A 66,906-nucleotide genomic window follows, 5' to 3' on the forward strand; every position below is an offset into this window, starting at 1 on the left:
GTTCTACGACTGTTGCAGCTACGTTAAACAAACAAGAGTAGAGAAACTGGGCTGTTGCCTAGCAACAGGGATCCAAAGAGGCAGGTCCCTCCCACAGACACACACAGAAGAAACTAGAAACAGCAGTTTGATATCGAAGCTGTTTCAGTTCAGTTGGTTGAAAGTAGCTGCCAAGAGAGACTGGGGCAAAGGGGACAGATAGCCAGTCCCAAGCTAAAGAAAATATCCCAAAATCCAGGAGAGTGGAACAGGAGGAAGTCGTTCTAGTCAAAAGGAAGGACAGGAACCTGGGAAAAGGTCCTGTTAAGTGAAGTTAAGAGTGAGGGGCAGAGAAAGGCTCCAAGCTTCAAGATTAAAGCTTCAAGCTTAGAGATAAAAGGCTTGAGAAGTCAGGAGGTCCAAAGAAACAACTGAAGCTCTGTAACTCTTTGCTATGGGCATGTGAAGCAGTGGTGTACTGTTGACAGCTGAGACAGTGAGAGAGAGCGTATGGAAGAAAGCTTGAGTGCATGTGGTGACCCTGGGGAGAGGAACATCGGAAGGAGAGTTTGAAACCTTGGAAGTGAACCCTTGTGGATGGCATATGGGAGAAAGCATTGGTTTGGGAAAAGATTCCAAGGCGAGTTCTTGGAAAGTGGAGATTAGAAACACTCATGTGAAAGACGGAGTTCAGTGAGACTGTTGGCTCACGGTGTGACAAGTGTCTGAGGGAAGCTGAGGGGAGATCATAGCATCTGGTTGAGGTGGCATATGTCACTTGGTTTCAGAGTATGGTGTGTCTGACCACAAGTCACCATAGGTTTACATGGACTATGTACTTACTGTGAACATTAAAGTATAAGATAGCCTTTGTAACTTGTGTTATCCTTACAAATCTGTATATATCTGTAAAAATACAGTTGTGGGTGAAGGGATATTGTAATATACTCCATCTTTTCTTGTTTAATAAATGTTGTATGCTTTTGTTAAAAGTTCATTAGCTGACTCCGGTGACTCTGTTCAGTATCCCCTGTCCACGTATCTAAACAAACAAATAAAAGTTAGAATCTATCAAGCTGGGTTCCGCCCTGGGATCAGGATTGTCCAATGGTAACCTCAGCATAACAATATGGCCACCCCTCCTCCTTTTCTTCCTTTCCTATTTCTCCTGAACACCTTGTATCCAGGGATATTTATGCCTAGTCATGCCCTTCCTTGAGCCAGGTCTCTATTAAAGCCACAACATCATATTTCCACATGGCAATCTGCACCTACAACTCATCAATCTTATTTACTACACTCTGTGCATTCACATACATGCACAATAACCCTGCTTTAGATTTTATTGCTTTTTCCCTTGCTCTGACCCTACCCATTAACCTACTATTCTCGTGCTATCTCTCCCAGTATTTTGTACACTTTGGTATCCCTTTCTGATTTCATCTCCTGGTTCCCACACCACTGCCCTTAACCAATATGGTGATCCAGTCATGGACACATTGCTGTTTGTGGGAGCTTGCTGTGTGCAAAGTGGCCGAGTCATAGAGGTCTACAGCACAGAAAAAGGCCCTTTGGCCCATCGAGTCTGCACCGGTCAAACAAGTACCATAGCCTTGTATGTCATGGCATTGCAAGCGCACATCTAATTACTTCTTAAATGTTATGAGGGTTTCTGCCTCTACCACCCTTTCAGGCAGTGAGTTCCAGATTCCCACCACTCTCTGGGTGAAAAAATTCTTCCTCACATCCCCTCTAAACCTCCTGCCCCTTACCTTAAATCTATGCCCCCTGGTTATTGATCCCTCCACCAAGGGGAAAAGTTCCTTCCTGTCTACCCTATCTATGCCCCCATAATTTTATACACCTCAATCATCCCCCCCTCAATCTCCTCTGCTCCAAGGAAAATAACCCCAGTCTATCCAATCTCTCCTCATAACTAAAACTCTCCAGCATAGGCAACATCCTGGTAAATCTCCTCTGCACTCTCTCTAGTGCAATCAGATCCTTCCTACAATGCGGATTCCAGAACAGCACGCAATACTCTAGCTGTGGCCTACCCAGCATTTTATACAGTTCCAGCATAACTTCCCTGCTCTTATATTCTATGCCTTGGCTAATAAAGGTAAGTATCCATATGCCTTCTTAACCACCTTATCTACCTGTCCCGCTACCTTAAGGGACCAGTAGACATGCATACCAAGGTCCCTCTGATCCTCGGTACTTCCAAGGGTCCTACCATTCATCGTGTATTCCCGTGCCTCGTTTGTCCTGCCCAAGTGCATCACCTCACACTTATCCGGATTAAATTCCATTTGTCACTGATCAACCCATCTGACCAGTCTGACTATATCCTCCTGTAATCTAAGGCTATCCTCCTCATTATTTACCACCCCACCAATTTTCGTGTCATCCGCGAACTTACTGATCAACCCTCCTACATTCAAGTCTAAATCGTTTATATACACCACAAACAGGAAGGGACCCAACACCAATTCCTGTGGAACCCCACTGGACACAGGCATCCAGTCACAAAAACACCCCTCGACCATCACCCTCTGCTTCCTGCCACTCAGCTAATTCTGGATCCAATTTGCCAAATTGTCTTGGATCCCATGGGCTCTTTCCTTCGTTATCAGTCTCCCATGCGGGACCTTATCCAAAGCCTTGCTGAAGTCCAAGTAGACTACTTCACATGCATTGCCCTCATCTACACACCTGGTCACCTCTTCCAAAAATGCAATCAAATTGGTCAGACATGACCTCCCCTTAACAAAACCACGCTGACTGTCCTTGATTAATCCCTGCCTCTCCAAGGGTAGATTAATCCTGTCCTTCAGAATTGCGTCCAATAGTTTCCCCGCCACTGAGGTTAGACCGACTGGCCTGTCGGTCCCTGGTTTACCCCTTCCTCCCTTCTTGAATAACGGCTGCTGCTATCCTGCCATCATGATGATGCCACTTCAAGAATGCGCTTTGGGGATCGGCGAAGATTCAACATGTAAGTGTCCAGCACCTTTAACGTTTCAGATTTCCGGCATCCACAAGTATTTGGTGGCACTGATATATTCTTTCCCTCTTGCGATCGTCCGCCAATCCCACTGGCGAACTACAGCTCCCGTCAGACCTCGGGAAGGAGCTGGGGGGCGGGGCGGTGGCAGTTGGGTTCTGGAGCGCGGTAATTGGCTGGCTATGTGGCGCGTGCCGAGTTCAAACTGCACTGAAGGGGGAGGAACGGTTGGAGTCGTGAGTCAGTGAGGAGTTGGACCGTCCGTCCGTTTGCGTGGTGTGTGTGTGTGTAGGGGGACTGCAGCTGCATCCTAAACAGGTAAAAAGAGAGATCGAAGTTTTAATTAGATAGAGGAATTCATACCTCAAACCCGGAGGGAGGGAGGAGCGGGATATAAAATTGTGTGTCTTTTTTTGTTTGGGGGGGTGGTGGGAAGAAATCCTCGACCGCAGCAATTCCGCCCGAGCTCTCGACGATCTCGGACTTCGCAGCTCCTGTCGCTCTGAGTCGCGGGGAGGGCGGACCCGGGCCTTTTATACCGCACGGCGGGGTCGCCAAGGGAACCCGCTGCCATGGGATGCACAGCCTGTTATCCGCGCGCGGTTGGCAGCAGAGAGTCAGGGCAGCAAATCCTTTTACAAAACCGGCCCGGACCATTGTCTGCGGTCACTGCAGAATTAAACGCAAGGCGTCCGCTGTTCTCTCCCTCCTCCCCCCCCGCTTGCCCTAGTTTATCTCTAAATTAACAAATTGCAATCTATAAGGATGCATTGCAAGGATGTGTTTCTTTGCCAAAAGCGACAGCAATCGATGAATCAACGGTGTGGGTGGGGGGTTTGGGGGAGAAACAACCTGAGGTTGACAGGAGGGGAATCGCGGGTCACCGGATGGAAAACATTAATTGGAAGGGTGTCGGATTAATCTGCATTGCGGATTATCGGAGAAACCGAGTCAGGAACAAAACTTAATACACAAGCCAACAGTAAATTAGTGGTATTTTTTTTCTGTCTCAACAAGGATTGCCACATGCTCAGCAGACAAATACCCCATTCAGATCACTGATAAAATGTAACCTTATTCGCTGCCCTACTTTGCTCGCTGTCTGTACGTATCATTTTGGAACTGCGTGATTGTGTTTATTCGGCTGCCCTCCACAATCGGGGCATTCATTAAACATTGCCTTCAGCTAAATTGAACCAACCTGTGTACAGTGTAGCGAAGATTAGAATTTTGGAAATGGCAGTTTTGCTTTCCTTGAAAGAGATGGTTGCATCAACAATCTCTTTAAACACCTTTGCTGACCCCGACCTCCAACTCCTGTGAAGAGCTTGTCACGAAGATTGACAGCATTAGTTCAGTTGCTTCCACTTCCCTCTTTCCCCTTAAGACAAACCTGCTGCCTCCTGATAACCTTCTCCCCCAGCAGCAACAGCCTGACGTAGTCATGCTTGTTGCATCATACCTTGCAGCCAATGTCCCAGACTTCTCCATGGTCATCCCTGGTTACGTCCTGTCCCACCGGCAGGACAGACACAGCAGAGAGGGCACAGTGGTTTAGAGTCGGGATGGAGTGGCCCTGGGAGTCCTCAACGTTGACTCTGGACACGTTGAAGTCTCGTGGCATCAGACAAGCATGAGCAAGGAAACCTCTGCTGATTACCACCTATTTACCCTGCCCCAGCTGATGAATCATACTCTTCCATGGTGAACACCACTTGGAAAAAGTACTGAGGGTAACATGGACACAGAACATTCTGTATGTGGTGGACTTCAATGTCCATCACCTAGATCAGGTCGGTAGCGCCACTACTGATTAACCTTAGCCGAATACTGAAGGATGTATCTATCTGACTGGGCCTATGGTAGATGGTGAGAGAACTAACACAAGGGAGAGACTTACTAGGCCTCCCCCTTATAATCTACCTGTTGCTGATGCATCTGTCCATGACAATTTAGATAGGAATGACCACCAGTTTTTTGTGGAATCATAGCATGGTTACAGCACAGAAGGAGGCCATTTCATCTGTCGTGTCCGTGCTGGGCCTTTGAAGTAGCCAATCACCTAGTGCCGTTCCCCTGCTGCCTTCTTCCCATAGCCCTGCACCTTCTTCCTTTTCAGGTAAATATCTCCATCCTCAATGATGGGGAGCCCATCATATCAGTGCAAAAGATAAGGCTGAAGCATTTGCAGTAGTCTTCAGCCAAAAGTGCCAATTGGAGGATCCATCTCGGCCTCCTCCAGAGGTCCCCAGCATCACAGATAACACAGCATCAGGCAATTCAGTTCACTCCATGTGACATCAAGACACAGCTGTAGGCGTTGGATACTGCAAAGGCTATGGTCCCTGACAATATTCCGGCAATAGTACTGAAGACTTGTGCTCCAGACTTGCCATGCTCCTAGCCAAGCTGTTCCAGAACAGCTAAAACACTGGCATCTACCTGGCAATATGGAAAATTGCATGGGTATGTGCTGTGGACAAAAAGCAGGACAAGTCAAACCTGGCTCTTCATTGCCTCATTAGCAATCATCAGTAAAGTGATGTAAGCTGTCATCAACAGTGCTATCAAGACGCACTTGCTTAGCAATAACCTGCTCACTGACGCTCAGTTGGGTTCTGCCAGGGCCACTCAGCTCCTGACCTCATTACAGCCTTGGTTCAAAGATGGACAAAAGAGCTGAACTCCTGAGGTGAGGTGAGAGTGATTGCCCTTAACATCAAGGCAGCACTTGACCGAGTGTGGCATCAAGGAGCCCTCGCAAAATTGGAGTCAATGAGAATCAGGGAGAAAACTCTCCACTTGTTGGAGTCATACCTCGCACAAAGGAAGATGGTTGTGGTTGTTGGAGGCCAATCATCTTAGTTCCAGGACATCACTGCAGGAGTTCCCCAGGGTAATGTCCTAGGCCAACCATCTTCAGCTGCTTCATCAATGACCTTCCTTCCAACATAAGGTCAGAAGTGGGGATGTTTGCTGATGATTGCACAATGTTCAGCACCATTCGTGACAACTCCGATACTGAAGCAGTCTATGTCCAAATGCACCGAGATCTGGACAATACCCAGGCTTGGGCTGACAAGTGGCAAGTAATGTTCATGCCACACAAGTGCCAGGCAATGACCATCTTGAACATGAGAGAATCTAACCATCACCCCATAACATTCAATGGCATTACCATCGCTGAATACCCCACTATCAACATCCGGGGGGATTGCCATTGGCTAAAAATTGAACTGTAGCTACAAGAGCAGGTCAGAGGCTAGGAATTCTGCAGTGTCTAACTCCCCAAAGCATGTCCACCATCTACAAGGCACAAGTCAGGAGTGTGATGAAATACTCTCCACTTGCCTGGATGTCCAACAACGCTCAAGAATTGATTGGCATCCCATCCACAAACATTCACTCCCTCCACCACCGACACATGGTGGCAGCAGTGTGTACTATCTCCAAGATACACCGCAAGAACTCACCAAGGCTCTTTAGACAGTGCCTTCCAAACCCTCCACTGCTACTATCTAGATGGACAAGGGCAGCAGACACATGGGAACACCACCACCTGGAAGTTCCCAACCAAGCCACTCACCATCCTCACTTGGAAATATATCGCCTTTCCTTCACTGTCGCTGGGTCAAAATCTTGGAACACCCTCCTTAACAGCACATGGACTGCAGTGGTTCAATAAGGCAGCTCACCACCATCTTCTCAAGGGCAATTAGGGATGGGCAATAAATGATAGCCTAGCCAGCAACGCCCACATCCCAGCAGTGAAGAAAAAAAATCCAATTCGCTCTTTGAACCTGTCTCCAACACACTCTCAGGCAGTGCATTCAGGTCCTAGCCACTCACTGTGTGAAAAAGGTCTTCCTCATGTTGCCATTGCTTCTTTTGCCAGTTACCTTTAAATCTGTGCCCTCAGCTTCTCGATCCTTCCATCTACTCTGTCCAGACCCTTCATGATTTCGAATACCTCTATCAAATCTCCTCTCCACCTTCTCCAAGCAAAATGGTTTCAACTTGTCCAATCAACCTACACAACTGAAGTTCCTCGTGCCTGGAGCCATTCTTGTGAATCTTTTCTGCACTCTCTCCAATGCCTTCACATCCTAAAGTGCAGCGCCCAGAACTGGACACAGTACCTCAGTTGAGGTCGAACCAATGTTCTGCACAAGTTTAACCTCCCTTGCTTTTGTACCCTCTGCTCCTGTTGATGAAACCCAGGATGCAGTATGTTCTATTAATCACTTTCTCAACCAGCCCTGCCACATTCAATGATTTATGCACATATACACCCAGGTCTCTCTGCTCCTGCAACCCCCTTTAGAATTGTACCCTTTACTTTATGTTGTCTGAGTTCTTCCTACCAACATGAATCACTTCACACTTCTCTGCATTCAATTTCACCTGCCATTTATCTATCCATCCATCCATTCCACCAACCTGTCCATTCCTTTTGAAGTTCTACAGCATCCTCTTCACAGTTCACAATACTTCCAAGTTTTGCATTATCTGAAAATTTTGAAATTGTGCCCTGTACACCAAGGTCTAGGTCATTAATATATATCAGGAAGAGCAGATGTCCTAACACAGACCCCAGGGGAACTCCACTATAAACCTTCCTCAAGTCTGATAAACCGACACTTACCACTACACTTTCTTTCCTGCCACTCAGTCAATTTTGTATCCATGTTGCTATTGTCCCTTTTATTCTACAAGCAATAACTTAGCTCACAAGTCTGTTGTGCCGCACTTTATAAAATGCTTTTTGGAAGTCCTGGTAAACTACATCAACAACATTACCCTCATCAACCCTCTCTGTTACCCCAACAAAAAACTCAAAAGTTAGCTAAACACAATTTGCCCATAATAAAACTATGCACCTCTGCCACACCCAGTTGTGAATGATGGTGGACAATTAAACAATTAACCTGAGGTGGAGACTCCATACCACCCCATCAATTTACACTTAATCATCAACAAAGCGATGGAAGGTGTAGATGATAGTGCACTTATTCAGCAATAACCTGCTCACCGTTACTCAGGTTGGGTTCTGCTGGGATCACTAGGCTCCAGACCTTAGAGCCTTGGTCCAAATAATAACCAACAATTGAATTCAGGGCCTGAAGTGAGTAACTGCTTTTGGCATCAAGGCAACATTTAACTGAGTGTGGCCTCAAAGAACCATAGCAAAATTGGTCAATGGGAATCTGGGGAAAAACTCTGCACTGGTTGGAGTCCTACCATAGCACAAAGGAAAATGGTTGTGGCTGATGGAGGTCAATCATCTCAGGTTCAGGACAGGAGCTCCTCAGGGTAGTGTCCTAGGCCCAACCATCTTCAGCTGCTTCATCAATGACCCTCCCTTCATTATAAGGTCAGAATAGGGATGCTTGCTAATTACCGAACAGTGTTCACTACCATTTGCAACCCCTCAATTACTGAGGCAGTCCACGCCCGCATGTAGCAACACTGGACAACATTCAGACTTGGGAGCTGATAAATGCAAGTAGCATTTGTACAATACCAGTGTTAGGCAATGTCCATCTCAAACGAGAGAGAATCTCACCATCTGCCCATGGCATTACCGTTGCTGAATCCCCTGTCATCAACATCCTGGGGGTTATCTTTAACCAGAAATGGAACTGGATCAATGTGGTTAAAAGAGCAGATCAGAGACTACGGCAAGTTACTCACCTCCTGACTCCCCAAAGCCTGTCCACCATCTATACGGTACAAGTCAGGAGTGTGATGGAATACTCTCCACTTGCCTGGATGAGTGCAGCTCCAACAACCCACAAGCTCGACACAATCCAGGACAAAGTAGCCGTCTTGATCGGCACCCCATTCATCACCTTTAAATGTTCACTTCTTCCACCACTGATGTGCAGTGTGTACCATTTACAAGTTGCACTGCAGCAGCTCACTTTGACAGCAAACCCACGACCTCTACCACTTAGATGGATAAAGACAGCAGATGTGTATAACATCACCACTTGGGGGTTCCCCTTCAAGCCACACACCATCCTGACTTGAAACTTTATCGCCGTTCCTTCACTGTCCCTGGTTAAAATCCTGGAACTCCCTCCCTGACAACACTGTGGGTAAACTTACACCACATTGACTGCAGCTGTTCAAGAAGGAGGCTCACCACCACCTTCTCAAGGCCAGTTAATTTAATGCTGGGCTTGCCAGGGGTGTTCACAATCCAAGAGTGAACATATGAATTTTGACAGGTCTGTTTGCAAAACCCTTTAGATAAACATTAGAGGGTCAGATTTACTGGTGTCTGCCATGTACAATGTAAATTTAATATGCAGTGGCTCGAGCTTTTTTTATGGGATTAAAAAAAAATCAAGTAATGCAGGGATGGCATGGAATTATCAGTTATAATCGCTTTTTTTAAAGACTTTTGTACTCTCGTGCTACTGAGGCATTGGTGCTCGAGAAATTCACGTCTCGCTTCAGCATTGATCCTTTTGGCAGAGATTCACATTTTACATAGAATTTGACCTCTGTTGTCCTGTAAACTTAGCAGTTTATAATTTCTTGTAAATTTGTAGTAGGTCTTGGATAATTCAGACCGTACCTACCACCCGACCCCTTTGTGTTTTAGATTGTACAGTATGTATTCACAATTTGTCTGTTATGTTTCACATTACTTTAAGTCACGTTGACTGCGGTATAATTGTGGTGGGTTCAAAGTTGGCTCTCTAATCTTAACTTAAAATTCCGAATCCACTTTCACATTTTTAGAATGAAGAAAGAGCTATAGGTCCACTTCTTAATGGTGAAGATTGCATGCTTTGGAGCATGGTTTAGCCATGATTTATGCTTGTTTAAAATCATACACATATGTAATATTTTTGGCAGTATAAATTATTGTTGCCTTAAACTGTTTAATACAGATTCTATGCTCCGTATAACTACAGCCAGGGAACCTTTTCTGTGTTATGAAATGGTCCACTGTGCCAATGGAGTTGTAAATTAAATAGAATGGTATAACTGCCTTTGGAGGTACTTAGGACCATCTAAATAAGTGAATTTGCCTGTATGACAGACAAATATAATTCTGCTTGCTCTTTTTGGCTGATGGTCTGCAAATGTAATGCTCTCTACGTAAGAAGTAATTAGTATTTCGTCTCTGACCTGTACAGATCTTTCCCAGTTTTGCTATAGTAAAAGGGCAATTTCGCCAATTACCAATTATAAAAGTCATCAAGAGCTGTGATTAATATTTTAATTTCATCTCCTTGTTAATTTTTCAATAGTTTGTTTAGTGTAGATGACATCATTGAGGTTTCTGGTTTGGAGTGTGTTGGGTGTAATTGTGAAGTGAGTTAAATTAACATTAATGGGTCATTAACTATGAGTGCTTCCAAATGCTCCTTTTATGTATGAAATAAAATAGAAGATGCTGAATATACATTGAGTCAGCATCTAGAAAGGGAAGCATCAGGCTTTGGGGGTAAAGGGAGTGGGAAAACAGAAATTACACTGCAGCGGTGGGGGAAGACCAGAAATTACATCTATTCCGGAGAGGGAATTCATGTGTTAAATGGTCTGCAAACTGCTCAGTAGATCAGTTATGTGAATTATAAGATCATCTATAACATTTCACAGACATGTCGAAAGGACAACAGAATATGGAACTAGAGGCAAATGCTGAGCTAGAACATGCACGCACAAATATGAATGAAGAGAAAAATCTAATGTACACTAAATAAGTTAAACAGACTATGCCACTGAAACACAGTGGATCTGCCAACCAGAGTTAAAGAACAGGTCTGCACTTTGGGTCAGACCCTGGCTATGATACAGAGTGTCATGCTTCAGCTAAACAAAGCTCTGGTTACAACACACCTGGAGTATTATGAGCAGTTCTGTGCACCACACTTTAAGATGGATGTATTGGCCTGGAGGGAGTGCAGTGTAGGTTTACTAGAATGACACTTGGACTCCAAGGGTTAATGTACGAGGAGAGATTAAACAAACTAGGGTTGTATTCTATGAAATTTAGATAACTAAAGGTTATTTTGGTCTAAGTTTAAGATGTTACGTTAGTTTCTTCCAATCTACCCCATTTCTGTTAGTTGGGGCATTGAGGACTGTTGTAGGGGAGGGGGGGAACATTGTCTAAAAATTAGGGCTAGACCTTTCAGGCATGAAGTTAGGAAATACTTTTACGTGCAAAAGATGGTAGAAATTTGGAACTCTGTTCCGCAAATGACAATTGGTGTTCGGTCAATTATTAATTGTCATTCTGACATTTGATAGATTTTGTTGGCCAAAGATATTAAGGGATGTGCAGGAAAGGCAGGTTGCAGATTAGCCATAATCTCATTAAAGGTGGAAAATGCTCAAGGGGTTAAATGACCTAAACCTGCTCCTATGTTCCCATGCAACTCAGATGTCAACCCACCTCCAGTCTGTGGAGGACAGATGTCTTGATGTTTAGGTCAGATACCTCTTTTAAGGGCACAGTGCAAGGACTCAATTGGTTCTCCTTTTTGGTTGGAAAATGATTGTTTAGCAGGGTACAAGAATAGCAATTGGGAAAAATTCTTTAAAGTAAACTGTTGCATTAAATCTCCAGCAAGGATGTGGTCCTGCACATACATGTATTTTCTGTCAGTTATCAAAATTAATTTCCTGTTCATGAAAGTTAGTCATCAAGCTTGGATAATGTATTTACTCGTAGAGGGGATTGCATGGGATATTTAATCTTTCCAAGTGGCGCTATTTTATTAAAGGAGGTAATTCCTAATTACATTAAAATAATTCCTTTATAGCTGAAGGTTAATCCTCTTAGGCATTTAACTAATGGCTGAACTTTGCAGCAGTAGATCGATATGGAACTGTCGCTTCTTCTTCTCATGAAAATACAATCACCTAAAGAAAATCAAGTTAGTCTCTAAGGCTGTCCTAAATCTTAGACGGACTGGGTTTTATGGCTAGGTCTAATTCTTGGTTGTTTACAGGAGGTTATTAACAATGGAGTTTTTCAAACAGAAAAGGTTCCATGGATTACAGGACTCAAAATTAAAATTCAGAAACTAATGGTGTAAAGTTGCTAATCTGCCAATTTAACAAAGTAAACCGTGTCTCCCCCTGTAATGTAAATTTATGTTTTATGGTGGCATTGTGTATTAATTCTTTCTTGCATCTTGCTTTTAAGTATGATCATGAATTATAATTAGTTTAAAACAAATAATTTAGGATTTAGAACAGCTGGAAATGGTGTAAATATGTGAGTAAAATTCATTTTCTGTAGGTAAAAATCAGTGGAGCAGTAATTTCTTCAGAAAGACAGAAAATGGGCTGCCTTGGAGTTTTTGCAAATGGTTGCTGTGACAACAATGTGACCTAGGCCCTGTATTTTATGTAAATACAAGCGCAAAAGTGCTGGGTTTTTTTTTAAACTGCATACACAAGAAGCTCTGTGTTTAGTAGCATAGTATGGTATTGACATTTAAATGCATTCGGTGAGTTATTTTCCATGGTCCAGGAGATTGCTGTTCATTTGGAATTTATGGTGTATGTTGTGTACTGAAAGTATAGGTTTGCTGAAAGTAAAGCGGTTTGAGATTGAATAATACATGTGTCTGCATTTATATATTTGTCTTTAGGAACTGTAGCAGTGAGACAGCACTTGTACCCACTTTGGATCTTGCAAGAAGAATTCCAGAAGCCTGCAGTTCAATATTCTCTTTTTTTAATTGCATAGAATTTGAACTCACCAATCTGGACAAACCAACATATTTTAGAAGGGCCATGAGCATCAATTATATTGCTGACATTATTATGACAGAACAATTAATTGATATAGCTTTAGTTTGGATAGTGTGTGTGACAGAGATGGAACCTGAGAGTCATTTATTCTTAGGCTTGTGGCTGCTCAGCTGTAGTCAGTGCACGTCAATGCTTTGTACTATTCAACTGAGTCAGGCAGCGACAGCATCAAGAAGATTCTCAAACAACTAAGCACTTTTGATCAGCTTTGGTACTGCTTGTTCCAAAGATTACTGAAGCACATACATGTATTGAACAGGATTTATTCTTCCAACTATAGTCCTGTATTGCACTGCCATTGTGTGTCTGTGGAAGTTTAACTTTTAAAATTTTTGCTTTCTTTCAACACTGGCATACTGCGTGGTTGATGTGTTGAGACTTATTACCCTCGAATCACTATCTACATAGAGAAAACTACTGACGTTAAAAAAAATTAAATTAGCATTATTGAAATGATGCCATGCATAATTGATGTTACTCTTGATTGCACAGCAGCCCATTTAATCATTCACATTGAATAATATGCTATTTTATATAAAAATATTTTAATGGCTTAATTAGGTTGCATTGCTAATATTTGGCTGTGAGCTGCCATATTTTGTACATGTGCTTTAAACTGGATATGCCTTGATCTGGATTTATATGTGATAGGAAGAAATATATCAGTATAGTATCAAATTTTCTGTTGGCTGCATGTAGGAAATCAAATATGTTTCTGCCTGTCTGGCCAAAAAGAAATTACTAGTCTGGCTTTTACAATCACTAGTCCACATTCTCATACTATAATTCTAGTACTTAATAATTTGCTTCCTGTTTAGGAAGTGAAAATATTCTTAGTTCCTTTAAATTATACCTGTGATATAAAAGCTTCTTTTTAATCAAAAGGTACTGATGACTTGACCTTGGGTCATATTTATTGCCTTCAGTCGAATTGACTGTGTTGGGAATCCTAAAAGTTCCTCTTGAGGTTCCTGATGTAAATCCCATAAGCCTAAAAGGTGTGTGCAAAACATTCCTGATTTCATCTGAGTGGATCATTTTCGATACCTTACTTCTCCCTATATTATTTTTCTCGCAGATCCTTTTCTGCAATCTGCACTCACCATGCTAGCCCTCCAAATATTTAACATTTTCTTTTTGCTTCTTTGCATAAGGTATTCGTTGATCTTGGGTGAGGTAGATAAATGGAGGGTATTTACTAGATGACAAAGCAATGTGCTTGTCTTGGAGTTGACCTTTGCTTGCCATGTTATGTTTGCATACGTAGATGTCACATGAAACTAACTAGCACACAGTCTTCAGGTTTGGCCAACTGTTTTGACAACATTTCATGGCTGTGAAAGCTAACATGCAGGCACAGCAAGAAATTAGGAAGGCTAATGGTATGTTGACCGTTGTCACGAGGATTTGAGTACAGGAGTAGCAAAGTCTTGCTTCAGTTGCATAAACTTGGATAGACTGCATCCGGAGTACTGTTTTGCTCCCTTTACCTTAGGAAGGATATTAATGCTATAGAGGGGGTGCAATGAAGGTTCACTGGACTTGTCCCTGGGATGGCAGGACTGTCCAATGAGGAGAGACTCCAGAAACTAGGCCTGTATTCTCTAGAGCTTCTAAGAGTAAGAGATGATCTCATTGAAACCTACAAAATACTTCAAGGGATAAACATGCGAGATACAGGTAAGATGTTTCCCCTGGTTGGAGAGCCTAGAACCAGGGGACACAATTTCAAAGTATGGGGGAAGCCACCTAGGACCGAAAAAAGAATTTTTTTTTATTCTGAGGGTTGTGAATCTGGAATTCTCTACCCCAGAGGCTGTGGAAGCTCAGACATTGAACATGTTTAAAGCAGAGATTGGCATTTAGAAATTTGTCAATGACATAAAGGGATATGGCGATAGTGTGGGGGAAAAGGCATAGAAGTTGTGGTCAGCCATGATCATATTGAATGGCAGAGCAAGTGTGATGAGCTGAATGGCCTACACTTTCTCCTATGTTACTGTGTGCAAAGATTAATGTCAGGCATGGGATATTAGTGAGAGTTGTTCTCAAGTTAAGTTTTCCAGTTAAGAAAATTCAGTTCTGTCTATAAAAATTGTTTGCCAGTTACAATAGTGGCTCCAAATATCACAGTGTCCTGGCTAGCCAGTTTGGCAAACTAGTTTATGTATCTACACCCACAGTTACATATATATGTTTGGCGTCATACTGGGTTCAACATATTGAGTCTTGTTAAGTATTGGCCCAGTGGTAGCACCATTGTTTTTGTCAGAAGGTCATGAGTTCAGCTTCAACTCCAGACACTGACACTTCAATTCAGTACTGAGAAAGAGCACTGCACTTTCAAGAGGTGCCATCTATCAGAAGAGATGTTAAACTGAGGCCTCCTCTGTCCCCTCAGGCAGATGCAAAAGATCTCATGAAACTACTTAAAGAAGAGTTGGGAGTTCTCCCAGAATCCTGGCCAGCATTATCCCTTAACTAAAACCACTTTTAAAAAAAAAAATCAAATTATCTGGTCATTTATCTCACTGCTGTTTGTGAGGCCTTAATATGTACAAATTCACTACAATGTTTTTATTTTGTCATGGGATGGGGCAACACTGGCAAGGTCAGTATTTATTGCCCTTGAGAAGGTGGTGGTGAGCTGCCATATTGAACTGCTGAAGTTCTTATAGTGTAGGTACACCCACAGTGCTGTTAGGGAGGAACTTCCAGGATTTTGACCCAGTGATTGTGAAAGAACAGTGATCTAGTTCCAAGTCAGGATGGCTTGTAGTTTGGTGGGGAACTTGCCTGTTACTCTAATTCTTCTAGGTGACAGTGGTTGCAGGTTTGGAAGATGCTGTCGAAGGAGTTTTAGGTTGCTGCAGTGCATCTTGTAGATGGAACACACTGCTGCCATTGTGCACCAGAGGTGGGGGTAATGAATGCTTAAGATGGAGAATGAGGCGCTGGTCAAGTGGGCTGCTTTGTCCTGAATGATGTTGAGCTTCTTGAGTGTTGTTGGAGTTGCACTCACCTGGGCAAGTGGAGAGTATTTCATCACACTCCTGACTTGTGCCTTGTAGCTGGTGGGCAGCTTTAGGGAGTCCGGAGGTGAGTTACTCACCGCAGAATTCCCAGCCTTTGATCTGCTCTTGTAACCACTGTATTTATGTGCTGGTCCAGTAAAGTTTCTGGTCAATGGTAATCCTCAGGGTGTTGATGGTGAGGGATTCGAGTGGTACTGCCCTTGAATGTCATGGAGATGGGTTGCCTGGCAGATGCCATGTATGTCTGCCTACATTACAACAGTGATTGAACTTTGAAAGTACTGCTTAGCTTTGAAGAGCTTTGGCATGTATTTAACGTTTATTAAAACTTATTTTTAAGGAGCTGATAATTACAGATTAAGTCTGGTCATAGTTGTGACTCTATATATTTACCCCAAATAATAGAGGAACTTAAGTTCTTAAAGTAGATTGGAGAGGTGCTCGTGGAAGCATCAGCAAAAAATATGAATATCTGATTCAGATCGCAAGAGGCTAATACTGTTTTATTCATGGGTGGTGGTCTCATGTAGTTAGATATTAGGCAGTAACCCTTGGGATAAAATGCTCAGACTGCTTATGGGGAGGGAGTCATCTGATCTTTTGAATAAAATAAATTATTTTGCAATAACACTTGTCATACTATAATCAATTATCAAGCACCATGTTTTGTGAGAAACAGACTATAAAGTTTTCAAATAAAGAGTGCTAAAAATCTCAGCAGGTCTGGCAGCATCTGTGGAGAGAGAATCAGAGTTAACGGGTGGAATTGTCCCAGATTTGCACTAAGTGTAGTAGCGGTGGCGGGTTTTCATGTAGTGTCATCCTAATCTCGCCACATTATCTATGCATTCCTGGGAAACACGCCGTTTTGATGGCAGGCAGGCTGTCATTCGCCCGCCATGCCATCATCTCACTGCTTCATCAGGCTGGGTGCCATATTTAAAGCCCAGCCGTGCGCGCACATCTCAGTGCTTCCAGGCCATGACTACTGCAGGGGAGATGTCCATGAAAGGCAAAAAGACTGCAGCCCCCAAGCTTTAATGATGGGTCACTGGAACGCCTTTTGGATGCCATGAGGCCCGCTGCAATGTCCTCTACCCTTGCTCTGGCCCCAGGATGGGCAGTGGAATTACCAAACAAGCTTGGGAGGCAGTGGTTAGCGACAATGCCCTGCAAAAGAGGACAGCCACCCAGTGCCAGTCTCATCCATTCCGCCAAGTTAACTCACTCACTCTTCTCATCACTCTCAACTCACACTGTCAAACCCATCACACACCCAAAGGGATCTCACACCTCAAGGGACAACTAACTCACACACACTTCACATCTCCATCAGACTCATATCCTCTCGAGCTCACGCCCTCATTCCTGTCCATGACGCTACTCACCACAAAAACATTCCATGTGCCCTGCTCACACTCTCTCTCCATCTGTTTTCATTCAGGAGTAGCCTGCTCACAACAGCAGGAGGAGGTCCAAGATTGCAGGTGGAGTGAGCCACATTAGGCCCCTCACTCACTTTGACAAGTGTGACATCGCGCAGACTGGTGAGGATGTGGACCCTGCCTGCGGTGATGGTGAGCTCAGCAGCGAACACCCACCTGAGGATCTTGCACCACCAACATCTCTCCCTCAGTGCAACTGTGCGTGCTCTCGCTCCTGCTTTTGACTCTGCTGCCATGCACTACTTATCTCTACTTTGGCCCCTTGGCAGACTTTCCTGTGAACAATACCCTCAGCCAGTCAGTCCCTCAGCTCCATCCATATCCTCATCTGCAGTGAAGAGGTGAAAATGAGCAGCCCAGAAGACCCGTCACCGCAGAGGGAGCAGCGGCCCACAAGTGATTCTGGAGGAAAAAGTGTATGTGGCAGGGCCTTTCGGAGCCTCGTGCAAGCACTCTCAAGCTCACTGATCCTTTTACGTTTCACTCATCTCAATGTCTGGAGCACTTTCAATGCTGCCTGCTGGGGTTTGCTTTCAGTTGTCTATCTGAGCTGACCTGCATCTCCATCCACCCAATGATTATACCCCCATGCAGCATCTGATCTTGCCCACCATGACTGTCGTTTCACTTTTGATTTGGACAGCATGGTCTGGATTCGGTTCTTTTGTGCGCTCCCCCGTCCTTTCTCCTCTCCTAGTCACCCATTTCCCCTCTCTCATCACAGTTGACAACAGCAACCCCCGCCCACCCCTGGCATCACCCTCCACCTCCCCTCCGTTACCTACCAGTCACAACCCTTTTTCCTTCTGCGATGTCCAGAAGAACGTGCACATTCTCTTCCTTCCTGAAAATCCCACCCCCATCCACATTCAACTCCCTGACCTCCTACCCACCCCCAGGGTCTGTGTCTGCCTCAGAGTCCCCACCAAGCACCCTTATCGTCCCTTCTACCACTACCGTCTAACCCTCACCCTCCCACCCTACCCCGTCTCCCTCTGTCCTCAGTCATTCTCACCCTTTCTCCATACTATGCCCACCCTCCGTTCGCTCACTAGGAGCCAGACATGGATCTACCTGACTGCTCCCATGTATGTTCACATGCACATCAACCCCTTCTCTGCCTGCTGCCGCTGCGGAAGCTGCATCGGGATTAAATCCCAATTATGCAGTCCACTGGCTGCCATTGGGTTTCCCAGCCTCTGCAGGGGAATTTCCCACAGCAATTTCTTCTGCAATGTGGGTGTCTTGCCTTTGGAGCTGCTGGTCTTTCAGAGGCTGGCAGCTCTCCAGTACTGTCACCTCCACCAGGAACAGTCTGCCTGTGCTTCAGTAGACCCAAGGCTGAGTATTGTCGCTGGAGCTTTGGATCTCGGGTAAATGGGGTGGGTTTGCTGGGGTCAGCCAGGGAGGCCCCGGTGAAGTGGGGGAGGGAAGGTCGCTGTAAAGGACGAGGTGTCTTCCTGCAGGTCCGTTGCCTTCAGCCAGCAGGTTCCTCCACTGGGCACAGGGACAGGATGCCTGAGAAGCCGGAACCCCACCAGGCTGCAGGCATGCCCGCTAGGGTTTACCTGGCAGTGTGCTCAAATGACATGAGTGGCTTCAGTATCTTTCTGAAACTATCTTCAACCACCGAAGCCATACAGGGTCCGCCCCTGGCACTTTAGAGCATACACCACATCCATGGCCGTCACCGTCTTGCGCTTGGCGTGTTCAGTGTAGGTGATCGAGTCCCTGATAACATTTTCCGAGAAAACCTTCAGGACTCCGCGAACCTCTTCGTATATGAGACCGGAGATGCGCGTGACGCCCCCCACAGCGGGCCAGGCGCCAGATGGCCGGCTTCGTGATACCCTGGATATTATCGCGAAGGACTTTACGGTGCCGCTTGGCTCCGCCTTTGCCCAGCCCCATCCCACCTTTCCCTCTAACCGACATGATTTACACCCACTGACAAACAAGCGTGAGTGGCTTCAGGATGAAGCTGTAAAGTGTCCAATTAAGGGTCTTAATTGGTCTCTGGGCAGGAGGTTTTTTTTAAGTCCTTCCTGCCCAAGACTTAAAGACTTAATTGCAGGGAGTTGGGAAGGCGACAAGCTCTCCACCTTACATCTTCCCACTCCAATATACAGCAGCCTCCCAGATCCCCTGTGTGTGTGGCGGGGTGGGGGGTGTGGGGCATTAAATTCCACCCAATGTGTGTATTTGGCCATGGTCCCATACAGTAAATAAATTGTTATAAAGCAACTAATGTCAGGAATTGAACTAGTTATGCTGAGCAGCAAAGCTGCAAATTTTAGAATTTAAACCAATTTTTTAGCCTTGTTTTCAAAGTCGCTAGGTTATTGCTGAGATGTGACTTTTCAGGCTTGGGCATGGAATCCCTGTGAACAACTGAATGGAGTTGCTGCTGAACAGAAACAAGAAGACCTTGAATCTCGGTGCAAATGGGCAGAAAATCACATGCTCAGAATGTTCCAAATCTATCTATGAACAAATATTGCTCAAATCTGACATAAGAAATTAGATCAAGGACATAGACCAAGAGATTTGTGTTCTGCACCCAAAAACAGCATTCTATTACTCTACTACAAACAAGTCAAGGTATTGAAGTATGACTGAAAACACTGGAATGACAGCACTTGGTCATACAACAGATAATGTTCAAAATAAAACATCTGATCCTTGTGATAACTAACTTGGATATACACCATACATCAACATTTGAAATTTGTGTGGTTGCAGCTTACTGACCATCACACATACTTGTTTTCATCCTGCTTCCATTGTTCAACTCTTATCTTGAAACTGTCTAGGCTATCTGCTTCGCAATGTGGCCATGAAAACAAGTCAAGGGACACAACTTCTACACATCCTACAGATTCAGCAACAGCCAGGCAATGGTGTTAGCTACATTGCACCCTGACATACTAAAGCTTGAAACATTCTGGGAAGTCGCCACTTTTAACCATTTCAGTATTTGAAGCTACAGAACAAGTCTAAAAGCAATCCATAAATAGAATAGAATCATAGAATAGTTACAGTACAGAAGGAGGCCATTCAGCCTGTCGCGTCCATGCCGGCTCTCTAAAAGAGCAACTTGCCTAGTTCCACACCTGAGCTGAATTTTACATGCCCCCAGCAGGTGTGTTTCCCATGGGGGTGGGTGCCTATCCCACTCACCCTCATAACGAGGGGGGCATAGGTGGGCAGGCTGCTGATTTTGGCAAATTTAAATGAACAATTAAAGGTCCATTAGGCTTGTTAACTGAACGCACTGCCCACACCATTATACCTTTGGCGTGGGCAGCAAGGTGGAAGTGGGAAGCCCTTTTTTTTTTAGATGAAATGTTTAAAGGGCAGAAAGGGAGAGGGCCCTTCAGGGGCTGCTCTTTGCCGATCGCAGGGTGGCCCACCCTCAGACAGAACCCCCACCCCTTTCCTTCCTACTTGCTGCCTTAAACGCACCCACACCCTCTTGGCCCAAGACCCTGGACTTACCTGCGCCAGGGATCCTAGGCCTTGGGCTCCTCTCTTCAGTAGCAGTCCTGGCAGCTGCCACTGACACCTTGCTGGGACTGATGGAGCTGCTGGCTAGCAGCTCTAGAGGGTAGGACTTGCTCACTCCAACCTCATTAGTCTGCCCTTCAATATGTGTTGGCTCCACGTTGATGTGGTGATTATTCTGCCCACTGTCTTTGCCCCCATAGCCCTGAGAATTTTCCTCCACAGATCATTATTTATTTTCCCTTTCAAAAGCCAAAATTGAATCTGCCTCACTATACTCTCAGGCAGTGCATTCTATACCCTAACCACTTGCTGCCTAAAAATGCTTTTCCTCATGTTGCCATTACTTCTTTCCAATCAAGAGGCAACGAGAAGCTTTAATCTGATGCTAATGAACCAAATTCTATTCCTACTTATATATTTATGCACCACTAGGATAGGTTGCATCGGTATCCGCAGTGTTTTAAAGCCTTTTAAAAGGTGAAAACTTCATGGTGGTTTTTCATAACCTGATATATGCATTTTATGTTGTGGATATTGGTTCCAGTTTAATATTACAGTGGAACTTTCCTCCCCCATTTCCCTTCTCCTTATTAGCCCCGTGTCCATAGAAACTTTTTATAAAGCTTCATTACCAAAAATGAAAGGCCAGCTCACCTTGTTGTTACCTTGCAGCATCCCAAAATGGCGACTGTTTCAGAGTTGGAAGAGGTGATCCAGCAGCTTCGGCAGCAGCTCCAGGAGTCGGAAAGTGAGAGGATGAAGGCAGCTCAGTATGGGCTAGAGCTGCTGAAAAATGAGGCTGAGCTGGACAACAAATTGACAGAAACGACAAATGAATTTGCTACTGTCAGAGAGGTAGTGTGTATAGAGATTATTTAATGCTGTGAATTAAATGAGGAAGTGATTTTCAAAATGTGCTGTTGCATTGTAACTTCAGGCTTATTTCCTGCAAGAAAATATTTTCTCTTGATTGCATATCCACAACCTGTTCTCAGGCTATTGCTACTTGAATCAAGTCACTGGAAGATGAGAGCATCTTGGTGTTATTTTTGTCACCTATTTCCCCTGCCTTTCCTCTCCCATCTTGTATTGTATATCATGAGAGAGGGTTCCAGAATGTTCTTCTAACTGATTAAATTTAAGCTTAAAGGGGAAAATCATCAGAATTGTAATTGCAGGATACCTTTCCAGAACCCTACATTAATCAATTTATTTCGCCAAACTTTTTCCAACCTACCCCTACCTACAACTGTGCCATAAAGTTTGTTATTTTCACCATCTCGTGCAAGCCCTTAATTTAAAAATCTACCAATTAATTGCTTGCAGAGTGAGCCAAATTATAAGTTTGTGGTTCTATAGAAAAATCACAAATTTTCTCATTTTAATTTTCTTTGTGATCATTAAATAGCGCTTGGAGCAGGAAAAATATTCATTGCAACGAGAGGTGGAACTCAAGACCCGTTTGATGGACAGTATGAATTCGGACATTGAGAGCATCAAACAGCAACAAAAAACCCAGCTGAGTCAACAACTGGAACAACTAGAAAGAGTTCATGCTCGTGAAATCAATGAACTGAAGAGCAAGGTATGACATAATTGAAATTAACGAGATGTAATTAAGTTTAACTCTGTAGCTTGTTCAAGTACTTTCCGTATCGTTTGAAAATAAAAATTACACTTTAGGTGTCCAGCACAATTTCTTGATGCCCCCATAGCCCTGAGAATTTTTCTCTACAGATAATTATTCATTTTCCCTTTCAAAAGCCAAAATTGAATCTGCCTCACTACACTTTCAGGCATTGCATTCCACACCCTAACCTCTTGCTGTCATAAGGAAATAATCGAGCTATCTGCTAATTAATTTTCATGAGATCTTCCGGCTTGTGTTGATGAGTCCTATGCAGTTGGGAAGGCGATGGTGTAGTGGTATTGTCGCTGGACTAATAAGCCATGGACCCAGGGTAATGCTCCAGGTTCGAATCCCTCCACGGCAGATGGTGGAATTTGAATTCAATAAAAATCTGGAATTAAAAGTCTAATGATGACCATGAAACCACTGTCGATTGTTGTTAAAAACCCATCAGGTTCACTCATGTCCTTTAGGGAAGGAAATCTGTCACCCTTACCTGGCCTGGCCTACATGTGACTCTAAACCCACAGCAATGTGGTTGACTTTGAAATGCCCTCTGAAATGGCCTAGCAAGCCACTCAGTTGTAACAAATCGCTATGAAATCACAGAAAAGGAATCAAACTGGACGGTCCACGTAGCAACAACCTAGGCACCAGAAACAACAATGGCAATCTCAGTCCTCACTAATATCTGGGGGCTAGTGCCAAAACTGAGAGAGCTATCTCAGACTAGTCAAACAACAGCCTCATGGAATCATATCTTACAGATAATGCACCAGATACCACCATCACCCAGCAGAGGTGGCGGCACAGTGGGGTGATCGACCCCAGACCCCCTGAAGTGGCTTGGCATCAGGTCAAGCATGGGCAAAGAAACCTCCTGCTGATTACCACATACTGCCCTCCTTCAGTTGATGAATCAGTGCTCCTCCATGTTGAACACCGCCTGGAGGAAGCACTGAGGGTGGCAAGGGTGCAGAATGTACTCTGGGTGGGGGACTTCAACTTCCATCACCAAGAGTGGCTCGGTAGCACCACTACTGACTGAGCAGGCCGAGTCTTAAATGACATAGCTGCTAGACTGGGTCTGCGGCAGGTGGAGAGGGAACCAACAAGAAGGAAAAACACACTTGACCTCATCTTCACCAACCTGCCTACTGCAGATGCATCTGCCCATGTCAGTATTGGGAGGAGTGACCACCACACAGTCCTTGTGGAGACAAAGTCCTGCCTTCACATTGAGGATACCCTCCATCGTGTTGTGTGGCACTACCACCGTGCTAAATGGGATAGATTTCGAACAGGCATCAACAAGGCCAGGCATCCATGAGGTGCACTGGGTCATCAGCAGCAGCAGAATTGTAATCGAACACAATCATGGCATAGCATATCCCCCACTCTATCATTATCATTACCAAGCCAAGGGGATCAACCCTGGTTCAATGAAGAGTGCAGGAGGGCATGCCAGGAGCAGCACCAGGCATACCTAAAAACGATGCGTCAACCTGGTGAAGCTATCAGACAGGACTACTTGCATGCCAAACAGCATAAGCAGCAAGTGATAGAGCTACGTACCCCCACAACCAACGATCAGATCTAAGCTCTGCAGTCCTGCCACATCCAGTCATGAATGGTGGTGGACAATTAAATAACTCACTGGAGGAGGAGGCTCCACAAAATATCCTCATCCTCAATGATGGAGGAGCTCAGCACATCAGTGCAAAAGGTAAGGCTGAAGCATTTGCTACAATCTTCAACCAGAAGTGCCGAGTGGATGATCCATCTCGGCCTCCTCCAGAAGACCCCAGCATCACAGGTGCCAGTGTTCAGCCAATTTGATTCACTGCACATATCAAGAAACGGCTGAAGGCACTGGATACCGCAAAGGCTATGGGCCCTGACAGTATTCTGGCAATAGTACTACAGACTTGTGCTCCAGAACTTGCTACACCACTAGCCAAGCTGTTCCAGTACAGCTACAACTCTGGCATCTACCCAGCTATGTGGAAAATTGCCCAGATGTGTCCTGTCCACAAAAAGCAAGCAAATCCAACCTGGCCAATTACTGCCTCATCAGTCTACCCTCGATCATCAATAAAGTAATGGAAGGGGTCATCAACAGTGCTATCAAGTGGCACTTGCTTAGTAATCACCTGCTCCCTGATGCCCAGTTTGGGTCCTGCCAGGGCCATTCAGCTCCTGACCTCATTACAACCTTGATTCAAACACGGACAAAAGAGCTGAACTCCCGAGGCGAGATGAGAGTGACTGCCCTTCACATCAAGGCCACATTTGACCGAGTGTTTCATCAAGGAGCCCTAGCAAAACTGGAGTCAGTGGGAATCAGGGGAAACTCTCCGCTGGTTGGAGTCATACCTAGCACAAAGGAAGATGGCTGCAGTTGTTGAAGGTCAGTCATCTCAGCTCCAGGACATCACTGCAGGTGTTCCTCAGGGTAGTGTCCTCAGCCTAACCATCTTCAGCTGCTTCATCAATGACCTTCCTTCCTTCATATGGTCAGACGTGGGGATGTTCACTGATAATTACAAAATGTTCAGCACCATTCATGACGCCTCATACTGAAGCAGTCCATGTCCAAGTGCAGCAAGACCTGGACAATATCCAGGCTTGGCTGACAAGTGGCAAGTAACATTCGCGCCACACAAATGTCAAGCAATGACCACCTCCAACAAGAAAGAATCCAACCATCGCCCCCTGATGTTGAATGGTATTACCATCACTGAATCCCCCACTATCAACATCCTGGGGATTACCATTGACCAAAAACTGAACTGGACTAGCCATATAAATACTGTGGTTACAAGAGCAGATCAGCGGCTAGCAATCCTGCAATGAGTAACCTGCCTCCTGACTTCCCAAAGCCTGTCCATCATCTACAAGGCACAAGTTAAGAGTGTGTTGGAATATTCCCCACTTTCCTGGATGAGTGCAGCCCCCACAACACTCAAGAAGCTTGACACAATCCAGGACAAAGCAGCCCACTTGTTTGGCAACACATTCACAGTCACTCCCTCCACCACCGACGCACAGTAGCAGCAATGTGTACCATCTACAAGATACACTGCAGGAATTCACCAAGGATCCTTAGGCAGCACCTTGCAAACCCATGACCACTTAACATCTAGAAGGACAAGGGCAACAGGTAGATGGGAACGCCACCACCTGGAAGTTCCCCTCCAAGTCACAAACCATCCTGACTTGGAAATATATCACCATTCCTTCACTGTCGCTGGGTCAAAATCCTGGAACACCCTAAAGTACTGTGGGTGCACCTACACCACATGGACTGCAGTGGTTCAAGAAGGTGGCTCACCACCACCTTCTCAAGGGCAATTAGGGATGGGCAATAAATGTTGGCCCAACCAGCGAAGCCCATATCCCATGAATGAATAAAAAAAAGTTTTGTATTCTCCTTGCAGCAGGCTGCACAAAACCTGTGCACTGGTGCAATGCAAAAATTCCCTAGAACAGAGATGGCCAACCAGCATTTGCTGAGAAGCATATGAGTTTTTGTTAAAACGGGACTTTCTGCAAGTATCCAGCCATTCAGTTCTAATATGTGAAATGCAAAATAGCAGTAAGGATGAACTAACTGCCATGTAACTCGACCCATTTTTATCCCAAACGCATCACCATATCAAGGAGCTAGGCCACCTGAGCAAATCGAGCACTTGAAGAATAAATTGAGCCCCCGGTGTGGCAAGGAAACAGAGAAGGAGTAACAGCTGATCTCTTGTTCTTGGCACAATTCAGCACCACAGTAAAAAATTGCATCCGATTCTGTCGGTGCTAATTGGTGCATAATGGTGATGTTATTCAATAGTGAACACTAGGTTTATGGAACAAAATAAATGTTCTGGTAACATAAAGAAAATGAGAGATTTCAAGAAGATCGAGCAAAATTTCTTGTAAGACGTATTTGTGCCTGTTGCAGTTACTGAGCATAACAACTAATACATTTAAAATGTATAGCTTTAGTTGCAAGTCATGTCCTTTCTATTTTTCAGACGTTGGATGCATCTAGGCCCAAGACAAATTTCAACCCCTTTCCACTGTCTGGAGGATATAGGAGGAGGCTGATCCACTTGTCTTTTTAAGGCTATGGTTGGAAAGGAGGGGGTTTGACTGGGAGGCAGTAGAATGGATTAATTAATTAAGAGCAATCTCAATTACGTCCCTTTAGAAGGTTAATATCTCTTGAGAATCTTCCAATTCCGATATTGGAGTTGCAGGTCTCAGGAAGAGTGGCTGTGAGTGATGAACTATGGTCCTTGGCAGTGGCATGTGTGTACCTTTCAACGTATACCTGCTGTCGCCTTTGTCTCTCGGTAACTGCCAATGCATGGCAAAGCCAAAGGTGGGGAGCTGCAGAGGTAGCAGCAACATCATACTAGGAAGAACAAATGTCTGAGACTGATAACACCAATTATGTCACCTGCTCTCTCTCTCTCTAGGGTATTGGTAGAATGTAAAGAATTTGGGAGATTGGGCTACATTTATTTTTATGAAATTGCACAGTTTCCTATTGTCCATGAAAGCAAAAGGAGATTTAAATAGTTGGCTTGCATTTCAAGAGTAAACCTTGTGGGGGGCGCTACTTTTGAATATCCATCTTTTAATCTCTGTGTTTATTACTAGTTGGATAAACAGAAGTCTGAGCTGGATGAAGCACAGCTTTGTGAGAAGCAGCTGAGACACAAACTGGATCGCCAGAGCGAATTACTTCATGCTAAGACTGAAGAATTGAGGAACTTATCTGAGCGTGCTCAGGAAACAATGTCATCTGAAGTGATGAGCCTTCAAGTGGAGAACATGGAACTTGAAGCTGCCAAGGTATAGAATTGGCTTTTTTTTAAAAATCCAATAACTACTTCATTTATTTTCACTTGTCTGGTTCCAAACAAGCACACAAAGTAGTTTTCCTAACTCTGGTAATTACCAACAACCTTTCACCATGGAAATACAACAAATTAACAGAGAACCATTCCTGATCTCTTGTTCTTGCCACAATTCAGCACCACAGTGAGTGACACATAGCATCTGATTCTGTGAGGGCTAATTAGTGTATATTGACAAATTTGGACCAATCATGGACTTCAGCTGCAAGAGAACTTTCTATTCACAAGCATAACTTTCCATTATGTATTCCTGAGTACAAAACACTTTCTAGAGAGTTTTAATACTTGTTTTTGAATTAGAAAAAAAAATCTCATCTACATTCTAAAGGTTTAAAATATTACTAAGCAAATTTTATATTTCTGAACTGATCTATTTATCTAGATTGTCAACTTAAACTGTGTGTACTTTTAGCAGTTTTACGTAGTTATCAAGAAAGCAAAAATAAATCTGGTTTCTTGGCAGTTTTAGCAGTGAGTAACTGAATGATCTGAAGTTAACTTCAGCATTCCTTATTAGGACATGGTTCCTTTGCCAGATTGCCATTCGATGATCCATGCAGAAACTGTACTTGAGGATCGGATTGGGTTCAGCTATGGGAAATGGTCTGCCAGCACTGCCAGACCTTACACAGGAATAATGGTCACTCTAGTGAGGTAATAGGGGCCACCACGGTTTGAAATAGCCCCAGAAAGGAGTCAACACTTTTGGGAGGAGGGTAGAAAATGGGCAACAAAACAACTAGAAGGAGATACTTGCTTAGTATTAAAATATTTTAAACTATGAATGAGAGTGATTGCTCCTAATGCAGCTGTAAGTACTTGCTATCAATATTACATTAAATGGAAATAATTTTGTATGTTTTTTTTTCCTTCCAAAAATTTTATTGCATCATGACTGAATATTTTTCACATCTCTACCTAGAAATCTGAATTTGAGTTTGCAGTTTGACATTTCAGTTTTGTGGATTAATAGGTTAGGTGAAACAAGTACTGATGAGCTTTGAGCTATTCTTCCTCTCATTCTGTGCCCTCTAGAATCCACGTCACTGCACATCAAGAGGGTAAGCAGCTGACCTCCCAAGCTTCATTGTGCAACTGGCTGCCCTCCATGATATGTGCTTAGCATCCACAAATGGCGGCATGGCTGAACCATTCTTGGTGCAAACCTGCATTGTACCACTGCGTGACAGTGTGCTGGTATACTGACTCAACATGGTGTTCTGGAATATACTTATTGCCTATAACTTGCTGACAAATATAAGAATTTGTTGCAGAATTCTGATTTCAAACTTTTAAGTGCACTATCTTTCATTCAGGGGAAACTGCAGGAAGACCTTAATGAAATGATGTACCATCAAGAACAGTTGGAACTAGCTAATAATAATCTTCAGCGCCAGGCTGAGCGACTACAAGAGGAGAAGGAGGAACAAGAGAAAGAGACTGTTTCATACTGCAATGCATTGGAGGTGGCCACATTTATTTGTGTTTCAAAACTGATTATTACTTCCAGACTGAAACGGTATTGAGATTGGACTGGATCCAAAACTGGCTGCAATCCAAATTCTGACACACTGTGTAACACAGCTAAATTGCTGCCACCTAATTGATGCAGATGTTAATCAGCCTGACCTTGGGTCTGTTTCAGCGCACCACAGATTCAAGTTCACGTTGAAGGCACTGAACATGCCTAGGACAGCTCCACTAAGCCAATTTTTAAAAAAAAACTGAATCATATAATTTAATGTACATAGTACAAAAGAGATGCTCACTGGAAGTATGGAATGCTAAGGAGTATTGCAATTAGGTTTCAAGTTGTAGAGTGCTCAGGTGCATAATCCTCATTTGTTTATTATATACTATCTGAATTTAATTACTGCCCACCATAATGTATTTGGCAGATTTGCCCTGGCAGCTGCTGTTGTAGGCCCTTCCCCTGAATTCTGTCCTACTTTGGAGTATCTCTAATATGTGGTGGGTGAGGGATGGAATCAGATCTTTGATATGCCATCTCTGGATAACATGATCCTGACCGTTCAGGAGTTAGTCAGTTTCAATGTGGCCGATGCAAGTCATTTAATTGCACTTGTCGTATTAGGAGACTTTGCATGGGCACCATCCTTCTTTGATCTCTCTATGGATTCTAAATTGTTTTTATTTCTTTAGAACCAATCAAGCTAACTCCTGTATGTCAGGGATATTTGTTATTGAATAGTCTAAAAGACATATAATCTATTTCCTTTCATATGGATTATAAATACTTTTAAGCTTGAAATGCTTTGGAGTCTTCCTTGCCCTCAGGTCCTCTTTGAGTTTCTTCATAATGTGCAGGAGGGTTTATGGATGTTTTTAAAACCATAGAACCATAAATTGTTTTGAAATACTCTTGAATGGGTGCTTGTTTTTATTCTTTTCTATAGCATACAAGTGATTTTGAAAAATTTTATTTTTTTATTCTAGCACCTTGTCCATGTGTAACATTCAAGTGGCTAATACAGTTTTAGTTTCAGTGGACAAGAAACTATTCACCTTATTTTTTTTGTGCATAATGGCCAAGAACACTAATGGCATCATAATCCTAGGCATTTAACATTCTTTTTGTTCAAAGTTGTTGTTCTGCTTCACAATCTTAAAAAATCCCTGTTTTATGATTATTGGACCTTAAGATTATTGTGTCGGGCTTTGAAAGAACTATGACATGGCCATGCCCTAGAGTATTTTATCCTAGTAATCTTGTTTAGTAAAGCCAAATTGGTAATAAGCCTGAGTATTATGATTAGTTTTTGGGCAATTCAGAATTTTGTAGCTGACTTGAATTTCTTGTCTGCCTAAATGCAGAAAGCGAGAGTGGCTAACCAGGATCTCCAAATCCAGTTGGATCAGGCACTACAAGAGGCTCGTGACCCCAACAGTAAAGGGAACTCGCTGTTTTCTGAGGTATTGCATTTCGGATATTTCCAGATACTCGGTCGTGAGTAGCTTTTTAACAAAAAGTTCCCTCCACATGGGTCAGATGGTGTAGACCCAGATAAAAGTTGTAAGTTCCTCCTATAGGGTAAAAATTGTGCGTTGCTTATTGTGTGAATTTATGCATGTATTATTTCTTCATATACCATTCCTTTGACCGGAGGCTAGTTAGGCAACCTGCTTCCAGGTTTTTGTCAGTTCTGCTCCACTTGGTCACTGTACTTGACATTCGGACTAGATTTGAAAGCTCATTGAATTGCACATTAGAAGAGAAGAATTGGAGATGTACATACTTGAATGTGTTAAATTATTTTGAGGACCGGCTGAACTATGCAGTGCGCAGGCAACTAAAGTACAGGATGTTTTGAAAAGATTTGCAATTGACAGTTTCCTTTCTGTTTAGGTGGAAGATCGTAGAGCAATGATGGAACGACAGCTTATCGGTTTAAGAATCCAGTACCAGTCTCTGCAGAAACAGCATGCTTTCTCCCGTCAACAGCTTCACCGAATGAAGGTACTGTTTCCAGTGTTTCTGGAGCCTTCCATGATATAAATTATGAACAATTATATCATAAATTGTATATTATGTATTACCAGCTGAGTTTAGTGACACCCTTCCCGAATGACAGGCATAAGCCAATGTGCTACAACTCAAACAGTGTTTCTGCGTGTCATTCTGGTTCACGTTAGCAAATATTTAATTTTATGTCAGATGTTGGCAAAGGTAACATATTCATGCTCGTGATTCTCAGCCTGATAAAGAATAACATTTTGAAAAATATTTTCCATATTTAATACAGAATCAAGGGCCAGGATTTTACATTGGCCGGGCGGGCTCGGCGGGGGTGGTCGCGGAGCCGACCACCACCCGCAATCGGCTTGGCACCGCAATCTCACGTGGGTGGGCCAATTAAGGCCCGCCAACGTGCATCGTGAGTGGTAGCACTAAGCGCTACCTGTGCGGGCGGGGGGAGGAGGGAGAGTCAGGTCCAGCGTTCTTTCACGCAAAAGAGTGCTTCAGTCTCCCTGAGGCACAGAGCTGCCTCAGGGAGATTGAAACGCTTTTTAAAGAAATTATTAAAAACATTAAAAGTTTAATGAAACATGTCCCCTTATGTGACTTGTGTCAATGAGATGGGACATGTTTTTATTTTCAAAATAAAGTTCTTATATAATCAGTATTAGCTTTAGGAACTTCATCCCACTTGTGGATGAGGTTTCCTAAAAAAAACGGAAAGGCTGATTGGCCTTTTCACCTGCCTGCCAACCGTTGGAGATAATTAGTACGTTAATGGCCTTAATAAGCCTTTCAATTATCGGTGGGCACACAGCCAACTCTGGCGCGCGCCCGCCGCACGAAATATCACGAGACAGCGCAATGACGTCAGGGCACACGCCCAACGTCATCGCGCGTCATATTACTTTCCTTGAGTCGGGCCCGCCCCCGCAGACTGAATGTAAAGTTCTGCCCAAGACATTTTGGGCTGTCTTGTTACCTCCTTTAGGGAAGGCCTGCTGAAGTGCCATAGGCACATAACTGGTTAGCGGCAGGCCTTGCCTGAAAACAAGGATCCTGGATGTGTAAGTCTCGACTGCTGAGAGCTGCCAACCAGTTGGAGGTTAGCAGCTCTATTGCATGGCAGCACCACTGGGGAGGTGGGGGCAGTGGCTGATGCCAGTAACACATCCACCCATGTCCTAGGATCGTTGCAAGGATCCCAGGCCACAGGTGGGTGATGGCAGGAGCGGGGTCAGGGGGTTTCAACAGCAAGGGCAGGATGTTGGCTCTCTGTGGGTCGCTCTTTGCCGATGCCCTTGATAGGCACTCAGTGCCTGAACTTTGTGGGCATTAATTGTCCACTTAAGGACTTCAATTAGTGATGGAGCAGGAAGGCTGTACAAGAGCTTTCCTACTATAGGCTTAATTGGGGTGGAGGTGGGAAAGACATGGGGTCCCCCACCTGCTACCTTCCTGCCTGAATAAATGCATCTCCAACGACCCCTGCCCGTCAGCAAACGTGCTACGGGGGAGAGGATTAAATTCCTTTGTACCCAATACACTGCCAGAGGTGCTATCTTTTGGGTAAGATGTTAACCTGAGATCCAGTTTGCCCTTTCAGATGGATGCACAAGATCCATGGCATTGTTTTGAAGAAGAGCAGGGGAGTTATCCCTGGTGTTCTGTCCAATATTTATCCCTCGATCAACATCGCAGAAACTGAACTGGCCATTCTCACATTGCTGTTTGTGGGAGGTAGTTGTGTGCAAATTGCGTGCTGCATTTCCTACATTACAACAGTGACTCCACTTCAAGAGTACCTCATTGGTCGTAAAGTGCTTGGAGACGTCCGGTGGTTGTGAAAAGCACTATATAAATGAAAGTCTTTGCTTTTCTCATCAAGCTGTCTTTCGTTGTAAAGTGTGACCCAGTACCTGTCTTGTACTTTGTGTGCCTGGGTCTGATGTGCTTGCTGTTCTGTCCTGTCTTTAACTGTCCTTTAATCCTTCCCTGATCCTCAGGAGTTCCCCGCTCTCTTCTCCCCTTTGCTTTGCATTGATGGGTGATGTAAATCTATGATCAGGGCTAAATAGATGTCCCCTGCCTTATGGGATTGGAGGATTCTGGCTTAAAATGGAAAACAACAGGAGCTCGCATTACTTAGTTTCTCAAGTGCCAGAACCTGCTCTATCCACAAGAGTCAACGAGAGCCAACAAAGATACTTTGGTAAATACCAGAAGAGCAATGCGAATCAGCAGCAAGGTTGTTGGCTCATAAAACAGATGGTTAGCAACTGTGCTCAGCATGCTCTAGTTTGTCTCTGGAATACAACTTATGGAATATTATAGTTCCGTTTAAATCATGAGTTCTTGTCCCTTCACATCCCTCTCTTTATGAGGCCACTGGGTTTTAGTTTCGCAGAAACCCAAGTTGAATTGTGGAATATGATTTCAATACATTAAAAATCATCAAATCCAGTGGAATACAGAATACTTTAATTTATTCATTTACCTTTCAAACAGCGACCTTTCAGTTATATTTGAGTTGTCAGCTTTATTGAAGTAGTCAGCTGGTTTTTTTTTTTGGACTGATTTTCTGAGTTTTGTAGCTTGACATGCACAATGCTAATTTGCCTGCCTGGCAAATAATTGTTTGCTCAAATGCTCTACTTCGTAGTGAGCAGTATAGTGAATTGTTTTCTACTTTCAATCCTCTTCCTGTTTTGCCCATGATTGGAATGACAGGATATGCGCAAATGGTCCAAAACATAAATGAGTCTTTATGGGGTCCAATGCATTACATTAGCCATAAACTCTGCGTTTGTCTCTCGTACGTAGCGGCAACTGTAGAAAAGATGAAGGCAAATAACTTTAAAGCTTCAGAGATCTCCAATAGAATATGCTTTGCTTTCAATCTTGGATTTGCTTTTGAATAAAAGTTTTAAGACAGCAGCAACATTTGCAATGACGTCTGAAGGGTTTAATATAGTTTTGCATTTTTTTTATTATTAGGTGCAGATAGCCACGATGTTACAAATAAAGGGCTTGCAGTCAGATCCTGGACAACTGGAGCGCTTGCAATCGATGCTTGCACAGAAGAACAATGAGATTCAAGCACTGGTGGTAAAACTGCGACGCCTAGAGAAAATGGAGGTAGTGCTATATGGTACTTAACAATTTGGGGTTTAGGCCTGGTCATTCACTACCTCCTGCTGCCCCTGTAAAAACAGTCAATAATCTGAGTTTTCAAATGGATATGGAAGGTGTTACTCAAATGATGAGGTGAAGTGTCAAAACTCATTCACCCTCCAACCTTGCTAATAACATAAGGGTGGCATTAGAAGGCCAATTGTAGTCAAATGTGTGCACTTCTCTTCAAGAAGTGTGTATTTTAAAAATCTGTTTCTTAATATTTTAAAAGATAACTTGTATTTAAAAACTTATTGTCAAGACCATTATGGGTGCAGAATATTTTTCTTGTTTTCTTTCCTCCAGTTGGGAAAATAAGCAGTTTGGTATGTTCCCCAGGTTTTGCCAAAGTAGCTCAGTACTTTTGCTTTGACTTGTTGGCCTTGATGGTCAGTTGAGACTTGGAATTTCTAGGTACACATTGCACAACATCTTTGTTAAAGGAAATAGATAATACAATGCTCTTCCCCCTACCCAATTTTATCTATAAGATGTACTTATTACCTGTACTTTATTTATATTTTTTAGATGAATTATGATGCTGGGGATAATCATAATGGAGTTGATGTTTCAGATTTTGGTGATGGACAATACTACGTTGAATTGCTTAAACTGCAAATAGACAATGCCAAGTACGTATCAGATTGTATTGTGAGAAATGATTTACAAGTTTTGTAGCCAAGAGAACAAGAAACTAATTTCATCGGGAACTAGCTTTAAGTTTGAGTTTTTGAGTATATTGAAGATTCCACTGGGATCAAGTAAAAGATAGATAAGATGCTTGCCCTGGCTGGTGAGTCTAAAGCCAGGGTACATAATCTCAGGATAAGGGGTAGGCCATTAAGATTAGGGTTAGGAGGAATTTCTTCACTGAGAGCAGTGAATCTTTGGAATTCTCTACTCCAGAGGGCTGTGGAAGCTCAATCATTGAGCATGTTCAAAACAGAAATTGATAGGTTTGTGGAGACTAATGACATCAAGGGATATGGAGATAATGTGGGAAAGTGGTTTGAGGTAGATGATCAGCCATGCTCTAATTGAATGGCAGAGCAGCTCAATGGACTGAATGGCCCACTCCCGTTCCTTTGTTTTACTGTAAGTAGATGTTTGTGGACCTTAGATTGCTCTGTTATGTTGTTAGTCAAGAGCCATAATCGAACATGCAGTTTATTCTACTCAAGTTTGATTACTTGGTAAATGTATAAAAGATCTCTGACACTGTCTGAAGGGAGGTTATGTGCATTTTGTTAATAAATGTCGCCTTTACCTGAGAGATATTTTGTGAGATGTGCTCCACATTTACATCAAATCTGGGGGTTTTTCCTCACTCTCCTGTTTTGTCATCACATATTCCCTCATAGGGATATAGTTATAGATATACATTGTACGCCTGCTGGTGGCTTACTCAAGTGGCCATTATTCATTTGTAAGCCTCAATAGTGAGTGTTAGCCAACTGTTTAACATTAGAGAACATCACAGCTGAGCCTGATCCCGTCCTCACTTGGAGATTGCATCGGTCCAGTTTTACTTTGCACTATTTCAGTAAGTTCCTGTTTGGAGATGCAAGTTGAACAACAAAGGAAGATTAATGGTAGATTACTTACCATAGTTACAGTCTGTCTGTCTTGTTCTTAAAATGTATGCAGAACCAACATAAAAGGCTGGCTTGCAGCCTGACAGTTGAATAGCAGTGTACTCATTTTCATTTAAATGTTTAATTGTATTTGAAAGAAGACTGTATCTACCACAGATAGTGGAACAGTTAACTCTTGTATGACTGGATGCGCCATTTTAAATATGTGTACCTATGTAAATGTCTCTACCTATGTATTTCCAACTACAACTTATTTCCTCTGCTATGTAGCATGTTTCTGGTGTAACTGTTGAGCTGTTAACTTGAATTCAATTGAATACTGACAGAATTGGTAGATTAGGAGTAAAAGTAACTTTTTAAAAGCCTTTTGAGGAATAAGTGCTGTAAAATATTCTCTTAACTAAATTAATACTACTCTACTATTTTTAAATATACATCATTGGTAAATGTGATTATAATGGAACTTTCCTTTTAAACTAGGAAAGAAAATAAGACCGTGAATGATGAGCTCTCTTTGCAACGCATGAAGGCTCTTGCAGAGAGTCAGCGTGTCTTAGAAGTCGAACGTAAATTTTATGCCAATGAGAGACAGCTGAAACAATATCAGAGTGAAAACATGAAACTTCGAATTAAACTGGATGAGTTGAGGCTTAAATATGAACCTGAAGGTACCTGTGTTAACTTATAAATTCATCTAAGTTTTGAAATCCCAGCAGCATTTGTTTATTCTAATTACCGGTATTTGTGTTGGGTTGTATGGAAGAAGGAGGAAAGGTACAGCTGATTTGTCATAAATTTCTTCAAGACTCTACAACTGATGGCAGGTCAATGTCTGTCAATGGGATGCTGTAGCCTTATTTAATTACTTAAAACTGACAAGTCAGTAAATTTTTGACTTTAGATCATCTGAACTGGATTGATGCCAACTTCTGAAAGTTTAGAAGTAGTAGTATCTTTGCTATTTATGTAACTGGCATTCTGCAGATAACAGTAAAACGTGTTTTATTGTGTAATGGAGAGGGCTTACCTTCCTTATTTAACACTTAACATCTTTGAGACTGGTACGTATTAAGATGACAAATAATCCTGGTTTATAACTTCTTAAATTTGATCTGTAAACCTTGAATGCAAATTAAAGATTTTGAGTTAAATGCAGCTTTTGTCTCCAGTAGGAGGTTCTGCAACATTTATTTATAAATGAGTCAATCCCCTGGAACCATTGTCTTTTAGAGGTTGAAGCATGTTTATACTTTGCAATCTCACCTTGTGCTTTCCATGCAAGATATCATTCAACTCTGTTCACATTAATAACTGGATGCTGACTCCTGCATTTGCGTCTACTGACCATTTGTGTGTGTGCATTTATCTCAAGGGTACAAAGTCAGTTGAAATTGTCAGCACTAAAGATTGATAGGTTTTTGCTAGCTAAGGGCAGTGCTTGCTGTAAAATCTCATTATAATGCACATCCTATTTTTTCGATGTGCGGTATCTCTTAATTTTTTACTTGGCTGCACATACACCATGTTTAGTCCGAAATAAGGCTTGCATGATACTTTCCAGGCTGCTGCTTGGCCATACAAGCCACAACATAGCAGAAACATTGGTCAGGAGTGCCAAGGGATATGGAGCAAAGCAGGAAAAAGGGGTTTGAGGTACAGAGCAAACATGATCTAATTGAATGGTGGAATAGGCTTGAAGGGTTGAATGGCTTGCTGCTCCTATATGATGATATGGTCCAAGGTGAGTAATGTTTACTAATTGAGAATCTTTCTTGGGGAAAAAAAAATACATATTTTTCATTTAAATGTAAAAATCTAAATGAAGGAGAATGATAAATAATCTAATTAGGGCTGTTTTAACTTAACTGTTCAATTCTCATTCCTACCCTCGGCTCTGTTCAACCAGGCATGGATTTTTTTGCTTAAGTTGGCCATACGATACAAGTTCTTTATGTCAGCTTTTTACTGCTACCACTTTCAAAAGAAGTGGAATTTAAAGTAGTGTGCATATGTACATGGGGGTGGGGTAGGGCTGTCTGTCATACTCCCAAGGTCTGTATAGTGCCAAACTGGGGGAAGTCACTGACCCAGTGAAGATTTTTCTCCATTTACATGACCTATTCATTTCTATATGGAGGTTGATCTACCTTACATTCCGTACAAGTTCAGCAGGTAATAGGGAAGGCAAATGGAATGTTGGCCTTTATTTCAAAGGGAATGGAGTATAAAAATAGAGAAGTCTTGCTAAAACTATACAAGGCACTAGTTAGACCACACCTAGAACACTGCAAACAATTTTGGTCCCCTTACCTAAGGAAAGATATATTGGTAAAAGCAAAAAACTGCGGATGCTGGAAATCCAAAACAAAAACAGAAATACCTGGAAAAACTCAGCAGGTCTGGAAGCATCGGCGGAGGAGAGCACAGTTGACGTTTCATTGGCGGCAGTCCAGAGAAAGTTCATCTAGGTTGATCCCGGGTATGGAGGGATTTTCTCATGAGAAGAGGTTGAGTAGGTTGGGCCTGTGCTTATTGGAATTTATAAGAATGAGAGGTGACCTTATTGAAACATAAGCTTCTTAGGGGGCTTGACAGGATAGATGCTGAGAGATAAAAACAAAAAACTACTGCGGATGCTGGAAATCCAAAACAAAAACAAAATTACCTGGAAAAACTCAGCAAGTCTGGCAGCATCGGCGGAGAAGAAAAGAGTTAACTCTTTTCTTCTCTGCCGGTGCTGCTAGACCTGCTGAGTTTTTCCAAGTAATTTTGTTTTTGTTTTGGATTTCCAGCATCCGCAGTAGGCAGGGTGTCATGAGGACTCGAAACGTTAACTCTTATCCGCCGATGCTGCCAGACCTGCTGAGTTTTTCCAGGTATTTTTGTTTTAGATGCTGAGAGGTTGTTTCCCCTTGTGGGAGAGTCTAGGACCAGAGGACATAATCTCAGAGTAAGGGGCTGACTATTTAAAACAGAGATGAGGAGGAATTTCTTCTCTGAGGTAGTCAATCTGTGGAATTCTTTACTGTAGAGGCTGGGTCATTAAGTATATTCAAGGCTGAGATAGACAGGTTTTTAATCAGTAAGGGAATCAAGGGTTATGGGGAAAAGGCAGGAAAGTGGAGTTGAGGATTATCAGATCAGCCATGATCTCATTGAATGATGGTGCAGACTCGATGGGCCGAAATGGCCTACTTCTGCTTCTACATCTTGCGTTCAAATAGCCCAACCTCGGCTATCTTGCCTGGGGCAGTGTAGCAATAACCACAGAGTTATTACATGAATATAAAAGTGCTTGTGCTTGACTTTAATATTGTGGCTCGTAAACCTTAAATTCCAGAAGTTAAGAGTCGGCCACAGAACCGCAGGAAAGAGAAAATTCCATTTGAAGTACTCGAAGAAGCTCAGCTGGCATCCAGCAAGACTCCTGTTGTTGAAGCTACTCTCTCATCTGATAAAACAGCTGACACCAGAAGTGGACAGACTGATGTGCTATGTAATGAGATTTTGGCTCCAAGCTCTGAACCAGTCATTCAAACAGTGCCAGCCTCTGCCATTGACAAACAAATTACAGAACTGGAACCTGCCTGTAAACAGCTACCTTCTAAAGAAGGCAAGCGGGTGCGGATGTTGCAAGAAGCAAATGATGTACAAGTTCTGTCTGAACGGAGCAACAATGAAGTCCCTAGGCCATCGCCCTCCCCAAGGTCAGTGCCTCGTTTTCAGCTTTTGCCCAGCATTCTTCACTGGCCTGTTGCACTCCTCATTTACGGCATGAACTATGCTCTGTGCTTTGTCCTTGGTTTCTTTGGTTTAATTTTCACCATCTTCCCTGTGTTACCAAAGTTTGGACTCTCAAAATTGTATAACAAGATTAGAGTTCTTTTAATGAAGAGACAGACCTAGTTAGTGTGTTGTTTTCTTAAAATCCTATCTTGCCTTGATGCAAACCCGCAGTACCATCAGTTTTAGAATGCAAGCTGTTTGGCCAACATGGTTCAGAACATGCATTTATTTTGTTGGCTATAACTTCAAAAACAAATGCTGCAAATGCAAACTAATTTTATTTTCCATTCCATTTCCCCCTCTGTGCTTAGCTTTTTTTTTGTATTTAAAAGTGCTTGAAATGCTGTAAGTGTGTAAAGAATTGGACTGAAATCAGTGTCATACATAAATGTCAACATATGCCTAATTCATTTACCTATCTTTGTCTCAATTCACAAATTCTGTTCTAATTTGGAACACTGCACTTCCCCAGCTCTCTATGTTAAAAGTTGCAGTCAACATTTGGTTAGCACTGATCAATTCCATTTTGGCTTATCTTTCAATTTTACATTCTCCCTTCCCTGAGATCTAACTTGCTCGTTCAATTGCTGCCAAAACAGCCGGATGATCTGTTCGTCTTTTGCCAATACAGTTCTCGATCGAACCAATAGGTGTGATATTATAACACCACTTGACACCCTGGTGTAGTCAGGAGCTCACAGGAAGAAAGCTGTACTGCAGGAGTCTGTTTAGTGCACTGATACGTCCTCTTATTCCATCACATTTTCTTATTTAAGGATCCTGCACTCCACAATTTGGGGGCCATGTATCATTCAAGTGGCAAATATATTTGCATAATTTAAAATAAGCAACTTCAAATTACCTGATAATTTGAATTGTTGGAGCACTTAATGTTTAAATTGCTTAATTCAAATTGCTGGGAAATTTGATTTTTTTTGCACAATATAAAAGGAACTTTGAATTGTCAAGGATAGACTAGCTTTGCATGCAGTCGATATCAGCTTGTCTATAATTAGACCACTAATAGACAAACAAAATCATTGCATTGTGCACAATTTCATTACTTTGATAGCAGAAATATTAGAATGAGCACTTTGAATGTATTCTTACAATGGAAAACTTTCTGAAAACTTTTTTTTTGTCCTTTTTGTGTCTTTTCTTCTACCTTAAACAACTTTAGATCGGTGCTGTCTCCAACGGGCTAAACTGGCACTTCAAATATAGGTCATCTGATAAGAGACTGCTTCCACAATAACATTTTTGCTCAATCACTAAAATACTATGTGTGAACTGCTAGAAATTCTGTATGTAACCTGATGTTTCTGGTCTGTACTAGGACTGCAATTCTCAAGAGTTCTGAAGGGTCTCGTTGTCCCCTGCACCCCTCTTTTTTTCTGATCCTCTTGGCCTGCTCCCTACCCCTTCCCCTTGCTCCAGCCCCACTCTTTTTTTCCCCCTCATCCTCTCAACTTTTCCCAGAGATCTAAATTCTTTGTCTTTTTTTTTATCTTATCCTCTACTGTGCTAAGAAGTTGCACGCAACTAGGAATGGACAATAAATGCAACATTGCCGACTTCCTGAGAACAGTATTGATTCTCTTCCGTTCGAATATTTTGTAGCATTTTCATGCTGTAGAGTGCATAAAACTGCACTGGAAAAATTCTTCCTGTAAACTAGCAATACTCTTCTTCCACTGCCTTGCTGCTGTGAGCAGCTTCTTAGCAGAAACAGTCCCAAATGGGTTATGTTATCCAGAATTGAGTTGCAAAGATATGGTCCTCTGAAATTATTCAACGTACTTGATCTGTTTTTGTCGTATTTCCACTGAAGCGGTCAATATTTTATACCCTAGTACTCTGGATTATATGCATTTTATAACTTCAACCCTTCCCTGAGAATAGACTTTGGGGGTGGGGGGGGGTGGCGGGTGTGCGGTATTGCTTCCACTTATGTATTTTAAGTTTGTAAAGCATTACGCAGACTGAAGATCTCCAAAAGAAGCAAGTAACAATGTTTCCTTTTTTATATCATGAACACAAATTTACAACCACAAATTCCAGTATTTCCAAGGTACCTATTCTCTCAAAGCCTTTTGCTTTCATGAAAAAAATTGACCATTCAACAGCTCCACACCTCCAGAAAATTTAGATTTTGTTTTTGCCAATATAACTTTAAATGCTTGTTCAGCACTCAGTGCTGAATAAAAATACTGAGAGTTATGTATTTCAAAGGAAAATTGTCTGTGCAGTAGCACCACCTCTTGGACAAAGAATGCATTTCTACTGGTTATGTAGGGTTAGGCAGATTTTCTCTCCAGAAAAATTTGAGATGCATTTTAACATTTAAAGACATATTTATTGCAATTTATTTGGGTGAACTGAGGTGTTTGAGTCTGATGGCCATAATGGGAATCAATTGGGATTTAGTCTTTTAGTGACCCTTTGGAATAAGCTGTGATATAATAAAGAAATGTAAAATGTTTTGAATGGCATGCTTAAATATTAAGTCAAAGTGTCCCATAAAGGATATGACCAATCTTGCCAACAGTACGTTGGAACCAATCGCTAGAAGCCACCTGATTGTCTTTCTAATTCTGAGAGTGAATTATTCCTATTAGACTTGAACAAAGTTATGGAAGCACTGACTTTTCTAACTAAAGTACAAATATTGTATATAGCTCTTGTAATTGGCCAGATATAAAATACTTGCCTTTCCCACTCCTATTATGATCTTGATTCACTGTTGTGGTATCCTATAGTTTATGCTATAACATTTAGTTTTTTCTTTGTATGATGGGCAACTATATTAAAATAACTCTGCATAAGAAACCTTCACTGCCCTGTATTAGGCATGTAGTCTAATGCATTTGGTGATACAAATATTTCAGCTGTATTTTTTCCCCTCTTCTCTGCTGGATTCGAGTTGAAGGTCCAATTTTAACACTGATTTGGAAAGAGATTTCTCACAGCTCCCAACCTTGCGTTAGCCCTCCAGGGACATGGGCATGATCTGCATAGTGGGTGAAGCAACTTTTGCTGAGCAAGATTACATGCAATGTTATTGCCAATAGGCAAGTTTGAAAGCTAGCTAGCATTCCCTGAACATTAACAAGTTATGTATTTTAAATCTTGCATAATTGCACCTTTTTACGTACAATATATGCATAAACGTTACCATGAATTTTGGATTTTTATTTTTGGCATTAAATGTACCTGTGTAAACACTTTATAATAGCATAACCCTATGTCAACAGTTGCCTAACGTTTCTTGTTGGTGAACCAGTCAGAACATTAAAAAAATGCTACTTAAAATTCACATTTGCCAATTGCTTTTCTCAGTCACTGAAATTCCTAATATCCAAAATACAGTTTTTATTTTTTGTGTTTTGCACAGTAATATGACTAAATGAATTAATTTAAATCTTAATAACTTTATGAAGATAAAGACTTTTTCCCAAATGCTTCTGTTTTTCCCAAAAGCCTGAGCTTGGAATTGAAATTTTGCCTCGTTCTCTTAACTGAAGGGCATGTTGTTTGTAAAATTTCCCAAATACAGAATGAATATGTAAGCTAATGAGACAATAGAATTATTCTCAAAAGAAATATTTTGATGTTTTTCAAAATAGTTTAAAGGAGAACTAAAAGATACATTTGAATAACTTTCTTGAGGTAAAATTTATGCTTTTTGTTTTCAGTGTCTGCTTGTGTGAAAGACTGGCCGATTTCACATTTGGTAGCTTTGACTGCAATTCAGATCAGAAATGTTATATAAACTTCAAAAAGCTTATTAAGCTGGGAGATAATGATGTTTCTCATTGAGCCTTTTTTTAATAAAACAAGTTAGTTACATCTTGAAAGCAAACATAGCCTTTAATCATCAAGCGTTTTGTGAGAAAATGCAAACATTCTAACTGCCTGTTCTTTCCTCTCACATACGAAAGTGTTGCACTTTCTGTAAATAATCTCAAAACACCAATAATGATGATTTGTACATATCTCGAAATGCAACAGACCAGTGCAGCTGGACCTGGGAAGTTTCTGCTACAACCCTTCCCCCTCCTGGTTTATAGAGATGCAGGATGTACTAGTTAGTTAAAACTCTCATTCCCTTCCACAGTTCTAACAGACCAAAAGATACTCTTAAACAATAACAGAAAAATTCTGGAAAAACTCAGCAGGTCTAACAGCATCTTGGAGAGAAAAAAAAGAGTTAATGCTTTGAGTCCGTATGACTCTTCTTCAGTTCTAAAATATACTCTTCATGCCATCAAGAACTAGCAGTCAAAGCTCAAGACTATCCCCAGTGCTACTAAACTGCAGGTCCACCCCCCAGTGCAGCTGAATACCACTTCCCCCTACCCAATACTGCTAAATACCGTTTTTCTATGATCAACTACAACCTTTTGTATACTAATGTCATGTTACTTCAGTTTTGAAACAGGTAAAGGATTGAAGCAATATTAGAATGAATATTTTACAATCATTGTAAATCCGTGGGCCCCATGTTATCCTCTCCATGGCATGAACGTCTCCAATTGTTATAGAAACATATCCTCTGACTTGCCCTGAGCACCACGGGAGATTTGTTAGTGTTGTATAACCAGAAAGACAATCTTAAGGATTTCCACTTTTTTGTGGAAGATTTGTAATATTGGGAACATTGACAGTAAGGATGAAGGGCATAATATTAGAGCTAGAGGAGGAGGGAAATGATGAGAAAACCCAGGGAGGGAGGATTATTTGGGGATGAGAGACAGCCAAAGGGCATAGGGAATATCCGTTGAATGAAATGCAGACACCCTAGAAAAGAAGCAAATAGAAGTGAGGTGAAGAGTGAGAAAGTCAAGTTAAGAAATGGAGTGTGGTATGGCAAGGAGAGAAAACTGAGAAAGCTAAGGAAGGCAACTATGGGACTGATAGAGCAGTTAATGGATTGCAAAGAAGCAAGTGAAACAGAGATGGTGAAGGAACAGAAAGGCAAAGGACAGTGTATGTGTTGAATGGTTTGTGTCGAGAGCAAGAAAGCCCGGTCTGTGAAGAATTTTAAAGTGAATACATTAAACTTGGGTCTTTTTTTCCCCTTCATCCATATTGGTGGGGCATAAGAAATAAATATTGAAGTTTTAATTACATTGTTGAGGATTGTAAAGTCACTCATGTACCAAGGGTTGGCCTTCTAAAATTAAGGTTGGTTGGGGCAGAGCACAAATGTTATGCTGCATTGATGTGAAAGGTGCAAAGTGATATTTGTACGGTACTTTCTCATGTCAAAACAATTAGTGATTCATAGAATGACTTCTATAACTGCACTAACTATTATTGTTGAAATTTCAGCAAAAATCAAGGTATTGACCCACTGTGCCTAATCTAGTAGCAGCTCCTTAATGGAGAGATCTACTCTAATCACGCTTTTTTCCGTCAGTATTTTTTCCTTCAAATGTTTATATAATTCTTTCCAATATGTAGGCACTAATGACTCTTACCTAACTGAACATTAAAATGCACCATACAAATCTACTGCAAAGCCCATTGGCAACCCAGTAATGCATTAAAATAAAATAGTGTGAATTCTTAATAAATTTGCATTAGATGAAATCCTTTCATTCCAATAACTTTTGAAGCAGCTGTTATTCCTGATATCTATGGACTGAACCTCCCATTCTGACTATCATCTTAACACTTAAAGGATCTGGCATTAACGTTGCACCATATATGCTTATTTTCTAGGATGCAGTTAGATATGCTTTTACCACTCTCTTCCAGTTAATGTCCTTGTAATATTCGTAACATACTGAGTCATTGTAGTTTTTGCTGTAATTGATTTGACTTCCTATTATGGTCAGACCACAAACACATGAATTCCCTCACTGGTTATGAATGGGTGAAAAATTTAGCTACAACTTTCTTGTGTTGTATTAAATGTGATTTAGAATGCTCATTTTGTACTCTGGCACTGGGGATTATAATAAAAGGGGAATTGGCTATATACTTGAGGGAAAAAATTGAGGGGCAGTGGGGAGGGAAAAAAGTGGGAGAATGGAAGCAATTCGATATCTCTTTCAAAGAACCAGTACAGACACAATGGGCCAAGTGGCTTCCTTCTATGCTACTGGTTTCTGCAATTCTAATTATTTCCTCCCCAAGTCTCTGATTAACTAGACTCAGAACTAGAGTGTAGATATTACTACAGATTTCGGCATGGCTGCTTCCCCTAGTTTTGTCAGCAGTGATCCAAGAAGGTAGATAAATTTTTGGGTGATTATAACTAGGTTTGTAAACTATATTCCCAAGTGCAAATGCCAGCTGGAGCTAAGGTTTCCAGATGTGCATACAGGTTCAGCCACGACTGTTTATGGTTTAATAGGCGTTGCACGAAGGCATGACACTGGTATAGTTCAATTCTTGTTAATATTAACCCTCTGAGTGCTAAGTGGACCTTTTATTCTTTATGATTGCCATAGCAGGGTGTGTCCAGAGCAACAGCAAGCTTAAGATTCAAAAAATACATTCATAAATAATACCATTTTACGTTTAAAATTCCATGTTAGTACTCAAAGGATTAATTAGTCAACGTGACATAAAATGGTTTTATTATTGGTTTGAGAGAGATTTTTTTAATTTATACACTAAAACCTATGCTCTTTAATTGTAAGCTCTTTATTTGTGAACTTTTAAGAACTTGAGTCATTTTAGATATATTTTTGAAGGAATTTGATTTGTAGACTGCTGTAATTTCATGAAAAAAATCTCCTCTGCTTGAAAGACAAGATTATTTAGTTGTACGGTGCATGATTTCAAGAAGCTGGGACACCCAATTGAGCAACTGGTAAGCCCTTCAGAATTGCAGTAGTGGATACCCACATGCATGTGTGTGTCAGAGAGCGATCAATTTTCAAAAAGATCTACAGTGGGGCTGTCATTTGATGACCTGGTTGAAAAGCTGAACTTGTTTGTGGGGAAATAAAGTTCCTTTTGCTATTTTTTTTTAAATCGCATTCTGGTCTTTGGAAGTCCTAATGCCCTGTGATGAATTATGGCTCGTGTAATGGATATTGCAGCATTAAAGTTGGTTCATGCATCTATGCGAAAGCAGTCACACAAATAGTGTATTGTCTGCATGCTTGTATTGCTACTTTATTCTACTCTTCCCTTTTTTTTAAATCTTGAGGGCTTTTTTCTTTGTTGCAGAAAAATTATTGAACTGGTGTGTTTGGCCCGGTACCCATGGGTATATATGATACGTTATTGCACTCGTAACTTTTTTTTTGCCAATGATTTAATCTGAGTCCTTACTATATAAGGTTATATTTTGTATCAAATTTTATCTTTTGCTTATATTGATTGTTAAACCAGAGAAGGAGGGGAAACATTTTATTTCCCACTGAAATCCTACAATGTATTTCCAAGGTTGGGCCCATTATACACTATAGAAAAGATTTTGAGGCAATAGAAGGGGTAAGAGCATTCTGGTGAAACTGCAATCAGGCATGAGAATAAAGTCTTTAAAAATGGGGCTGTTTTGATTAGAGCAGAGAATATTATGGGGTGATTTGAAAAAAATGTTTAAAACTATGTGGTGGGATTTAATGGATAGAATTGTTTCCAGCAATTTGAGGGGCCTACAGCAAAGGGACATGGAATAAACTCACATGCAAGAGATTTCACGCAGCAAGCAGGAAAATCCTATTTCTATGTAAAGCGTTAAGAGGCAGTAGAAAACACTACTGAATCTCATCATTGAAGCGGGAACCATGTCGACATTTAAGAGCAGGTTAGATAGGCTGATGGGAAATGGGTTAAAAGGATATGGGACCATCCAAATGAGAGTAGGATTATTGCTTGTGTAGAGGATAACCACCAACCTGGATTGGTCAGCCTGTTTTGTGTTCTAATTTCTGTGTGATTTAGCTCTGTCTGTTTAGTGCTTGGATTATAGGGCTAGGTTGAATGCCAGGTCATCTTCCAGTTCAGGTTACCTTCCAGTTCATAGTTAAATTATGAAATTACAGCAGACCTATGAAATGGTATTGTTTTTCTAAATCACTGTACTGTCATTAACTGTATAATTAATTTCTATAAAAATTGTCTTTAATTGCTTTTGTATACAGGCTTGGAGATTTATCCAGTGTTTTCTCTAACTTGTTTTTAGAAATTTATATCACCTAATCTAAAAACATTCAAACATTTCCAAAAGTTGTGGAATGCGACCTCTAGTGTTGGATATAACGTGTTGCTATTAGTTGCTTCTGAATTGGTGCTGGATAAATCTCTGATTTTTGCCACCTGTTTCATGTTTGAACCGTTAATTCGGAAGATTATTTGAATACTCTGCCTGTAGGATATCCAGGGCTGATGTGAAGCTAGAAAAGCCAGATGAGGAAGAAGTGGATGAAGAAACAAAAGAGCTGAAACTGAAGAATCAAGTTAAACGGCCAAAGTTGCACCCAGTCATCCATGTGTCATCTCAGCCCACTGTTGAATCTCAGTGTGCCCAACAGTAAACAGAATGTATACAGATATTTTACTAGTGTTGAAGACATAAGTGCCCCTTTCAATTTTTTTTAATCTGGGGGCATATGTGAGTACCTGTACATGTACAATATTGCAAGCTGTCACTTGGGGACTTGCAAGACATTTGTAGTATCAGGCGCTCTTAATTAAACTTTAATGTGCATCTCTGAATTATGTGGTATTGTAAGTGGTAGATGCCAGTATGGCACATTTGTCTTTGGCAGTGCATTGAATCTTGTGTTCAACAGATGCCTTTCTGCAAATGGGAGCTTGCATTTAACCTCCTGTGACTGAAGAAATGGAGTGGGAGTGGAGAGAAGGATGAAATGGGGGAACAAAAATACTGCTTAAAAAAAATTCTTGCCAGGCATTAGTAGTTTTGAAAAGCAACTTCAAAAATGCTAATTCCCATTAAACTAATACAGGCCTTCTAGAATTTGGGAGCCCTAATTCTTGTGGCTCTTTTTTTCTTAGCTTGTTTGGAGTTGTTAATCTCTAACATCAAATTTGATGAGACGTACTTGTGCCTCTGCTTTTCTAAATATTGCTCAACTTCAGTCCATGGCTCTCCTCCACCCCCCCACCCTCTCTCTCTCTCTCTCTCTATCTCTCATCCTCTGGCCCTGAAGTCGGAAAATGTGCCACTGATCTATAACTATCGTTCTCAATCAAGAAACTGTTAAAAGTGAGTCACTTGGTAGGATTTGCTGGTTTTCATGAGATTTTTCTGCTTTTTTTTTACACATATGAAATTCTCATCTGTTGGATTCATTGCACTGGAAGTTATGATATGGTGAAAGGGTATACAGGTATCCTTTTTCTAGAACTGTATGTGCTGCTGTTGGACATCAGGAAGCACAAACAATTGTAGCTTAGGCTACTATGTTGTGTCTGGCACAGTCATTGGAAACCCTTGAAAGACATTCACTTTAAATCTCTTCAAATTACCCCAATTTATTTAATAAATTGCTCAATGTAATTACGCAATGCGGTGACTCTTTGTTTGGGGGTGGGTGGGAGGGTCCAAACATTTATGTCATTCCACCCCTCCTCCCACAACAGCAAAACTATAAATATTCTTAGAATACCATGAGAGACTGTGCAAAGATTCAGTATCATTTTTTTCATTTGAGAAAACTGGGCAAGTTAGGCTTGCCCCGAGAAATTTATGGTGGCATGGCTCAAATATTGTTTAAACCTAGACCTGGGAATTGATATCTGCCTACCTATCTTGCTGATCTGATCAGACAGCTCTGATGGGGTGTAGAGGAGAGTATTGGTATCCTATTCAGTATCCTGTTCTTGGAAGCTTTATTAGGAACTATTATAGTGTGCCTAGATTGAACGTGCAATACAGTCAAAAAGTATTGTGATCATTGTGTTATAATACGATCTACACATTTATGTTTTTTAGTACTGTTGCGCTTCATAAAGGAATGTTATAATCCTTTGAATATTATCCAATACTAGTCTGAGCAAGTAACAAATGCAAGCTTATGAGTGGGACTAGAACATAATCTTGGTTATTTAACACAAACAAAAACCAACTTTAGCTTTGCTACAAACAGTTTGGCTTCCATTAGAAAAAAGTAAACTAAAATTTGTAACCATTTGTTTGCCCTCTAATTATTCAGTCCCTCAAAGTGTATGAATTTTTATCTTTACTCCAATTTCTGGTTCCCATTTTGTCTAATTTTGTCATTCGAGATTTGTATATTGGTAGCTTGTCCATGTATTTTAATCAACATAAAAATTGAAATAAAATTTGAATTTGTATCCCATTTTATTCTTTTTTTTTTATTTTGAGGATGGTGGTTAACATTCTTTCTTTCTATTCAACAACATTGAGAGAAATACAGTTTTGTTTTGGGGCCGTTCGTATTACTTTTGTACCAGATGCATTTATGACTTGTGTGGGCCACACTTTTCAGTTGTTCCTGGTTATATGTACATGTGGTACAAAAAGAAGTTCATTTTAGGTCAATTATAGATTATTGGGGCCTTGAATGTGGAGTTAAGGCCACTATTGGATCAGCCATGATCTTACTGAATGGCGGAGCAGGCTCAAGGGGCCAAATGGCCTACTTCTAATTCATATGTTAATTTTGTCGCACTGGCAACCATCTGAGCACAAGAAAATACAACAGTTTCTGTTTAAGAAGTGTAGTAGGCCAGCGCTTTTGCTTTCAATAATGCTGGGTTCGTACTATGTTTACTTAATTACTGAATAATTTACAGTTTATAAATCTGCACCTTCTAAACAAGCATTGTACCAGGTGTGATAGTTTAGCGCTGTGCAATGCAGATCCTGGTGAATATAGGTCTACATTGATGGTGGAAGCAATTTGAGATTTATATATGTAGCACTAAAGCATATATGCTAATGTGCTAAATATGCATAGTGATAAAAGCAAAATACTGTGGGCATTGGAAATCTGAAATAAAAATGGAAAATGCTGGAAATACTCAGGGGTCAAGCAGCATCTGTGGGGAGAGAAACCGAGTTAATGAGCTGGATTTTTATGGAGTCTGTGAGACTCCCTGGAGAGATGAAAACAGTGGCCAGGACCTGATTCCAGGATTCCTGACCCCATTCCTAGAGTTTCCGATTTTCAGTAGATAGAGTCTTTCATAGGTTCGGGCTGGTTTGGGTCACGAGCCTACACACGAGCCTGACCTGGCTGGCTCCATTGTGAGGATAGGCATGCCTTTGTCCTCCACAATTTTCATGGAGCCATGGTTCACGGCGCCTTAAAGGTATCGTGAACCATAGTCTGCATGAGGAAAACTTTTTGAAAGGTAAGTTCAAACGGTGGTGGTCCTCATGCTCCCCATGGCATGCTATGGCACTTCCATGCCCATTCACCTACAATACACTGTTCAGAACCAATGAACCCTATAGTGACAATAGGATGTGTAATAAAATAAAGCTTCTTTAAAAAGTCATTCATTGATAATTTTCCATTTTAAAAAAAAACTCCTTAACAGGTCAACAAAAGTGTCAATCATCGAGACCCTTTAAAGTATCAATAGCTGAAACTGTAGGCACTTGAAACCTCTACCTTGTGCAAATAAACATTGTGCAAGTGACAGAAGAAATCAGAGAGCCAGAGCTGTCAATCAAGTCGTGTTTTCCCTGGGGGCTCGGGTGTTTAAACAGTCTTTTGAATTTCAGGGCTCTCAGTCAAGCCTTTATCAGTATTCCCTGGAATAGGTCACTGTAGCCTAAAGCCAGAAGCTTTGGCTTGAGGCGTGCCACTCTGTATCAAGCATGGTTGACCAGGAGCCTCTCCGACTCTTAGCGCCTGCCATGGTCAACCTGTAAATCCTTCCAATATGCCTATCAACTTGTTTGGCCTTCCTTGCCCGTCAAGTCCTGGGGTGGGATTTGAAACTGGAGCATCTGATTCACAGGCAGGAACACAACCCACTGCGTCACAAGACCTCCCCAGCCAAGCCTCTATGCATTCTTGGCTGATTAACCTCTCTGATCTCTATCAATTGTACAATGTTCATTTACACAAGATAGAGGTTTCAGGTGGTTGAAGTTTCAGCTATTGATATTTTAAATGGTCTGGATGATTGACACTTTTATTTGGCTGTAGTTAAAAGAAGTTTTAAAAGTGGAAAGTTAACTGAATTTTTAAAAAGCTTTTTTTATATGTTCTGTTGTCACTATAGGGCTCATTGGCTCTATACAATCTATGGTTGGTGAATAGGCATAGCAGTGCTATAGCTTGGCATGAGGGGCCATGGGTGTGTGGAGGGTATAAGGCTTGGATGTGGTGAGAGGGCTGTGGGCTAGAGGGCCTTACTTTTTTCAATATAACTGAGAATAAGTCCCACAACACCTTTGCACCTAGTAGCCTGCCTCTGAACTTTTTCCCAGGTCTGCTGACAACTACAGCCCACATCCGGACCCCCAGAATGAAAATCCTGACTTTCCTGGCACTTTCTCCAAGGCAGGTAGGCTGAGTTGGGAATTTTACTCCAATTGTAATCCTGCCGGAGGGGGCCCATAAAATTCTGCCCATTGAGTTCACAATAAATATCTACTAGAAAATTATTTTAAAAAATTATACACATTACATTTTCACATTTCAAAATAGCGATATTATCGTTATGTGGGGAAGGATCCGTAAAATTCCCCGGTGGTCTTCCCACCCCTCCCGAACTGTTGCAATTTTACAGGGGCGGGTAATGTCTTGGTCAGCCTGCCTGTCCTTGCCCGAGTTGAGGCCCCTAAGTGGCCTATTATTGGCCACTTCCCACCTGACCTCAGAGTGAAAAGGGTATGCTTCCATGACTGGTCCTCTCTCCTGATCTGGCCCTTCCCCCAAGGTCTGCCTGTTCTTGCCATCCCAACCCCCACCCTCTCCTATCTCAAACCCCCTGCCAGTTAACAGTTTAAGTAAACCTTGCCATCCAAAAAAGTTCTGCCCAATGTTTTCATTGGTTCAAGATTAGAAAGGCTTTGTGCTAATTTTCGGAAATGCTAGGACATTTTAGGGTAGCAAGTAGCATTTTAATGTTAAGAGTGTAGATATTTGTCTCTGCAATGATGTAATGAAGAGCCAAAAATTATTTTAAGAGAATTGGGCATTTTTTTGAAAAAGCAGATTCCTATATTATTGGGAACCAGCAGGAGAATGGGATTTTATAACATGGCCAGTGTAAACTTTTTGAGCTAAATGGTGTGTTTTGGTGCAAAATATAAGATTTATTTTGTGCAGCACAAATTAAAGGAGTATCCTCTTATGTTGGCCTTTCTCTAGGGATTTCTGGTAGCCAGTTACATACTGAAAGATCTTTGGATATGGAAGTAAGATGCAAAAAACTTATCTAATAGGTTAAAAACTAAACTGTTTGAATTTTAAATACTGACCACTAGATGGTACAAGAGCCTTGCTAGGCTGAGTTGCAAGCTTTAAAAAAAATTCTTAAAAGATGTCAGCTGATCTATTTAGCAGCATGGCTAAGGAGGCTAAATTGGGGATTCTGGTTTATGGTTATAATCCAGTGACCTCAACAGAGCCCACAAATGTGGACATCAGTTCAGGACAGGACTGAGCTTGGCTGACATTGTTTACTCAGTGTCCAGGCTTCTATTTGAAGAACAAACACTTGTGATGTTGGACCATGCTCCAGCAGAAATCACTCCCTTCAAATAAAGAGAAGTGAGCTATGCTACTCATCTATTGAGTTCAGTTACAGAATAAAATGCTACACGGATATTAGTTGTACATTCGGCGAGCAATTGAAGAATAAGCAAAGCCATAGTCATAATCTAACAAGTGATAGCATTCAAATTGTCATGCCTCTATACTTACCATTCTAGTAAGCTGTCATGTTGAAATGTCATAAGTTGCTCCCTTTTATATCTACAGTATATGGGGAAAAAATGCATAATAGTGCAGTTTCACATGTTAAATTTAACAGTATAGGATTTTTAAAAAACATACTTCCCAATAATGAGCTACAACTTACTTCTTGATGAACTTGTAATAATGACTTTCCAATTGTTAATTCTCTGTTCAATGCTAACTCCCATTGAAGCAACTACAGTACTTCTTTAGCAAAATATTTGTGGAGATAGGAAAATAAACAGTGCCTGAACCCAGATTGATCCATCTGGAGTAGAAAAGCTGGTTAGGGCTGCAAGTGCAATGTTTGGTTATCCAGTATTTCCAGGGCATGACGCCACCATGAACAAGTGAAAGATGCAAGGACTTACTGGAACTAGTGAATTCATTCATAAGTCAGGAGATTTCCGTCAGTGCCCAGAACACACAGACCCCATTTACAGAGTTGCACAGCAGGACTGTATCCTGTTCTTGGCATATCTTTGCTTTTATGGCATTTTTGTGGTACTGTGACCAGTCTCATTCAGCATCAGTCCCAATTTACCAAGTAATATTTATCTTTAAAGTTAATCATTTTGCTATTATACGTGTTTGAGCATGTGTTTTTAACAGTCATAGTGATCCTTTGGTTACTATGTTAAGCATCCCTCACTTGACATTTTTAGTCTTTACACTGACTACTTTGCATGCTTTGCCCTATTTAGGTTCCTTATTTGTAAGCGTGCTAATTGCCAACTGGCAATTTCAAAGATGTTGCATATGGTTTACCTGATGAATTTTGTTTTGTTTCTGGTGCTCACTACTCTCTCTGTCTGCTTTAAGATACCTAGCTCACTTACATTACTGCTGTGCCCAAGTGCAGTTGGACGTACAATGTATATTTCACACTAGTGATTCATTGGGCAATGCTTCTCTGTTCTTCAGTGTAATTATTAGCGTGATGCACTGAGTCGTGGCAAGACTTCTTCACAGAATTACAGAATCTCACAGTGCAGAAGAGGCCCTTCAGCCCATCGAGTCTGCACTGACATGTGAGAAACACATGACCTACCTACCTAATCCCAATTACCAGCACTTGGCCCATAGCCTTGAATGTTATGACGTGCCAAGTGCATATCCAGGTACTTTTTAAAGGATGTGAGGCAACCCACCTCCATCACCCTCCCAGGCAGTGCATTCCAGACAGTCACCACCCTCTTGGTAAAAAAGTTTTTCCTCACATCCCCCCTAAACCTCCTGCCCTTCACCTTGAACTTATGTCCCCTCGTGACTGACCCTTCAACTAAGGGGAACAGCTGCTCCCCATCCACCCTGTCCATGCCCCTCATAATCTTGTACACCTCGATCAGGTCGCCCCTCAGTCTTCTCTGCTCCGACGAAAACAACCCAAGTCTATCCGACCTCTCTTCATAACTTAAATGTTTCTTTCATCCTGGTGAATGTCCTCTGCACCCCCTCCAGTGCAATCACATCCTTCCTAAAATGTAGCGACCAGAACTGCACACAGTACTCCAGCTATGGCCTCACCGAGGTTCTATACGACTCCAACATGACCTCCCTACTTCTGTAATCTATGCCTCAGCGGGATTAAAATGGAAAGCCTACCGTCTTGCAGCACTCGTCAATTGGTTACACAGCAATACAGTTGTGAGCAGATTTACCTGATTGCGTCTTTTCTGGGGATTGGCTGATACATTGAGATTTTTGTAATTTCCTCCAAATCAAAGAACAATTGATATCTAATTGCTGAAAAAAGACGTGTTGAAGCTTTATGTTTGCACTCATCAGGACAATTCGCAAAAATACCAAATATAAAGGGAACAACAATTTATGTCGCATGAAAAGAGAGTGCTGATTGATTGATTGATTGGCAAGTGGACTCTGATAGAGGCATTTCCATGGAGAATGCAGCAGTTAACTGATGACTGACAGTTAACTGCCAAGCTTTGTTTAAATTCAAACCAGGCAGGTTGACTCTGGTTCATTCCCCAGGAGAATGCCATGAGCGGAGAATGGCTGCCAACTACTTTGTTTAATTGAAAAGGCTCAATGTATGCACATGTTCTTTCTGTCTGCACAGGGCCTGTGTATTAAGATATGTAGCTTCTAGCACATGTAATTGAGCCACGTAGGGGGGGGAGCACAAAGTTTATTTTTTATTCATTCATGGGATGTGGCATTTCTGGCTATGCCAGCATTTAATGTTCACCCCTAATTGTCCTTGAGAAGGTGGTGATGAGCTGCTGCCTTGAACAGCTGCAGTCTATGTGGCATAGGTACACTCACAATGCTATTAGAGGGAGTTCCAGGATTTTGACTCAGTGACAGTGAAGGAGCGGCGATATATTTCCAAGGCAGGATGGTGAGTGGCTTAGAGGGGAACTTCCAGGTGGTCGTGTTTCCATGCTTCTGCTGCCCTTGTTCGTATAGATGGCTGTGGTCATGAGTTTGGAAGGTGGTGTCTAAGGAGCCTTGGTGAATTCCTGCAGTGCATCTTTTAGAAAGTACACACTGTGGCCACTGTGCGTCGGTGGTGGAGGGAGTGAATGTTTGTGGATGGGCTGCCAATCAAGTGGGCTGCTATGTCCTGGATGGTTTCAAGCTTCTTGAGTGTTGTTGGAGCTGCAGTCATCCAGGCAAGTGGAGAATATTCCATCACACTCCTGACTTGTGCCCTGTAGATGGTCGACAGGCTTTGGGGAGTCAGAAAGTGAATTACTCGCTGCAGGATTTCTAGCCTCTGACTTGCTCTCATAGCCACAGTATTTATATGACTAGTACAGTTCAGCTTCTGGTCAATGGTAACCCCCAGGATGTTGATAGTGGGGGATTCAGCAATGGTAATGCCATTGAATGTCAAGGGGTAATGATTAGATTTTTTTGTTGGAGATGGTCAATGCCTGGCACTTGTGTGGCGTGGGTGTTACTTGCCACTTGTTAGCTCAAGCCTGGATATTGCTTCATTTGAACATGGACGGCTTCAGTATCTGAGGAGTTGCGAATGGTGCTGAACATTGTGCAATCATCATCGAATTCTAACCTTATGATGAAAGGAACGTCATTGATGAAGCAGCTGAAGATGGTTGGGCCTAGGACACTACCCTGAGGAACTTCTGTAGTGATGGCCTGGAACTGAGATGATTGACCTCCAACAACCACAACCATCTTCCTTTGTGTTAGGTATGACTCCAACCAGTGGAAAATTTTCCCCCTGATTCCTATTGACTCCAGTTTTGCTTGATGCCACACTCAGCCAAATGCTGCCTTGATGTCAAGGGCAGTCACTCTCACCTCTCAGTTTAAACAAATAGAACGGAGTTTAAAGCATATAATGTTAAGATAATATTGCTTACTTTTATTTTAAAAGAGAAATTATACCATTTTTATTTTTTTTTAAAGTGCAATTTTGTGGTGTATTTCAGTTAATTGCTGGGTGTTTGGATTTCTTCTTTAAACGTTAATGGTCCCTAAGCAGATTGTAACAATAGCAATCACATTATGCCACAAACAACAACTGAGACAATTACCAATTAATCTATTTGAGAGTATGTTTATTGAAGGATAAATTTTGGCCAGGAGGAACTCCCTTGTTTTTTTTTGAGTTGTACCAGAGGACCTTTTAAACAGGCACATGTGACTTGCCTTAATGCCTCACTTGGAAGACAGCACCTCCCTCAGTACTGCGTTTGAAGTGTCAGCCTAGATTATGTGCTTAAATCCTGCAGTGAATCTTGAAACCATAGCCTTCTGACTAAGATGAGGATACTACCACTGAGCTAATTTGGCATTTACGGAGGACAGTTCTGTACTACAGTTGGAAATGAAAGCCAAAACGACCAGAGCTCAATAGAACTGTTGCAGAAATAATGAATCATTCATCTCATTAGAAAGTAAAAACTGTCCAAACTAAGGCAGTACAGCCAGGTGCACAATGATGACTCAATAATTCATTGCGCATACGATCTGTTCCTTTTGAGATTGAACTGTACAGCAGAGTGTCTCTAATACATCTTTCCAGATAAGACCAGTAATCTGGGTTTAGAAGTTAAATCCTTGTGGGTGAATTAGTGGAGCTGACCCATTTAAACTTGAATTATAAATTTGTAATGCCATTCCCAAATTAAATTGTGTACAGCATGTATGCTTGCAGCACACATCATTCATTGCATATCTCCCTGTGTATATGCAGACTTTTATTTAAAAGAAAATATTTTGATGGAAACCTAAGTTAGCAGGAAGGCACCAGCATTAAACCTACTTGACTATGGACTGGATTTTAAAAATCGTGCCTTGTTGAACACTTAGATTTTATTAGACTAACTATGTCAGATTTTAATAAGGCCTCTGGAGTAATCAGGTAGAAGATGCGAAGGGGCATATTGCACAAGAACCTGAGGTCATTGACGAGCAGCAGTGAACCTTTGTTTCATAAATATTTGCTTTCTTTTTACAGTATTAGGACAGCTTAAATATACATGATATTTAGTTTTAAAAAAACGATTTGGAGGCTGGGAGAGAGAGAACTTCTGCATTGGGCACTCGGCACTAAGCAATGAATTACTGGGATATGATTTGCAGGGTGATGGGCCTAATTACTTGCGAGTGTGAGGGTCTGAGGGGGTTTTATCCTAGTTAATCATATCTGGTAATTATTCTGGTAAACTACTTCTCTGTATTATATTTGTCATATGGCAATGGTTTCATGGTTGTCATCAGACTTTGAATTCCAGATTTTTTTATTGAATTCAATTTCAATAAATTGAATGAATAAAAAAAATTTTTTTTAATTTAATTTAAGCAAGAGGCTTAAAGCAGTGCAAAAGGGAAGGGCCTGGCGAGAGGCTTAAAACAACTAGCAGCGGTGGGTGGAGGTGTGGGGGAGGTGGGATAGTTGGGGGATGTTAGGTGTCATGGGCTCACCTGTGGACTGACTGCGTTTGGAAAAAAGTCAAAGTGTGACGTCACAGGGGAACAGGTAAGTGGTTGGTGTGTATTTTCTCTTATCTTTCAAAACTCGTAGTTTATTAGCAGTGGTAAAGCATATTGGGAGTAGTAGGGTTTATTAATTATAAATTTAAAAAAATAATTCATCAACATAATAAAGATGGCAGGGCAGGGGTGGGGGGGCTGATTCCCCAACAGCAAGAGTGCGCTCTTTCACGAAAGAATGCACATCTCCCTCAGGGAGATCGCTTACACGTTTAAAAAGATTAAAAATAGAAAAAACAAAATTCCCTAACATGTCCCCCTCGTGACAATATCACATGAGATGGGAGATGTTCATAAATTACAGTAAAACTTTATTAAACTTTTTAGAACCCTGCATGAAACCTCATCCCGCTGGTGGGTGAGGTTTCAGGTTTTTTCTATTTCCCGCCGGGGCTCCTAGCCTGCCCACCAACCTTAAGGTTGGACGGGCAGGTCCTTTAATTGTTCAAATGATCCTGTCAATAGTCTCAATTGGCCATTGACAGGTCGGCGGGCGCACAGCTGATTTTGCTGTGCCCCCGCCTTCCTGAAAATTTAAATGGGGCGGGATGACGTCGGGGGTTCCGCCCGACATCATCCCCTGTCATTTTACCCATCAGCGAGCGGGCCCCGCCCCCTGCTCGCCGACGGCAAAATTCTGCCCTGTGAATCAAGAAGTGAAAGGGAAGGAGGAACTGAAAAACAATTAAAATCACCAGGGAAAGGGTACTGAGAACATTATTAGAATTAAAAGCTGACAAGTCCCCAGAATCCTGGTGGACTTCATCCAAGAGTGTTAAAAGGTAGAGGTAGTAGATGCATTGATTTTAATTTTCCAAAACTCCCTATGTTCTGGAAAGGTTGGAAAGATTTGAAAAATGCAATGGATCCATTGGCGTTTAGAAGAATGAGCGGTGATCTTATTGAATTATACAAGATCCTAAGGGTCTTGACAGGGTGGATCCTGGGAAGATGCTTTCACTTGTGGGAGAGACTAGAAATTGGGGACACAGTGTAAAAATGAAGGGGTCTTCCTTTTAAGACAGAGATAAGGAGAATTTTTCTGAGGGTTGAGTCTGTGGAATTCTCTTCCCCGGAGAGCAATGGAGGCAGGGTCATTGAATAGTTTTGAGGCAGAGGTAAATAGATTCTTGACTAACAACTGATTCAAAAGGTATAGGGGACAGGCAGGAAAGTCCGCAGTCACATCAGCTTATTGAACGCAGGCTCAATGGATCGAATGGTCTGCTTCTGCTCCTTTTTTTAATGATCTTATGAAACCTCCCCTCCAATCACCACCCATGCCCCCCCCCCATGTATCCTCCATAATCAGTCACACTGTATCCACTATTACAGTCATTGGGAACCATGCAATAGCAATTAAAATTATTTTAAAATCATTGGGGGGAAAAATTAAATCTCTAACAATCTAATAGAACCCTGAATTTGAACCCACTATCATTGATGCTGGAAAGAAAAAAAGACTTCAATGCAAAACAAATTGTAATGCTTTAAGTGCCTATTAGGTTTATAAACAAGCAAGAAACCACGTTGTAGGCATAATCTGTATAATCTGTTGTTTCGGCTTTTAAAAAGCGCCAATCATTCTTGGATCAATAGACCACTTGTTGAGCTGAAGCTGTTAGCAGCTTTTGAAACCTGGCTAAGCATTCATAATGACTATGGCTGCTATAGCAAAAGCTTCCAGCTACATTGCCTGAAACCGACAGAATAGAATAGTGTTCTATTTCCATTTCAATCAATGGAGAGGAGCAGGTGCAGAGATTTTTTTTTTTCAGCTTTGAAAAGCAGGGTTTTCTTTAGCAACCAGCGCTGTCAGTCTATTTAAATCACAGCACAAAACATGACAGCAGGGGCTGATGGGACATTTTTTACATTTTTTAAAAATTCATTGTGGCACTTCAATGGAAAAAGTTGTAATGCTTACACAATGGTGGTCAATGTAAGGACAGATCCCTATGTTGATTCACTACATCAAAAGCACATTTACATTAGAATACAGCATCTAATAGTGATATTTGAAGATGTTAAAATATTTTACACTTACTTTTCAGAATGTTCTGGACTCCTCAGCAGGCTTCCCCCAGTGGTCACAAACTATTCAAGGAGGTGCATTTTTTAGGGCCTCCAAAATTCACGCCAGCACGTGAATATTATGTGCGGGAGGAAATGTAATTTTCCTGTGGTCTGCGACCCCCAACTTTAGAAGAACTGTCCATGTGTTTTGCACCCAAGGCCATCCCAACCTGCGAAAAGGCCACATAAAAATGGTGTAGGGTCAGGAAAGCGGAGGAAAATTGTTTTTCCAGAGAAAACTAAGTTCAGTGTTTTGCAACCTGATTTGCACCTCCATTGGGAGACTAAATCCAGCCCCAGGCATTTCCTCAAAATAGGATAATAAACCTTGTGCTGCTTTTGTGCACCTCTAACTGGCCTTTCGCAGGCCACATTCTCAAGGCATAGAATATCTAACTGCTTTTAGGTTATTGTGTGTGATTCAAGGGTGAAAAAGACAAAATAGGTAACTGTCTTTCCTTGTTATCTTCCAGCTAACTGACTCTCTCTCTCTACCCCCCACCCCAACTCAACCTCTGCCACTTCGCAGGGTACTGGAAGAGACATTATAAATTACGCTTTAGTATCCACCCAGCTGAGGGACATAGGATCCAGGAACAGGGGTAGGCTATTCAGCCCTTCAAGTCTGCTCCACCATTTGATAAGATTATGGCTAACCTGATAGTGATTGCAACTTCACTTTCCTGTCTGCCCTCCATAACCCTCGACTCCCTTGTCTATCAAAAGTCTATCTCACCCAGCCTTGAGCACAAAGGTAGTGACTGAAGTTGTGGAAAAATACAGCAGGTTGTTGGCACGTGGTTTGTGTTTGTGTTCCACTGCAGATTCAAGTGTAGGAACACTTTTTGAAACTGCTTTAAATTGAGCAATGGGTAATTCGCATTTCTCGCAGAATGCAATGCTTGATGTTTAAAGGAAATTTATCCATGGTGCAACGCAATGTGATTTCACAGAGCATCTGTACACCAATGGTGGTGGTGGGGGGGGTGTAGATTAAAGGACATTGTAGTTGGTTGTTACTGATTACAGGGGCAGTTTTATGCTGAACGTTGCTACTATAAACAAAAAATGAATGTTGATTCAGAAGAAGAGAGAAGAGACGAGATGGAGTTGCAAGAAATTGGATTTTGCTTGTGTAAGAGCAAAATACTGCAGATGCTGGAAATCTGAAATACAAACAGAAAATGCTGGAAAAACTCAACAAGTCTGACAGCATCCGTGGAGAGAGAAACCATGTTCGAGTTTCAAGTCTGTATGACCGTTCTTCAGAGCTCTGACGAAGGGTCAAACAAACTCAAAACATTAACTTGGATCTTGCTTGTGTTGGTTTTAATATAATAATTGATATAAAACATTTGATATATATTTAATTTTGTTAAAGGAGCTACCTAAATAAAACTTGCAGTTGTAGAATATATAGCTATATAGATATTAAATTCGACATATATATCTAATTAAAATGTGATAATATATAGATATTAATTTGATATTCTACAACAAGAAGTTTTATTTAGATAGCTCCTTTAACATAATAGAATGTTTCAAGAGGCTTCACAGGAATGTTATCAAGCTAAACTTGGCACTTTTTCTGTGGTGGGAAGGTGGGTGTCCTCCCACTTCAGCAGGTAGCAGGACCCAGAGCTGCATTTTAAGTTTTGTTGAAACTCCAGACAATGGACAGAGCTGCAGTAGAGCAATCATGCAACTCCTCCTCATCATCACACAGGATGCAGCATTACAGATCTTTGCCTCCTAACTACCAACAGTGTCCCAGCTGACTCTCTTTATACTCTTCTGAAAAACAATAAAATGAATAAACTAATTGAACAAATTGACAGGCTCTTAAAGGGGCACTGTAACAAAAAGATAAAACAGGGGTCAGTTTGGATGGGATTTCACAGCCCCCCTGAGCCGCCTCGACCAGGGCTGCATTTTATGGGCAGCCATTCTATTCAGGACGGCCACCCATCTACCACCAAGAGTTGCCGGCCCATCAGAGAGTTGGCAGCTTAACAGCCTTAGCAGCGCCACCAGGAGCAGTGGTCACGGCTGGGGCTGCACCTGGAGGAAGAGGATGCAGTGTTGCCCTTCATAACCAGGTAAGCAGGGACACAAGAGCCAGTCAGGCAGGACCTGGTGAGGGGGAGGGAGGGTGGGATTGCCATTAGTGACCCAAGAAAAGGACTCGAGTGTCCAAAAGAGACCCTCTGTGCTTTTCCACCTGACCTCCTCCCTCTCTCCCCCCCCCCCACCCCCTTTGGAGCCGGCTGGGAGGCCTCTGGGGTTTATCTTGCAGTGTCCTCCCACAGCATAGTACCCCCCCACAGCTGGTAAAATACCAACAGATGCAGAAAGAGGCCCTCAATTGGCCCCTTAACTGGCTCAATTGGGAACTAGGCAGTTGAGCTGTCTGCCATCTTTCCTGCTGCTGGCAAAATGTCATGGTAGCAGAAGGCGTTGGGCATCCCTCCAGTCCCTTCCCACACTGTTTTGCCAGCTTTCCAACCTCCAAGCCCATCCCCCAAAGGTCCCGTAAAAATTCAGCCCTTTAATAATAATCCCCAATAAATATTTAAGAATTAACTTTGGGTGCTTCACTGTTCTACATAGTTTATGGTTATAAATAGTGCTGTAATCCCTGGTGATTTCCTAAATTTGCTTTTCTAACCACCTTGTGATTTGCATACATCCTGAATCTGAGTTAAGTGCCCTGCTTAAGTTTATAACTGCATGTCCATTGAAGTTTTTTTACAAGACGTAGCCAAAGAAAAATCCAACTGTCTTGCAGTTATCACATCTAATATGATTATCAAGCCAATGAGTTAAGTAACAGAAGAATTAATATTTAATAGCACGTTACTCTATGTTGATAAACAAAGAGCCAATCTTAACTTGCTTTACACTATGTTTAGAAAGAAGCCTATCAAACGAATGCTTTGACTACACAGAATGCAGCTCCCAGATATTAAAGCATAACACCTTCAGCATTTCCCAAGTATTATTGAAAGAAAGATGATTTCCATTTATATATCACCTTTCACAACCTTGGGATGTACTAGAGTGTTTTATAGTTAAACAAGTATTTTGGAAGCATAGTCACTGTTGTAATGCAAGAAATGCAGCAACCAATTTGTCAACAGAAAGATCCCACAAACAGCATTGAGATAATGCCCAGATGATCTGCTTTAAGCGATGTTGGTTGAAAGAGAAACATTGGTCAGGACACTGGGGAGAACTCTCTGTTCTTCTTTGAACTAGTGCCATGGGATCTTTTATGTTCACCTGAGAGGTTTAACATCTCATCAAGGACAACATCTCCAATAGTGCAGTAGTGCCTCAGTTCTGGAAGTGTCAGCCTAAATTCTATGCTCTGGGGTGGAACTTGAACCTACAACCTTCTGACTCCAATGTGAATGCTATCACTGAACCATGGCTGACAATAATATGGTGTATGTTTTGTGGGTTACCTCATGGCCTAATTTATACTGGGAAGGTTTCCCTCTACTCATGAGTGACTTAGGTCTAACTCAGGTAGGTTTCTTCAAAACTACTTTCTTTACACTATATACATAAGATACTAGGTAAGTGCATCTCTCGTGTGCAGACTATTCCATCTTCTTTAGAGTCTCTAGTACACAACTGCTGATGTCACTCTTACATCATGATACACATCCCTATCTCATTACCATAACTATTAACCCATATGCTAAATCTTCCCCAGGTATAATGTCAACTTGTTTTTTAATAACAATGTTAAACTATTTTGAGCTTCTGTGACTTCCTTTACTGTTAAAGGTTCTATCCAACTCCAGGTGCGGCCTCACCGACACCCTATACAGTTGTAACAAGACTTCCCTATTTTTAAATTCCAACTCCCTACAACAGGCCAAAATTCCATTTGCCCTCTTAATTACTTGCTGCACCTGCATGCTAACTTTTTGTGTTTTATGCACAAGAACACCTAGATCCCTCTGTGCTGCACTCTTTGGGAGTCTTTCTCTCTCCATTTTAATAATAGTCTGCCTTTTGATTTTTCCTACCAACATGCATGACCTCACACTTTCCGACATTAAACTCCTTCTGCCAAGTTTTCGCCCTCTCACTCAACCTATCTATATCCCCTTGCAGATTCCTTATGTGCTCATCACAACATGCCCTCCCACTATTTTTGTATCATCAGCAAATTTGGATACATTACACTTTGCTTCCTCCTCCAAGTCATTAATATAGATAGTAAATAATTGAGGCACTAGGACTGAACCTTGTGGCACTCCACGAGTTACATCTTTCCAACTCGAAAAAGACCCATTAATCACAACTCTGTCTTCTGTGTGTTACCCAATCCTCAATCCATGCTAATACATTACCCTCAAAACCGTGAGCTCCTACCTTTTATGTAGGACCTTATTGAATGCTTTCTGGAAATCCAAATACACTACATCTACCAGTTCCCCTTTATCAACTCTGCTTGTTATATCCTCAAAGAACTCTAGCAAATTTGTCAAACATGATTTCCCTTTCACAAAACCATGTTGACTCTGTTTGATTGAGTTAGGCTCTCCTTAATGTCCTGCTATTTCTTCCTTTAATAGTGGACTCTAGCATTTTCCCAATGACAGATATTAGGCTGACTGGCCAAGAGTTTCCTGCTTTTTGTCTCCCTCCCGTCTTGAACAGAGGCATCACATTAGCAGTTTTCCAATCCACTGGGATCATCCTGGAACCCAGTGAATTCTGGAATATTTCGACCAATGCTGCCTCTATCTCTGCAGCCACTTCCTTTAAAACCCTTGGATGCAGGCCATTATTTCCTGGTGACTTGTCTGCCTTTAGTCCCGTTAGTTTGTCAAATACTTTGTCCCTCGTGATGGAGACTGTTACAAGATCTTTCCTCTCATTAGCTCCTTGCTTATCTGATATCTTTGGGATGTTTATACTGTCCTCCACCATGAAGTCCGATGCAAAATATTGGTTTAAATTATCTGCCATTTCCCTGTTCCCCGTTATCAATTCTCCAGTCACATCCTCACTTTAGCCACTCGCTTTCTTTTATATACCTGTAGAAGCTCTTGCTCTTAGTTTTTATATTTCCTGTCAATTTACTTTCATAATCAATTTTCTCCCTCTTTATTAGCTTTTTAGTCATCTGCTGCTGGTTCCTAAAAAGTTCCCAATCCTCTGGCATACCACTAGATGCTTTGAATGCCTTAGTTGTTGATTGGATACTCTCCTTGACCACCTTTGTTAACCACAGGTGGTTCATCCTGCTCATCGAGTTCTTCTTTTTGACCGCAATACATTTTTGCTGAGCGTTATGAAATAACTGCTTAAATGTCTGCCAGTGCTCATCCATTGACCTTCCCCTTAATCTATATCCCAGCCCACTTTAGAAAATTCTTTCTTCATAATCTCTAATTGCCCTTATTTAAGTTGAGGACACTGGTTTGAAATCCGAGTTGCTCACCCTCCAACTGAATTTGAAATTCTATGTTGTGATCACTACCCCCTAGGGGATCCTTAACTACAAGATCTCTTATTACTCCCACCTCATTACGCATTACTAGATCTAAAATAGCCTGTTCCTGTGTAGGTTCTGCAACGTATTGCTCTAAGAAACAATCCCTGATGCACTCTACAAATTCGTCTTCCATGTTACCCCTGCCAATCTCATTTGTCTACTCAATATGCAAATTAAAATCACCAATAACAATTGTAGCACCCTTCTTACACGCCTCCGTTATTTCCTGATTTATACTTTATCCTACAGTGAGGCAACTCTTTGGGGGCCTATAGATGCCCCCCACCCGTGACTTCTTCCCCTAGCTATTCCTTATTTCCACCCAAACTGATTCCATACCATGATCTATTGCACCTATTTCACTATTCAACACCACACTGATACCTTCCTTTATTAACAAATATTAACAAATAGTAGCCCCACCTCTTCATTTTTGTCTATTTTTCCGGAACATCGAATACCCTTGAATATTGAGTTCCCAGTCTTGGTCACCTTGCAACCACATCACTATAATAGCTATCAAGTCATATTCATTTATTTCTATTTGTGTTGTCAACTCACCTATCTTGTTACAAATGCTGCATGCATTAAGATAAAAAGCCTTAAGCTTTGACTTTTTACCATTATTACTCATTCGGGTCCTGATTTCTGCTGCACTCTTCTGCTTATATTTTCTGCCCCTTCCTGTCACACTTTGATTATTGTTTACCTCTTCACTATCCTGCACATCTATTCTCTTGTTTCCTTTTGATTTTTTAAACTTCCCTTCAATTGAACCTTCCGCCCCACTAATTAGTTTAAAGGCCTACCTACAACCCTAGTTATACGATGCGCTAGGACACTGGATCCAGCATGATTCAAATGAAGCCCATACTGATGGAACAGCTCTCTCCTTCCCCAGTACTGGTGCCATTGCCCCATGAATCGGAACCATTTCTCGCACACCAATCTTTGAGCCATGCATTTACCTTTCTAATCTTATTTACCTACGCCAATTTGCATGTGGCTCAGGTAATAATCCAGAGATTATTACCTTTGTGGTTCTGCTTTTTAATTTAGCCCTGAGCTGCTTGTAGTCCCACAGCAGAACCTCTTTCCTAGCCAA

The 66,906-nt window shown here is 41.8% G+C and overlaps 1 protein-coding gene and 1 long non-coding RNA gene across 3 annotated transcripts; both read left to right on the forward strand.

Moving 5' to 3' along the window:
• The first annotated feature begins 3,204 nt into the window (after nt 1–3,204).
• spdl1 (spindle apparatus coiled-coil protein 1) lies at nt 3,205–48,204 on the forward strand. Of its 2 annotated transcripts, none has more exons than XM_078543222.1 (12): nt 3,205–3,304; nt 21,435–21,617; nt 22,171–22,347; nt 27,052–27,246; nt 28,628–28,777; nt 30,147–30,245; nt 30,679–30,789; nt 33,787–33,927; nt 34,492–34,595; nt 36,039–36,226; nt 38,899–39,265; nt 47,683–48,204. In XM_078543222.1, the coding sequence occupies exons 2-12, from the start codon at nt 21,444–21,446 to the stop codon at nt 47,843–47,845; spliced, it is 1,869 nt and encodes a 622-aa protein (XP_078399348.1). In that variant the 5' UTR covers nt 3,205–3,304; nt 21,435–21,443; the 3' UTR covers nt 47,846–48,204. The 2 variants fall into 2 exon arrangements, with proteins under 2 accessions (XP_078399348.1, XP_078399349.1); XM_078543223.1 differs by lacking the exon at nt 47,683–48,204 and adding an exon at nt 40,525–42,652.
• Nucleotides 48,205–48,467: 263 nt separating this feature from the next.
• LOC144681553 (uncharacterized) lies at nt 48,468–49,636 on the forward strand. Its single transcript, XR_013576797.1, has 2 exons — nt 48,468–49,273; nt 49,332–49,636. It is a non-coding gene; the product is annotated as an uncharacterized LOC144681553 (long non-coding RNA).
• The last annotated feature ends 17,270 nt before the right edge of the window (nt 49,637–66,906 follow it).

The sequence above is a fragment of the Cetorhinus maximus genome, chromosome 6 (assembly GCF_964194155.1).
Source record: "Cetorhinus maximus chromosome 6, sCetMax3.hap1.1, whole genome shotgun sequence".
In the NCBI taxonomy this organism is placed as follows: Eukaryota; Metazoa; Chordata; class Chondrichthyes; order Lamniformes; family Cetorhinidae; genus Cetorhinus; species Cetorhinus maximus.

What these genes read in the sequence shown, in the direction of transcription:
- spdl1 (XM_078543222.1), top strand. Translation starts at nt 21,444, where the DNA reads ATGGCGACTGTTTCAGAGTTGGAAGAGGTGATCCAGCAGCTTCGGCAG. An exon ending in AATTTGCTACTGTCAGAGAG is followed by an intron (nt 21,618 to 22,170) that starts GTAGTGTGTATA and finishes ATCATTAAATAG; the next exon opens with CGCTTGGAGCAGGAAAAATA. An exon ending in CATACTGCAATGCATTGGAG is followed by an intron (nt 28,778 to 30,146) that starts GTGGCCACATTT and finishes GCCTAAATGCAG; the next exon opens with AAAGCGAGAGTGGCTAACCA.